Source organism: Lontra canadensis, unplaced genomic scaffold (genome assembly GCF_010015895.1).
Source record: "Lontra canadensis isolate GAN:19392208 unplaced genomic scaffold, GSC_riverotter_1.0 scaffold87, whole genome shotgun sequence".
Lineage (NCBI taxonomy): Eukaryota > Metazoa > Chordata > Mammalia > Carnivora > Mustelidae > Lontra > Lontra canadensis.
The window spans coordinates 2,283,082-2,353,841 of NW_022631081.1; the positions used below are offsets into that span (position 1 = coordinate 2,283,082).

Here is a 70,760-nt window from a genome sequence, read left to right on the forward strand (position 1 = left end):
CTGCAACTGGCCAGACCTGCAGGACCGTAGCTCCAAGCAAGAGAGGAGGGGCAGAGAAGCCGGAGTTCCTGCCTCCCCCTGGATGACGGGCAGCCTGGAGCCCATACCTGCCCTGCCCGGAGAGGGGGCACCAAATTCAGGGGCCTCTTCCTCCCAGCTTCTCCTCCCCACCTGCTTGGTGAACAACAGTCAACTGGAAGAGAGAAGATTTGGCCAGGTCCCGCCCTGGGTGGGCCACAGAGCATTTATCCAGTGATTATTCTATGCGAGACAGAGAGCGGAGCAGGAAAAACAAAAGGAACCTGCCCCATTGAAACTGGCAGGCTGGGTGACCTCAGCCAAGTGGCTTTACCTCTCTGCCTCTGTTCTGGTGCCTTCTGGGGCCCCACCATCCCTAGAAAAACAAGGTGGCCATGGGAGGGGTGAGTGGACTCCTGTTGGCTACAATCTCTATAAAAAGTACAAGTAGAAGAAGATGACCCCTTGCCAGCCCACAAGCTGGGAGCTCAGATCTCCCCAAATGGGCATCTAGCCTGTCACTCACCTCCTGAGTGACCTTGGCCCACAGATGACACATCCCTGAGTCTCGCTTCCCTCATCTATAAAGGAGGAAGGATTCTGAAGCCCTCACCCCCCCCATGGCTGTCTGAGCACTGAGTGAGCAGGGTGAGCACCTGGCCAGCATTTGGGGTACAGGAGGTGATCAGTAACCTTTGGCTGGATGGGCTCTGATAACAGGCAAGGGTGTCCCCCTCAAAGCCCAGAGGAGTTCACCGTTTTCAACTTCCCCCTCCTATCTTTCAGAGAAGTCTTGCCCTGGGAGGTATCCAAGACTGATACTTGTTTAAACCCATTTTTCAGAAAATTAAGCCCAGAGCAGGGACTCTTGGCTGGTCAGTGGGGACTTGGCACTGGCCCCCTCATATCACTTGTTCAAACCCCACCGTGTGCCCGACCCTGCTGGCCTGGGACTTCCTGGGAGCCACAGAGCACAGGCAGACTCTTGGACGGGGATTCCGGTGGGCCAGGGTTCGAATCCTGAAGAAGGATTCAGAAGGAAGAAGCCTGAGCTTATGGTTGGTGCATGGGAAGTCCCTGGGCACATGCACCGTGAGAGGGAAGTGGTACCAGCTTTATTCCCAATCTCCTTCCTGCCCCCCCAGAAAGCCAGAAATGGGACTGGGGACCCCAAACCACCAAGAGACAGAAGTCAAGTTTCTAGCTCAAGTAGGGGAGCATCAGGGCTATTCCTTGGTCCCCCGGGTCTTCCTGCATCCCCAGATCCTGATGCTGTCACCTCCAGCCTGGCAGCCTCAGCACATACAGAGCTCCTTGGGTCGCCTCCTTCAGCAAGATAAAGTGAGATGAATAACTAACACCCAGGGAGCTTCGGTGGGAGGCAGAGATGCAGAAACCCCAGAGACAGGCCAGGCCCAGGGAACAAGGTAGCAGGTGGATCAAATCAAAACAGAGAAACTTAAGAAAACACTGTGGGATCCCAGGAGAGAGTCATGAGACAGAAAGGATGCTGGGAACTTACTTTGATTTTTATCTTTAAATGGGCCAGAGTCAGAGGTTCAGAGGATGGGGACTGGATTCCCATTGGAAGTCCCTTGCTGTTATGCTTCTCTACAAGCCCTGGGCCCAGTGCCAGGTTAGCACAGCCACCTCACTAATTCCTCCAACATGCTGAGGATGCTCCTACCACAGGGCCTTTGCACATGCTGTTTTTGCTCTCCATATACCTGCTTGGCTCACTCCTCCACTTTCTCAGTCTCTACTCCAGGCCCTCGCTGAGGAAGCATCTCTGTGCAGTCTCTTTTCCCCTTCTATTTCCATTAGCTTTCATACCAGTGTTCACTCCTGACCTGTTGTCTGAAGCCCTGTGCTGGCTTCTACTGTAGATATAGAATACACCTCACCCTGCGAGGAGCTGCCCTCCCTCCCTACCTACCTCCCTCCTGTCCTGGAGCCAGGACAAGGGACAATGGGAGATGGCAGGGAGGCAGGGCATTTGGTTTCAGTTCCATTGCTGACTGCTGCGTGACCTTGAGCCAGACACTGGACGTTCTGAGTGTCTGTTTCTTCACATGTAAAATGGAGAGATTGAGCAACATTTCTGGGAAGTCTGAGGCACGGTGACACATGAGGTGTGCAAAGACAGCCTTGAGCAATTCCTGATCTCCCAGCAATGAAGGCACTCCTTTTCCAACCCTGTAAAGCTTTGTACTGCTACAAGGAGAAAATGTCTGCTCAGAGCTGCTAGGTTTTTAACACTTCTCTCAACCATGCCAACCTCATTTTCCAACAAACAGAAGGTCTTGGGCTGGGAGTTTTCATCAGGCAAAAGCAACACGGCCATGTTTTCAAAAGGTTTATCTTAGGATCAAGGTAGGACACATCAGAACCTTTCCACTGGACTCCCTCTATTCTATTCCATTCTTGGAGGGAATACACCAAAATTTTCATGTGACCCCAGCTTAAAATGCATCCTAGGGGCAAAAGAGAATGCAAAACTAGAACCTTATGTGCACAGGCAAATGATTTCCACCAAGGATGGCTAAGCCATCTCCCATTTAACAAAAGAATGGAGCGCCTGTGTGGCTCAGTGGGCTGGGGCCTCTGCCTTCAGCTAGGGTCGTGATCCTGGACTCCTGGGATCAAGCCCCATGTTGGGCTCTCTGCTCAGCGGGGAGCCTGCTTCCTCCTCTCTCTCTCTCTCTCTCTCTCTCTGTCTGCCTGCCTCTCTGCCTAATTGTGATCTCTGTCAAATAAATAAATAAATAAATCTTTAAAAAAAAAAAAGAATGGAAAATGTCTTGAACCAATGGTACTGGACACCTAGACATTCTGGAAACAAGGAACTCTTACCTTCACCTCAAACCTAAACCAAAATGTACCATCAAAAGCTAAACATAAAACCATCAAGCTACTAGGGGCAAGCATGACCCTAGGGAGGACACAGCTCTTGCCATCAAAGAAACCTGATAAAATGGACCATATGAAGTTTGTGAAATTTTAAAATCTTTGCATTTCAAAAGATCATGACAAAAGCCAAGTCCGGGAGAAAGTATTTGACACACACAGAGAAGGAGCTTGTATTAGGCAATGATAAAAAAGACAAACAACAACAACAACAAATTGGGCAAAAGATTTTAACAGACACTTCACGGGAGAAAACATATAGATAGCAAATAAATACATGAAGATATACTCAACATCATTAGGGAAATTAACGTGACCACCACAGTGAGATGTCAATACACCCTCTCTAGAATGGCTAGAGTTAAAAAGACAGATAATATTGGGGCTCCTGGGTGGCTCAGTCAGTTAAGTGTCTGCCCTCAGCTCAGTTCATGATCCTGGGGTCCTGGGATCGAGCCCCACATCGGGCTCCGTGCTCAGCGGGGAGTCTGTTTCTCCCTCTCCCTCTGCCAGCTGCTCCCTTTGCTTGTGCTCTCTCTCTCTCTTTCTGTCAAATAAATAAAAATCTTAAAAAAAAAAAGATAATATCGAGTGTTAGCAAAGATATTAGGTGGAACTGGAAATCCCATACATGGCCATTGAGAATGCAAAATAGTACAATTTTGAGAAATGGTCTGGCAGCTTCTTTTTTCTCCCCTTTTTTTTACTTTAGAGATGGAGCAAGAGAGGGAGGGGAAAGGGCAGAAGGAGAGGGAGAAAGAATCTCAAACAGGCTCCGTCCCCAGCATGTAGCTCAAGGCAGAGCTCCATCTCAACAGCCCTGGGTCATGACCTGAGCTGAAATCAAGTCAGAGGCTTCGCTGACTGAGCCACACAGGCGCCCCCAGGCAGTTTCTTAAAGACACATGCACCTGCTAAACGACCCAGACATTCCAAAAAAATGAAAGCCTATGTCCACATAAAAGTTTGTACACAGGGGTTCGTGTACTTTTATTCCTAGTAACCAAAACTGGAAATAAATGTCTATGAAAAGGTAAAGGAGTAAACAGATGGCAGAATGTCTGCAGGAGGAAATGCTTTTCAGCAATATGGAGGGAGGGACTCCTGACTCATGCTTCATTTATAGGACATCAAGATGCAAGAAAGGGCAAAGCCAATCGATGGTACTAGAAGTCCAATGGGTTGTTGTTTGAGGGGTGGGCTGTTGGCCGGAAAGGGCAAGAGGGAACATTTTGGGAAGTTTGTCCTGTCGTAGGATCTTGGTTTGAGTACACAGGTGTAGACATAGCTAAAAATGCACCGCCCTGAACACTTAAGATCCATGGGTTTCCTTGTGTGTAGATCATGCCTCAATCTTGTAAATGTGATAAAGGGGAGTGGGGAACAATGGGTTAAAGAAACAAAAGTTCCTTTCCAAGACGTATAAGGGTACAGCTGCTCAGGAAACAGTCTGGTGTTCCCTGAAAAAGTTAAAATGAGGGGATACCACGGGACCGGGTGATTCTGCTCCTAGGTTATACACCAGAGGTTTGAAAACATATGTTCACAGAGAAACTGGCACCTTCAATGTTCACAGCAATATTATGTATAATAGCCCGAAAGTGTGAATAGCCTTCATGCACGTCCACTGGCAACTAGATAAAAATGGGGTATGTTCATCGAACAGAATAGTATTTAGTCATTAAAAAGGAGTGAACCTGAAAACTTCAGTCTAAGTGAAGGAAGCCAGCCACAAAAGACCACAGATTGTATGATTCTATTTATATGAAATGTCCAGAATAGGCGAAGCCAAAGAGACAGCAAGTAAATTAGTGGTTGCCAGGGGCTGGAAGGAGCGGGTAATTGGAATTTAATGATCATGAGTACAGGGTTTCTTTTTTGGGTGATAAGAATGTTCTAGAAATGGATGGCAAGGATGGTCGCACAACATTGTAAATACACAGAAAGCCATTGGATTCTATGCTTTAAAATCATTTAAATGGTGAGTTTTATGTGAGTAAATTTTATCTCAACAAAAAATCTTTTCTCCAAGGTTCCTGGGGTACCTCATTAGACCACGTGATAATTGCAGAATTTGGTACTCATCCACCATCATGTCCACCTCGGGCCAGCGCAGTTTGGGGGCCAAAGTTTGGCACTTCCCACACCCTCTATGCCTGCTACAACTCCATTGCGGTGCTCTGGGTGGGGTCCTTCCTGCCCGTCCTCTTGTCAGGGAGGGAAGCCCATGGTCCTCTGTGCTCTTAGAATCGTTCTCTAATTTTTTTAAAGGGAAAGGGGGATGGGATGTCCTTCTTTGCACTGCACCCTAGCTCTGGAAGAGCAGAGGGTCCACCCAACTCCTCTTCCATCCCCTCGTCAGAGCTGGGTGGAGGAGGTATGTGCTGGAACGTTCGGGTAAGATGACGCTCCTCTGTCAACTCAGAAAGTTCACCCTGCAACGTGTGCCCTACCCTGGAGCCCTAAGAGGGACCCTCCCTGGGGCCAACATGCACCCCACATGGGGCAGCTCCCAAGTCACAGGTTCCCACCTATCCCTAAGGATGTGCCAGTCCATGGCTGTCTGGTTCTTGGGCCCTCCTCAACACTCCCTCATTCATTTCACACTGACCTGAAGTCTCTTGAATGCCCGCACCCAGTGCTCATCCTTCCGTCATTTCTCTTCCCTTCCCTGTGTACTGAATGGGATCATATACCACTGTCACTTTGAGCAGGAGACCTTTAAAGGTTAGAGAGATTTTTAAGCTTCTCCAAATTAAAGTGGATATACAGGCCTTGTCCTTAAAACTTTATATTCTGACAAATACCCCTTTGCGTATATGAAGAAACCTTTAAACGTTGAAGGCAAGAAATACAAGATTTCTGCCAAATCAGGGTCAATTTATATGCTGGAACGAATAAGATGAACTCCTACTCATCCTTCAAAACCCCAAATGGACAAAACCGGCTAAAGGAAACCTGCCCTAAACCCCCTATATGGGATTCACGAATCTCAGAGTGACACTTGTCTTCTGTACTGCCATAGGTTATGAGGCATTGTCTCCCCTCACTTTTAACTGTCAATTTACTTGTCTATCTCTTCACCCCCAAAACCCCTTCTATAAACCAATGTCTTGCATGACCTTGAATCTGAGGCTGCAGGTACCAGAACGAAGCTAACGCCAAAGGGTGGCAGAGCTTTTATAGGGCCTGGAACAGGGCTGGTGCTCGTAGTAACCTGCAAGCTAGATGTTATTTGCTCCATTAAAAAAAAAGAAGAAAAAAATTTTACTTATTTATTTGAGAGAGGGTGGGGGAGGGGCAGAGAAAGAATCACAAGCCGACTCCCTCCTGAGCGGGGGAGTGGGGGGGGGGGGGGCGCCATGCTGGACCAGATCCCACAACCCTGAGCCCAAAGCAAGAGCTGGAAGCTTAAACAACTGAGCCACTCAGGTGCCCCTATTTGCTCCATTTTTGAGAAAAGAAAATGGAGACCACGTTTAAACCACTTGCCCAGAACTCATGGTTGTAAGCAGAGGAAGCAGCATCTAATCCGGGACAGCCAGACCCCAAAAGGCTGTCAGCTGTGCCATGCTCCAATTAATGCAGGTGGAGCCCTCTTACCTGCTGGGTCCACCCACGTTGTCTCCTATAACTTCATAAGTTCTACCCATTTCACAGATGAGGGAAAGAAGGAAGACGCTACACACATAACTTGTAGGAGATTACAAAGCTTACTGGGATGCGAACTCAGCCTGCGACCCAAAAGAAGCCTCACCATATGGCCACCTGGGTGGTCTCTCCTTGCCCCCTCCCTCCCACACCAATCAGACACCAGCGGTTTTCAGTCCCAGAAGGGTCATGCCTCCCAGGGCACATGGGTTGTCACGGGGCTGGGAGAGTGGGGAGAGATGTCCCTGGCATCTGGTGGGTAGAGGCTGGGGTTCCTGCTCAACATCCTACAGGACAGGAGACAGACCCCGCCACAAAGCACTATTCAGCCCGAATGTCACAGTGTCCAGGTTGAGAAACTCTAAGATGACTCTGCGTAGAACAGCATCGACACACACAGGCGCAAGCGCACACATGCGCACTGCAGCGTCCAGACCTGCGTTCCCAGCCCCCATGGGATTCTGAATAGACCTATGGAAAAAGAGGGGGTAGGGGGGAAAAAAATGAAGCAAGCCCCACCCACAAATGTACCACAGTCACCATTAACGTCATATTTATTGTTATTTAGCTGCTCAGGAAAACATATACAGGTATATACAATATGCATGAATACAGAAGACTGCACTTTACATATTTTTTTAAAAAAGAAAGAAAAAAATAACACTCAATTTCATGAGCTATTGTCACAGTCTTCCAACCAAGCATTTCAGAAATGAATTTCTTTTAAGAGTCAAAAAAGATTACAGGATTGCCTAACACACAGCAGAGTTAAGATTTTATATTTTACATGTGCAATAACGTTTTCGTTTTCTTTCCCAAAAAAAGTTTGCTATGCAGTACCGATTACCAGTGTTTGGAGTCTCGTGGGTTGGGTGTGTTTTTAATTTGCTTTTATTCTTTCCATTAAACCAAATGTAATGAAATAACATCCTTTTGCTTAAGGCTATTTTTAAAGCTGTTCCATTCTGGGGTCGTGGGGAGCGAGAAAGTTTAAAACTTCAGGGGTTTCCGACGCTGCTAGGACTACGGAGCTGATGGCCAGGTGCTAATGAACTCAACCCAGGGAAAGTCAAAGACGAAAGTCGAGACTCTTGGCTCCCCGGCCTTAAGCAATGAAGGAGAAATCATTCCTGTTTAAAAAATCAAGTGATAAAGCTCTCAAACAGCTGTACATTGCGGAATCAGAAGGGGCGTGGAGTTTTGCTCAGGCTATGGCTGATTTCTCCCGTGGCCCCTGGCAGGAGCAGCGTTCTCTTTCTCTTTCCTCTGGTGGCAGAGCTCGGGGACTGAGCCAGTTCACACCTTACCACTGCTGATCAATCCACACCACCTGCTCTTCTGCCTGCCTGCAGCCGGCCCCCAGGGCCCGGACCTGGGCCATGACGATCCAGATGCCGACCTGTGCCAAAAGGGCCCCAGCAGGAAAGGAGAGGGAGGGGAAAGAGCGAGATTTTTCTGGACACTCTTCTCCCTTTGCCGAAAAGTTCTTGGAAATAAACAATGTGGGTGTTGTATGGTGAACCCAAAGCCTTCAGGTCACTTACTTAAAAAATGACAACAACAAAAAGCCAGGTCTAGAAACTCTGGGGATGCCAGAGGGGAGGGGGCGCCAGGCTCAAAATAGAGCATTTAGTGAGACTTGCTCTTTAGCAAAAATAGAAGGAAAATGGTGGTGTTACTGCTTTGGGTGAAGGGCTAGCAGTCACTTCTTGTCTGACCCACCCTGGAGTCTGTGTGCCCCTCACAACCCCCCACCCCTGAATCATACGAGCCTTTTATAGGCCTCCACAGCACCCAAAGGTGCCCGCCCCGCCAGCACTGGGCCAGCAACGTCTGCCGCTCTGGGTCCTCGAAGTGGTGGTGGGGGGGTGTCCAGGAGCCCTGCTCACTACTGCCTGCTCACCTAGCCAACCCCCACCTTTGCTCAAAGAGATGATTCCTTGGTGAGACGCCTGGAACAGGGCTCTAGTTTTGCAATAGGGTGAGATTAAATCAAAAGGTGGGGAGAAGGGGGTATTCTGGGGTTAAAGAAAAAGGCCTAGGCATCGAAGTCATTGTTTCCTTCCAATAGCCCCCAGGAGCCTGTCAACCTCTGCAAAGAAATACACTCAGGTTCGGAGAAGGGGGGCTTGGCAGGCTGAGCCTGGGGGCTCCTTCCCTGAGCCCCCAGAAAAGTGCTGGCAAAAGCCTCGACCCTCCCAGGGATGGGGGGCTACCCAGGTTGAAATACCCAGGGAGAAATAGATGGGCAGCGAGGACAGAATGGGAGTGGTCGGGAAGATACATGCAGTCCCACATCCTTCCTCCCCGCAAGGCCTGGCTGGCATCAGTTGTGTGGGCAAAGGTCAAGGGCTGAGAATGGATCCTCCCCCAACTTGGGCACCCAAGACCGGGCCAGCCCCGCTACAACAGGGCAGAAGCCGGGAGCCCCCAGAGACTCTGCAAGCTGGAAGGACACCATCCCTCGTGCACACCAGGACTGCTTAGCATAGCGCGAACATTCAGAGCCTGGGCGTTTGCACAGAGGCCCAGAAAAGGAGAAAAAACACCACTGTTGAACATTCCGACTCCTTCCCACTGAGCGGGCTGGACACGTCATCACCTCCGTTGCAGAGAGGACAGCTTCCAGCAGAAGACAGAATGGAGCTGAGGGCTGAGCGTGTGTGTTTGTAGGAACGAAAATATATCTCTCTCTATTTTCTTAGGGAACAGACAAAACAAAATCCCAGGCGGAATACCTAAGGGGGGCATTAACTGTTTGGCTCCTGCCTGACTGATGACAGTTGGGTGTCAATATATAATATCGTGATGACAATTTGACTTTCGCCCGGCAATATTCCAGAACTACTATTCTCCAGGATTTCCATTTTAATAAGCAGTGAACAAAGCAAAAAGGGAAAAAAAAAAAAAAAAGACTGGGGATTGGTGGAGAGAGGAATGAGAATAAAAGAGAATAAAAAAGAAAGTAACTCTTGTCTTATTACGAAATAACAATGCTTGGACATACAGCAGCATGAAAATAAAACAAGGAAAGAGGTCATCTAAAAAAACGTATGCCAAGATTACAGAAAAACGGGAATTATCTAGCAGGAAAAAGGCTGAAGCAAAAGTTTGCTAACTGCAGAAGGGTTAACACTGGTAACATACTGTGGCAGACGAGTTTTCTTTTTTAAAAAAATTTTTTGAGGTCCCCCCCCCCTTTTAAATTAACCCTTTCCGGTCCATATGCCACTAAGCAGGTACCAACCTAGAAAAAAAAATCATCCACTCAGCAATAGTGGCCCTTTCAAATTAATAGGAGGGTGGGGTCAAGGGAAGAGGTTGGGGCAGGGTCAGGGGGAGGGGGCAGTGGGAGGGGGTGAAGGGCCTGGTGGGGGTTGGGCATTTCTTGTCAATTCAAGTCAGGGCGGCCACGAATGTCCCAAATCTGTTGGAAATGTCAGAGTGCAGGGACCGCCATGTGGGCACGGAGGCTCGGGCCTTGGTGTCACCCACGTCGTCTGTGCAGTGGACAGACAGGCACTGCAAGTGGCTCCCCGGCTGGGTTGCTGAGGCCTTATTTGCAGGGAGGTCGTGGGCTGTGGAGAAAAGAGGAAGACATGTTAGCAGCAGGCTCAGCTCTTCGGGAGGCCCTAAGGGGGTGGGGGAGTGGGAGAGGCAAGGGAAGAGAGGCACCATCCACGCCCTCTTTTCATGCCTGAAGACCATCTCATCTGAGGAGAGCTAGAGAAGTTTCATTCAAATCCCCCTGCTGTTGCCTCTGACGTGGCTGCGAGACCTTAGCCAAGGGTAAGACTCTGGCTCCATGTCAGGTTTCCCCCCCTCAGGAAATGAGAGAATTGGACAGGGTTGGCCCATCTCTGATGGACTAGAGTTCCCAGAAGATTGACTGGACATAAAATAAGGTGGACAGGCTTCCTGGAGGAGGAGCATCTAACCTGGGCATTGAGGCATATGTAGGAGTTCACCAGATGCAGTTAAGGGGTAGAGGGGAGGGTTGTCTATGTCTAGAACACAGCCCTTTCTCTTATCATCCTCTGAACATTTGCTATAGACCCACTATGTGCTGGGAACTTCCTGAAACAGTACGACACTGCTCAGAGCAGTAATGATCAAGAGTCCAGACTTCCCAACCCGGCGAGTGCCCTTTGCCCAACCCAATCTGCTTTATGAAGGGACTTCCGGTGATGGGATGAGGGAGTCGGTGAAAATGCCTTCCACTTCCTTCTCACATAGTCACACAGCATCAGAAACACCACAGATCATAGCGATGCCTGAGTTAGACCAACTTGCGGGGAAAGAAGTTTGATAACCACTCACTCCTTAGTATGAATTACACTCAAAGAGAGTAAGAACTGGGGGTTCAGAGGCAGGGAAGGAATGGAACAGTCATTTTGGGGGGCTGCTAGTTTACTGCTACCAAGTGGCCAATGGTTCTGTTCTCAGATCTACTATATGTTTACGAGTATCCTCATCATTCCCACTTTTTAGACCCTGACTCTCAGAGAGGAGAGGCGATCTGCCCAAGGTCACACAGCCAGGAAGGGGCAGAGCTGGGCTTGATTGTGAGCCTGTGGTCAGTCTCTTGACTCTGAAGAAGTGAGCAAAGCTGGAATTGGGGGTGGGGGCCCCACTCCAGCTGAGGGAGCACGCCCAGATACTGAACTCCATGACCGGCCCGCCCTCCCAGCAGGGCCCTGTGCCAGGCAGGAGCTACCCCACCCATCCCGCCCTCTGGGATTAAGGGGGAGGCCTCCCCTGGGAGTTGAGCCATAGCCTGCAGAGAAAATCCTCCCAGAGGATGGGCCAGGCTGTGACTAACCGGGCTTCCACCCTGGAACCCCAGAGACACCCAGCTAAGGACCTTCATGCCAGGAGCAGCTGGGCCCAGGGGGGAAGATTCTCTCTCTTGTTCTTTTCCTCATTCATCCAATTAAGAAGGCCTTACTGAGTCCCTACTATGTGCCAGGTGTTGCTCCAGCCCTGCGGATCTGGCCGGAAGTAAGGCAGACACTATCTTTGTCTTCCTCCTCCAGGAGCTGGCAGTGAAGGCAGGAGAGAGCATCACAGACACCATGGGGCTTGAATCCCAATCCCAGCCCCACCACCGTGTGGCAAGGAGTCTGCTCCTCTCCCTCTCTCCAAGTCTTAGTTCCTCATTGCAGAAGTGGGGCGTCATGTCCTCTCCCTCAGGCCTTGTGATGGCATGGCATACAGAAAGATCCCCCCCCCCCACAGAGCTGCTGGCATAGTCTCTGGGAGTTCAGGAGGTGAGGGGTCCTTGCAGCCATCTAGAGGCCCCCAAGCCTCGTCCCTTCCTTGGGACTGACCAGGTGGGCACATTCCTGCCCAGGAGACTGGCATCTATGCTCCCATTTCACAGAAGGAGAAGCTGAGGCCCTGGGCTCCAGGTTTCAAAGCTGGTTAGCAGCGGTAGTGCTGAATGCTGTTAATGCCACACCCAGGGTCTCCCGGGGAGAAGGTACCCCAGGAAGTTAGGAGCCTCAGTTTCCCCCTCCCCACACCTCCGTTCTTGAGCCTAGACTTTGCCTTGCTCCTAGTGATGCCCCACTCCCTAATCCCCTCAGAAGGAATCCTGTTCCAAGCATTGTGAGATCTGGACTGGGGAAAGGGAGCATCTGCCATGGAGAGAGAGAAGATTCTGAAAAGGATTCCTTACTTTACTTCACTTCACACTCATAATCTCAAGGAACCGACACAGCAAGGCTTGTGCTCATTGTACAGGTAGGAAACCGAGGCCCCTTGCCAAAGCCCACACAGCTAAAGAAAGACGAGACCCCCAGAACCAGGCACCTGGCACCCTTGCTCTGGGACTGCAACGCTAGGAAGGTGAAGGAAAGTTGCCATTTCCTGAGTTCTGTGCTCAGACGGAGGAGGCTTGCAGACCCTTCTGGGAGCTGCATTTGCTGAGTGATCTTTCCAGACTGACCCAAATGGCCATGTGTCCTCGAGATGCCGTATTCCCCAGTTCTGGACGACTCCAAAGCATACCATGTGCCAACCCTAGAGACAGCTGCTCCTCTTACTTGGAGAAGATTTAGTGAGGGCATGCCAGGCACACAGCTGAAGGTGTCCCTGTGTTATCTCATTCCATCCCACGCCCCCCACAAGCCCAGCAGCTGGGCATCTCTTCTCCCCACATTAGAAGGGGCACCTGGGGCTCAGAGAGGGTGAGGGGCTAGCCCAACGTCACAGGGCATAGGCGCAGGATTCCCCAGCCTCTGCCTGAGACAAGCAAAAGAGTCTGGTATCCATGGGGAATATTTTTAAGAGAGAATATTATTCTTCAGTTCTTGACAACACAAGCATGACCAAACTCATCCTCCCGCCAGATTCATTCCAGCTGGGGGGACCCAACACGCCCTAGGACCGCAGCTCCCCTCCACCCCTCCAGGGCTGCTGAGTGGCTGCAAATAAATCAGTCCCACGGAAGCCGCCTCAAGTCAGGGCCTGCCCCTGCTCCAGAGAAGTCCCCAGTCCCCGCTCCTCAGTGATGGCAGGCATGCCGGCCCCCCACACCAGGACCCAGAGAAAAAAACCACCCTCGCCGAGCTCCCAGGACTAGGAGTTACTTGGTGCGCACAGACACCAATGCAGACCTTCACATTTTCTACTTGTTAGTGACCAGCCTCCCCCATCAGACTGTGGCATCACAGTACCCTGCACACAGGTGCTCCGTTGGGGGCCTGTGGGCTGTGGAGTGATTCTCATCCTTATTTGGCAGATGGGAAGACTGAGGCCCTGGGTGGGGGAGGTGGGGGAACTGTGCAGGCGTCACCCAGGGCCAGGTCAGCAACTTGGACCAGCCCTCTCCTTTGAGTCTGGGATTCCCCGAGCACTGGGCTGAGGTGGGATCTTTTACCCCCCCCATACATGGGCAGCTGGCCCCACCTGCAACTTGGGGATGGTGATCCCTGGCAGGCCCATCTCCGAGCAGCTTGGGGGGATCATACAAGAGAACGACAGGAGACACTGTGCATGTGGGGGTATCATTCCTTGAGGCAGGGGTGTCACCAACTCAAATTTGTCACCCCAAATGACCCTCACCCCACGCAGGCAGCCCAGGGGCCGAGGTGAGGGGCTTCCAGTTCTGGGACCCGATGTCACGCCCACCCAGCAAGGCAGGGCCTGGAGGGGGGGAAGCCCGCTCTTCCTCCCCATCCTTCTTCATGTGCACAAACATGTCCTAGCTGATCTATCCAGCCCTTCCCCAGCACCCCCTCCCATCACCACACAGCACACGAGCCACGCGGTCGTTATTGCCACCAACTTGCTACCATGGCATGGAGGTGCTGGCTGCCCCCTGCTCCACCCCACAGTGACCCTGGGGCCTGCGTCGGATGGATCCCCAACAGGGACGGTAAGTGCCACAAAGGGAAGGAGAGAACCTAGAGTCAGTGTCAAAAAAGTGAATAACAAGAGGAATGCCATTTCTCCTACCGGGTTCAAACATGACAGTGCCTACCACTTGCGGAGCACAGGGCTTTTGCGAACATCACTTTAGCTCCCAGAACCTCAGCCCTGGAAAATGGGGAAAATAATAGGACTGGCCCTCATGGAGGCGGCGACGAGGATTAAATGAAATGATCCATGTAAAAGGCTTAGCCTACTGCCCAGCACAGAGCCGACTCCCGCGCGGCAGCACCGCTGACCCGCCTGCAGGCGCAAACAGAGAAGGGAGAAGGGGACAGACTCATGTCTGTTTACCTGGGGACTCCTCATGGCTCCTTTCCCTCCTGGAGAGGCTGCCCACAGAGGGAGCTGGGTGTTCTTTCTTTTTTAAAGGTGGCAAAACAGGCACCACCTTGCTCTGCACTCAGGATCCCCAGGACTGGGTCCCAATTTGGGAGAGGCACGTGGTCAGGGGTCCTGAGCTGGGGACAGCCGCCACCCCCCAACTCCCTGACCCCCATCCCCTCCCCGAGGCAGGGCTTGGTGGGACCTGCAGCACCGCATGGCTCTGTCCTTGAACCTTGAGAGAGGGGATTTCTGTCCACCTCCTGCCCACCGCCCACCCACCATAGGGAAGGCCAGAGAGAGGGGATCATGGGGGTCAGGGGGGCCTCCAAGTAGGGCCCAGATCAAGGATTCCCTGACTGCTCATCCAGAGCACGCCCTGGGCAAGGTGTTAACCTGTACTGCAAAACGGGAACCAAGTTCACAGACATCTGGGAGGATTAATGGAGATAACACGGGTAAAGACTTTAAGCACATGATGAGCCCCCCCAAAATGTTAGCTGCTCTTAGGGTTATTACACTCACTGGGCTTTAACTACCCAGGACCTCGGAGGTGGTCGGAGCTAATCCTACCAAATGCCAGTAGGGGATACTGGCCACGGGGTGGTCTCTTTCTCTCCATGGGCACCGGGGGGCGGGGGTAGGGTGGGGGCCTGCCTTAACCCCTGCCCCCCCAAGGTGGGGTGGGGCAGGGGGACCAGGGTGCGATCCCAGGCAAAGCAGGCACATTAGAATTCCGTGCGTATTTTTAACTTCCAGCTTATGTAAGGAGCAGTGTGGGCCCCAGAACACAATAGCGAATGACTCCCGCCCGACTCACCCTCACCGGATTCCGACAAAGGGAAATGTATTTTGGTTTTTCCTTTATTTGGACCTGGCAGGGGGAGACGCTGGTGTCTGACAGCTGCCACTCAGCTGGGGGGCTGGGCCATTGAGCCCGGAAGCAGAAGCAGGCCTGGGAGCCACAGGGTTGGGCCAGATCCTACCAGCACCCCTTTCCTGCAGCCTGGGAGGCCTGGAGGCCCCCAGATACTTCCATGACTCTCCCTTTACTTTCATGAACAGCTCCTGTTCCCCATCTCCAAAAAAGGTGGGATATGGCACCCAGGGCACTGAATGTCTCTCTTCACTCTTGCCCAGGCCCCAGAGCCTAAGCACCAGGGAAGGAGGACACTGCCTCCAAAATCCACCCAGTTCTCTCCCCACTGCCTCCACCCCAGGCCAGGCCCCCACTGCCTCCTTCCTGCTTCCCCACTGGCCCCCAAGCCCATTTTCCCCCGTGAGTCAGATACCTTTCCCAAAGCACCAACCACAGCAGCCCCCTCTCCTGCTTAAATCTTCCATGGTTCCCCAGTGTTCCGAAGGTAAAGTTCCCAGCTTCGCATAACCTGGCCTGCTCTCCTCGTGGGCCTCCAGCCTCACCTCTCCGTGAGCCAGCTGTGCAGTCTCTCCACAAAGCCCTGATCCTTCCTGCCTCCACAGTCCTGCTCCTGCCATTTCTTCTGCCTCGAGCACCCCCCACCCCTCGCCCCTGCTGACTCCCACCTTCTACCTGGCTGTCAGCCTTGTGGCAAAGTTTCTCCAACACCCCTACTCTGAGGTGGGTAACCCCTCTCCCTGCTCTCACGACACCCCTGCCACCAGCCAGCAATGATGCCTCAGTTACCCCCGAGCTGGCTATGGGGTGCACGGACACATCTCACCCTGGCAGAAGGGGAGTCCTGTGCTCAAGGCCCTCGACAACAAGCTGCCAAAGATGAAAAACATCGTGTGGGAGGGGGGCACTTTGCAGCCAGATGACCAAAGTCTGTATCTCAGGCCCTGACGCTCCCCCCAGCAGGTTGACCTTGGGCAAACCGCAGCCCCTCTCCAAGCCTCAGCTTCCTTCCCCGTGAAATGGGACAAGGATAGCACCCAGCTCCTTGCCGGGTTACCCCCAGGTTCTTTGGTGCCTGGCACACAGCAGATGTTCACGCAATGGCCACCAGCTGTCATAGCAGACAAAAGTCACAGGAAAAGATAGCCTTGCCCAGTGGTAAGCAAAGTCACAAGGATTTTTAAGGCAACACATTTTTAAGAACCTGCCACTGGGAATGTGGGGGACACAACCCTAGTAGGAACTGACCCCCGCCACCCAACTGGAAGCCTTCTGCAGGGCCCCATGACCCCAAAGCAGAAGCCCTCCTCAGCTGCCTGTCCATATTGGATCCCTGGCCCATGTCTCCTCCTCCAGGGAGACACACAGGGTATAGGGGACTCACTTAACTTCGGTCTGAGGGTGGGAACAGCAAATCTAAGCCAGATGGGGGGCCGTACACAGAGGGTCTACAAAGCCACCAATGAAGCAGGAACATGGCACACCCAAACCCCCACTGTTCTCCTCCCCTACCCTCAGCAGCTTTGGGGGAGCCCTAGCTCTGTGTGCTCAGAGCCTGGATTCAAATTCCACCCTGGTCTAAATCTCACCCACTCCATAACCTTGGGCAAACTCAACTTGCTGGGCCTGTTCCCCCCTCTGGAGAGGGGGGCTAAAAATCTCTCCTGTGACCAACCCCTCTCAGAGGAGCCTGGCCTGAGGGTAGACACACTCACGAGGATCCCAGCTGTCTGTCTGGTCCCTGGCACACAGTGGGCTGCTGAAAAGGATTTGTTAAATATTTTATTTATTTTTTATTTTCTTAAAAAAATTCTATTTTTAAGTCATCTCTGTACCCAACTTGGAGCTCAAACTTACAACCCTGAGACCCAGAATTGCATGCTCCACCGACTGAGTCAGCCAGGCGCCCTAGATTTGTTAAATATTTGAAAAAACGATTCACATTCTCATCCCAGCTCTTCACCTGCTTGCTGTGTGACCTTGGGCAAGTCACTCCCCCTCTCTGGGCCTCTTTGGTCCTCTCTGAAATGAACGGTGGTGGGTAGATACACAACCTCTCTGACTCTTTTCATTCCTTCAGGGAAATCAGATTATACATTCTATGTAGGGTGGAAACTGGGGCAGGAGCCCACCCCAAGTGAGGGACATTAAGATACCTTCACCTAAGGAATCCCCAAGAGCACAACCCTGGGGATCAGGGATAGAGGGCTTGCTGCTGGCAGCCTGAGTGATAACTCCAATCAGTCATCTTACAGAGGCCAAGGGACCAGCCTCTCCTCAGCCCGGCCCTCTGCCCACACCCCACCTTTTCGCTCCTCTCCCTTCGAGGACAACTTCTAGCAGGGGTATTACTATGACAAATGAGGAAAAGAAAAAGGAAACGTGAGCCCATCCCCACTGTTGTCAGCTCCAAGGATGATAAGAGTGAGCATTGACCCTTAGGTTCCCTATGGGCCTATCTCATCAGATGACCCCAAAACCTGGGGAGAGACGGTCCAACACCAGGTCATTTCACCCGGGGTGGGGGGCCGTTAAAGCTCAGAGAGGGGATGTCACTGACCCAGAGTCATGCAGCCAGCCAGTAGAAGAGCCGGGGTCACTCCCAGGTCTGCCTGATGCCAAAGTGTGTGGGTCCATCAAAGTCACATGAAAAAGTGAAATTTACCAGCGAAAGTGGTAGGCGCTCCCTCGCCCTGACCCCTATTCTTTCTTTCTCTTTGTCTTTCTCTCACACAACACCCCCGCCAATTCTTTCTCAATCTTTCTGTTCTCTCCCCCTGACCCCAATTCCCTGTCTTTCCCTGAAATCAACTCTCACTTTTTGGGGAAGGGCCGTGATGCTCACAGATGGGATGAGAATGTCACCCAGAGTGACAGAGAAGCCAAGGACAAAATCTGAGGCCCGCCATTCAGTCTTTCTCCACGGACACTGCCTGAGATTTTCCACATCAGCCCGACCTGATGGGGGCGATCCAAAGGCAGCACGGGGGCTCCTAGGAGGAAGAAAGGGCCCCCCACCAAGGATCAGGAGGGACCCTGTGTGGCCCCACCCGCCTGGGCCCCATGAGGGTAAAGAAGGGGCATTGTGCGCACACGGGCCGCCGGGCAACGGAGTCTGGTGCGAGCCTCCGCAGGCCCCTGGAAGCCTTCGGAAATTAATTGGAGTTGACTTGGCTGAGGGCAGCTGTCATTTAGATTGAGAACTGGCTCAGGGCTCCACTGAGGCGAAGCAGCAAGGGCATCGTGGGGACTGGGCGGCCGAGCGCTGGGGATGGGGGCAGGGGCTGGACGCTGGGGACCTTGCCCAGCTCTGGAGGAGGAGACAGGGTGGCGGAAGAGCGCCAGAGCCCACAGGACGGACGTCGCGGGCCCCTCACCCCAGCCCGAGCCTCCGATCGGGCTCCTTCTCCTGGCGCCTCGGGACCCACGGCCAGTGACCTGTGACAGATGCAGCCCCGTGCACCCCCCGGGCCACTCCTGGCCTGTTTGCTACCAAGACATGACAGTTAGGGGTAGGGAGGGGGCCGCAGGCCGACCCCTCAGCCTACCCCTTCCTTCTGACGGGGCCCACTGTGGTGCAACAAGAGTCCCAGAGCAGGAAGACCCCTTCCCAAGGGGTCCAGATGAGAACGGGGGCGCCATCATTCTGCCAGAAACGCGGGAAGGGCCCCTGTGGTAAAGCGGGCAGAGTCAGCCCCCTGCCAGGCACCAAGGATAAGCCAGGAAACAGTAGTCGCTCTCAGCATTGCGAGCAGGATTGTTCCACCCAGGTCTCCACTCTAGCCCTGTTTTCTCCCCTTCTCGCTCACAACTCATGCCCCCATGGCATTAGGCCTGGCGCTGGGTGGCCCTGGACAGTCTCTGCCCCTCTCTGAGTCCCCGCCTCCTCCCTTCTATCCTGGGGGCAACCTAGAACCAGAGCAGACTCCTCCCTGAGCTCCCAGCACAATGCCTGGGGGCATTCAGCCATTAAACACTTATTTTATAAAAGAAGACAGACAGACAGACACATACGCTTCTGTTGAAGTAGAACACCATTGTTTTCAGCCCACAGAAGGAAGGAGGCAATCTAGTGACAACTCAGGATTTCACAAAATAAGTTTCCAAAGTGCTGATGCTTTGGGTGGTGGTTCTTGGGGACATGTGTCCTGCTCACCCATCTGAGTGTCTTCGGGACCTCTGGGACCTTCCCACACGGGGCCCGTGGGGCTGCAGGGGACGTGCTCACCCATGCAGGTTCCCATAGCGCTTCTGCATCCCCAAGGAAGGACTCTGTGTGGGAGTCCATCGTGGAATAATCATGTGCTTTGCAGCTAGGGTTTGGGATCCAATCCCAACCTTGTCACTGCCAGGCTGTGGGACCCTGCATCAGCTACTCTGACCCCCTGAGCCTCCATTTCCAAACCTGAAAAATGTCTTCAGTCATTCCTGCCTTGCAGAGAGGGGCCATGGGCTAGTTCCCAAGGGCCTGGTACCCAGCTGCCCCTCCATATCCTGTATCCACAATTGCTTCTTCAAACCTGAGCCTTCCTGGGGCCAGCCTGTAAGAGGGGGTCCTCGGGGGGCTCCCGGGGGGCTCAGTCGGTGAAATAGCTGACTTGGTTTGGGCTCAGGTCTTGATCACAGGGTGGTGAGACCAAGCCCCACATCCAGGTCTGCAATGGGCATGAAGCTTGCTTAAGATTCTCTCTCCCTCTCCCTTGGCCCCTCCCACACCTACCCTCTTTCCTTCTCTTAAAAAAAAAAAAAGGAAGAAGAAGAGGGGGCCTTAAGATAGCAATAACAGCAGGGTGATGAGCCAAAGCATCCCAGCTGAACAGGTAGGTGTTCCCAGCTGTGTGCTGGGCGAGGGACTCAGAGAGGGGATCCCATCACAGAGCTCCCAGCCTGCCCCCACCCCCCCCACCCCTCAGTGTTCTCAGCCTGGCTAAGAGATATTCAGTAAACACCTAGTGTCAAACAGAGCCTGTCACCGCCACAGAGACAATCTGCCCTGTGTCACTGACCCAGGGGGATAGGTGGGGATGGGGCAGCGGTGGCAGGGGGTGGGGGAGGGGAAATTGCAGAGGAGAGGACGTGAAGTGGTGGGGGGGACTTGAGGATGAATATAAAGCTTTGCAGCAAGAGAAGCAGGAGGTGAGCTCCAAGCCTCTCCTGTGACTGGGGAGAACTGGGGGCCAGCCCAGGAGCCCTGATTTGGGGCCTGGAGGAGAGGGAGGAAAAGGAGCCTGCAAAGTTGAAATGAAGTCGGTCACAGAGGCCCCCGGAGGCCCCAGGAAGTGTTTGGCTTTGTTCCTGAGAACAGAAGGGAGCCAAGGAAGGCTGCTGAGCAAGGGAGGGGCATCAGGAATCTGTCAACATGCATAAGAGGCTTGTACCTCATCCGTTCCAGCCTTGGCACGGTACACCTGAATCAGAAACACATCCCACTGGGGACAAGGTCCTTTGTGTTCCACCATTCTAAACAAGTGGGGGATCCGATCCCACCCCCGAAGGAATGGTGCTCTGAGACAGCTCTGGTCTAACGGGGCAGGCCATCCCTCCCCAGCAGCTTCTGAGTCACACGCCTATAACCCAGGTCCCCAAGAAACCCAGCACGGCCTCACCATGTGTCAGCCGAGGGCCCTTGCAATGGATTCCACCTCTCTATGCCTCCACCTCCTCTCCACACAACGGATGTGACCACCAGGCCCTGTGCACTGACATCAACAGATCCTCACTGAGAATACAGGTGGGAAAACCAAGGCACAAAACTATGCATCTCAGGTTATCAAACAGAGAGCGGAAGGGTTGAGGGAAAGTTTCTTATCTCTCCACATTTTGAGTTTCCCCATGTGTGAAATGAGACGGTAACACCTGCAGGGCAGGGCTGCCAAGAGAATGAATACAATAATATTCACAATGACAGAAAATGGTTGGGGTTAATACCTGTCATGCATTCATTCCTTTAAACTTCCTCACCATAACCCCAAAGGGCAGCTTCTATTCTCTCAGCCCCTTTTCATAGGTAAAGGACTTGCTAAGGTCAGCAGCCTATAGCCCACAGGTCAAATGTGGCCCACCATCTGGTTTTACCAATAAAGTTTTATTGGTACATAGCCACACTTTAGATTTACATTTAGTCTATGGCTGTTTTATGCTACAACGACAGTGTTGAGTAGTTGTGACAGGGACTATATAAACCAAAAGCCTAAAATATTTACCATCAGACCCTTTATGAGGAAAGTTTGCTGACCCCTGACCCTGAGGCTCAGAGAGTTGACATCACTTGTCTAAGTTCACACAAGTAGGAAGGAGCCACCAGGCACCCAGTAGGTGCTCCACACATGTTCCCTAGGAACATGTCGATGTGTAAACAACACTGCTGATGGGTGAAGACTCGCACAGTGACCCTTAGAGAGTCAGAAGTGTCCCTTCCATTCACTGTGTCCCTGGTCTTCCTTCTCAGCCTACAGGGAAAACCTCCCTGCCTCCTATTTAAAAATCAATAAAGCAGGGCACCTGGGTGGCTCTGTCGGTTAAGCATCTGCCTTTGGCTCTGGTTATGATCCCAGAGTCTTGGGATCAAGCCCCACCCTGACTGCCTGCTCAGCAGGGAGTCTGTTTCTCTCTCTCCCTCTGTTCCTCCCCACAGCTCATGCTCCCTCTTTATCTCATATAAATAAATAAAATCTTTTTTAAAAAATCAATAAAACATTAAAATGTTGGTTTGGGGGGGTTGGGAGGACAGGGGTTGTGATTTTAAAAAATCGTTCCAAAATGTGTCTACAAGGCAACAAAAAGAGAAAGGGGGTCTCTCCAAGGCAGAACAAGTCAGCCTCATCAGACCAGGGGAGATGGGTGCCCCAACCCCAACCAGAGCTCACTCCTGCATGACCTCTGAGTCTCCGCTTGGAAGGACAGAGCAATGGGCAAAGGGGACAGTGACAGGCAGGACAAGCAGGCCTACGTAGACCCTGAGATGCAGAGCACCAGCCCTGGGGCAGGCCCTGGGGCCTCCTCACTGGCTGATCTCATTTATGCCATCAGCTGCCTAGCAGGGCCAAGGTCATACAGCAAGAAAGTGGAGAGTCAGAACTCAAACCCAGCTCTGCAGGAGTCCAGAACCTTGTATGACCTTAACCACCTGCAGCATCTGCCTGACCTGGGGGAGAGAGATGGGCGGAACAGGGGAAGCTGGTCTAGGCCTAGAAGAAGCTGGGTGGTCACTCCCATCTAAACGACAGGGAAGAGAGCCCCCGGATTGCCTGGTGGCTGGCCCATCCATCCTCAGCTCCCATCTTCCATGGGTTCTGGAAGGTCTGGCTTAGGCTTCTGGGGAGAGGTGTCTTTGCCACAAACAACCCCCAACTTGCTTTCCTTCCAGGTGGGTCTCTCCCTCTCCTACTGTGGGAAACTAGGACCCAGTGGTGGAAGCTGGCTATGCAAATCCAGGGCTATCACTCACTCTCTCTGGGCTGTCGTGCCCTCTGTAAGTGGCAGGAATCCCTACTGCCAGACCCCTGTCACTCTGTGACCTAAAGAGGCCACCCAGGTAGATATTGTCCAACCCAAATTATGCTGTGGACTTATGGGAACTGTAGGCTAAGCTATACCTGGGAGTGGGGATTTGGCTCAGCCCACTGTGTCCCCACTGGGGCCTCCAATGCCAGATAGGATGTGGGCTCTGTAGGAAAAGCAGGGGCCACCATGCTCCCTCCATGGCAGAGGTCACACCTTCTTGTCCCTGTGGTTTTTTTGAGGAAGGCAGAACTGGACCGTAGGAAGACTGGGCTAGCTGGTATTGTAAATTGGGAAAACTGAGGCCAGAGAGGAGTAAGTCAGGGGCAGAACTATAAATAAAGCAGAGAGTTCTTGCCTATTTTGCCTAAGCCAGCACTCAGTCCTCTCCTCCTTCAGAAGGTTTGACAATGGAGTTTGCAGTATGCTGTCACCAAGTGGTGGCAACACTACTCCTGCCTGCTCTCCCCTCTTTTTGCCACTACTGTCACTTTGCCCTTCACCTAAGTAACTCATCTGTCTCCTCCTTCCTCAAGTAGGTCTTTTCAAGCCTCTCAGTGGACTCAAGTGCACACTGTATTCTAATGCCTGGTGCTAACCCCAACCTCTCCTAATTGTCCTACTCTCTACCACAGCCCCTAGAATAGGAGTTCCATGAAATCGTAGCCCCGACTCTCCTATTCACTACTGTGGCCCTGGCACCTGGCTCTTGGGTAGACCCTCAACCAGTATATGCTGACTCCATCAATTCCTATGTGCAGGAACAGACCCTAAAGAATCACTGAAATAAGGAAGATCAAACCATATCACGTGGGCCTCCAGACAGACCTGAATAGGAACTCTTCAAGGCTTCCTGGTGCCAATGAAACAAGACTTCAGCAGGAGGCTTACCCACTAACCCCTGCCCAAAATGTACTTAGAGGGACCACACCCCCTCTCAGACTATTATCCAGCAATGGAGGAATGATATCCACTTATTTCCACAACCCCAACCCAGCCAACACCCTTGCTTTCCAAGTTTGGGCGCTAGAATTCTCCCAGATTATTTTAGACCCTGTAGGTATGTGAGGAAGACCCAAAATGCAGGTGCCTTTTTCAAGGAAAGAAAACTTGGGGGCGGTGGGGGTTAGCTGACAAATGCGAGAAATTTCCACCCAAGAATGACTACTCAGGAAGGCTCCTTTCCCAACCAATACCCCAACCCAGCCCACCCCTTCTGCCTGCTGGCCTCGAGCCCCCAAACCCACTCAGACAACCCCCAAGGTGAGTTTTAAGTTGACAGCAAGCACAGAACTCAGTTAAAGAGCCCTCACGCCATCTCTGTTTTTCCTTCTTCTTCAGGGAAAGAGACCACATCCCAGACACTGTCCTAAAAGTTACGTCTATACCATTGCATCAGGACCTCCCAGCAACCCACACAGGGAGGGGCTGTCACTCCTTTTTAAAGGGTGCAGAAACAGGCTCGGAGCAATTTGGAGATTCTCCCCACACCACACAGCTAGGGAGCAGTCGAGGCAGGGTGAGGTCAAGTCCGTTTCCAAAGGCTTTTCTACTTTCACTGCACACCAGAAAGAGAGAGAAGAGAGAGAGAGGAGGAGAGAAGGAAAAGGAGGGGAAAAAAAAAAAAAGATTCCTGTCTCTTTTAAAAGGGCTGGCATCCTGCCTTCCCTCCCGGTCTGCCCACTCTGCGTCTGGAAGCACCTGCCACTTTCTTGGGGTGCCAGGGGTTGAGGCGAAGCTAACGTACATACCATCTGGTGGGGGCAGCTGATTCAGACCAGGCCTTCCCCCTGCAGGGTCTGAGCCCTGGGCAATCAGGACCCCAAGGAGGGGAGTGGGACAGCAGGGAAAAGCCTTTACTCTCTTGCAGGGGTGGTTTCCGGCTGGTTTCCGGCTGGTTTCCGGCTGCCTGGGGGCAGAGCTCTACTGCGTGTCTGTTACTAAGCAACAGGCTCGCACCCAACAGCCTACCCAGAGTTCGTGACCCGCTTGGGGTATAACAAGTCTGTGATCTCGGGGACTCCTATAACATAGCTCAGGAGCTCTGTGAGTCTAGAACTGGGCTGTCCAACATGGCAGCCACTAGTCCCATGTGGCTTTTTTTAAATTTAAAAATCAATGCTTCATTCACAGATAACCGCACTGCAAGGGTTCGACAACCATCCAGGGCTGGTGGTCACTATGTACTGGACAGTGCAGACTGAGATATCTCTGTCATCGCAGAAAGTTCTATCGGACAATCTAGAATTATAATCTACAAATCCCGTCTGTGTCAGCAGCTGCCGTGTCCACAGCTTTGCTTACAAAAGGCAAACTCCATCATTTTGCACATGGGGGAGTTCCATAGATGGAGGTAAATTAGGGGCCAGGAAGGAGCCACAGGGGTCATCTTTTCTGAGATTATCCATCACCAAGGACTCCCACCAAAGCGTATTTCCCCGTGAGCCCATAGCAGAGTACCGCTCACTGACCGCCCATAGCACTGGCTCCCACAGAGCCCGGACTCAGCCTCAGAGTCTTTCTCAACCCAATGTTCAAGGTAGCCAGAATGACATCTCTCCAGATTAGCAGCTGACACGGAAGCCCTGTTCTCACAGAGATGAAGAAACTGAGGCCCAGGGAAATAAAGCGACTTTCCCAAGGTCAGGCGGCAGGTCCAGGCCAGGCCAGGAGGAAAGCTCTTCACCATTAAGGAATCTGGAGAGAGGGAGTTTGCAATCCTCAGAAAGGGCCTGGAAATGCAGTGCCCTCAGACATACGAACAGGGAGGCCTCTGCCTTGATCACCTGCTGCGTGGCCAACCCCGTGGGTCCCTTTACCCCGGCCCCTCCTTCACTCTCATGACAACCTGCAATGTGGGAGTATCTCCATTTTCCAGATGATGGGTATGAGGAAACCCAGAAACGCAAGGGGACCTGCCTGAGGTCACATCTTCACTAAGGGGTGAGCACAATGTGATACTGACGACTGCCCTGCCAGGCAGGCCCTGAGCCAGGCAGAGAACCAGGTTCACGCTCAGGTCCCACCTCTGCCTTCTCCCCACTGTGTGACCTTGGATAAGGCAGTTTCCCTCTTTGGGCCTAGTCTCCCTGCAAGGTGGAGGGTACTATGTCCCTCCTTCAGTCTAAGAATTTAAAAAAAAAAAAAATGCACAGAAGCTGTGTGAACAGTAAAAAGTGAGACTCTGAAATCTACCATGAAAGGTATTTCGAGCCCAGGAAATAGTAACAGTAACCCGTTCCATTTACTGGGCAGGCCCGCTGGGCACACATCTTAGCAGTTTCCGCATGACAAGAGCAAGGTTAGGTAGAAATAATACAGACCAAATGGCCTGAGCAGCCCACAATATTTAGGTTCGGATCCTTTACAGAAAAGGTTTGCTGACTCCTCTGCCACTCAGTCACTGAATGGGCAAAACTGCCCCCATTTCACAGATGAGAAAAACTGAGGCTCAGGAAAGGTAGATATTTTGTCCCAGATGCCACGGCTGGGCAGAAGCTACGAAGGTCTGGATTCCATTTCCCGGAAGTGGACTGCAGGGACCTTCCAGAAAGGTCAGAGGCACCAAAGAGGTGCGTCAGGACAACCTGCGGGGAGGACCCAGCCCAGTGCTACTTGCCCAGGCTCCTCCTGGCGATGGGGCACCCAGGGGCAGCTCCCACCTACCTGCCAACAGGCCCAGCTCCTGGCCCAGGGGACACCCACTCAGCCTGTTTTTATCCCACTGCTTCGGGAGCGAAATTGCCCAAGACTAATTGCAAGTAATATTTAATTTTATCAGGGATAATTACATGAAATTAATTCAGCTTCTACCTGGAAGCACTTTGTTACCGTTCACTTTCCCAGGTTGCTGGGGTGAAAAAAGAAGGCAGGCAGGCAAGACAGGCAGGCAGGAGAAGGGAGAGGGTGCTGAGATTTGCCCCGAACAAGCAAAGGGCAAGGTAATAATCAGGTGATAATGACGTAAGGGAGCCCCAACTGTGTGCTCCTGAGAAATGTCCCCCAGGTATGACGTCATGTAACCTCAGGACAGCCCTGCAGGTGGGCATGTCAGCCACACACCCCACCACTGCCACTTTACAGAAGAGGCCACCAGGTCCCAAAGGATCACGGGCAGACATCCATGTGCCATCCAAGAGAAACCTGGGCCCTGGATGGATTCCCGCTTGACCACTTCCCAGCGGCATGGTCTTGAACGAGCCAGCTCACCTCTCGGGCCTCAGTGTCCTCATCTGTCAAACAGGAATAAGGAGACGAAATAAACTGCCACCGTGGTTTTGGGGAGTCAGTAAGATAACACAGACAACATGCTAAGCCCCATGTTCGGCATTGAGCAAGTGTTCAACAAGTACAACCGTGACGATGGGTCACTGACATCAAGTAGTACAGATTTGCTGGCTGGGGCCTCGTGCCTCCACTGGACCCAGTTTGAACCAGGGGCAGGGAGGATCAGAAGAATTTGGGGAAGGCCTGGCTTTCTCAGCCTCCCCAAGGAGGCCCCACACACAGAACCTCTGAGCCAAAAGTACAGACGAGGCCCCAAATAGGCCGAGAAACCCAGGCAGCCCCTCCCCGTGCTCCAGCTCCCCACCCTCCAGGAGCCCCATTTGGGGGCACAGGCTCCCCCGGGGCACCAAGAAGAAAAGGGGGCCCCTCTCCCACAGCTGCTGTGGTTGCCAGCCTCCCAGAGGTCTGGAGGGTGGCGGGGGGGGGGCGGGGGACGGTCTGGAGCCGCTCTGAAAGGCCGCGGGCGCCGGGGGTTCATTCAGCTGTTTTCGGGTGGCTCCAATGAGTTCATTTTACCCCAGCAGAATATTAAACAGCTCCTGGGGAAGCAGATGCTGGGCTTCGGTTTCAGAAGGCGGGAGGAAGGGAGGCCACAGGCCAGCAAGGGGAGAATTCAAGTTCCGCTTCAGGCAGCTCCAAAGACCTTCCTAGGCTCAGCTCAGCCTGAACCGTTGTCACGGTGACCAGTGACCAGTGACCAAATGCATAGCATCCGTGGGAGCCTGGCACCCTGTATACCTCTACCTTGGTTCACTTAGTCCTCACATCCACCCTAAGAGGCAGCAACTCTGCCGCACCCATTTTATAGATGAGAAAGCTGAGGCACAGAGCAGCAACAGGATTCATTCAAGGTCACACAGCAAAAGGGCTCCTTTTCTCTCTCCCTCCCCCTACAGTGCCCTCTGGGAGGCAGATGCCAAGCAAAGGTCCTGGGGCAGACCTGGAGCTTCCAGGTGCAGTGGCTCCACCGTGCTCAGATATCCCTCCACTCAGCAGAGAAACGATCCCACTTTCTCTCATTCTAATAATAATCTCTGATGTCTGAACAGCTACCTTGGAGGCTACAGAACACGTCTGGGCATGTCGCTTCCTCTAAGCTTCACCCCAATTTACACATTCCAGACAGGGAAACTGACGCCCGGCCAGCAGAGTAGATCCCAGAGCCACACCCCAGTTAAGGGCAAAGCCATGAAGCAAATCTTCCTCTACTCCCCCTGCAGATTCAAAGTCTAGACTCATGCCACCGCTGACAGAGGAAGCTGGCATTCCCTCCCACCTCCAGAGCACAGAGAGGTGAGGTGACTTGCCCGGGGCCACACAGCCTAGGTTCTGAGGTCAGCCCCTGGCAAAGTCCCCCTGGCTCCTGGCTCTCAATGTCCTCCCTCCCTCCTGGCTATCCACAGACATGCCACCACAACATGGGGCTGCTGCTCTTTGGGACTTTGTGGCTGCCTATATCCCCCCTCCCCCACTGCCCCTGCCATGATTAGGAATAGATAACACCACATTAATTGTACTGAAGCTTGCCAGGTGTGAGCCACTGATCACAAGGCTTTTCATGCTGGAACAAAGGTAGTTCCCACAGAACCCTCTGAGATGGACGCTGCCATCATCCCCTATTCCCTGATGAGGAAACCGAGGCAGAACACTTGTGACAAGTACCCTATGGGCCCCACGTGCTGGGGGCAGCTCTGCCAGGGGCTGACCTAAGCCATGACAGACTAAACACTGTATCACCTTGACAACACCCAGCCACATGCGCAGTGAGCCCCAGGTTCGCAGACTATGCATCCCTTCCATTACCCCTGGAGACCCCCTACAGGTGATGGGGACCTTTAGTCACAAGGTGTGAGCTCTGTACCGTCTCTCCCGTTTCTGTGTTCTAGTGCTGTTGCCATGCCAAGGGGCAGCTTGGCCCGGGGGGCAGAAAGGTGGGGGTGCAGACTGGGCTTTATCCCTGCCAGCCACACCCACCTCTGTGCATCACTCATGTTATCTGTAAAATGGGTACACAAAAGCAGCTGCTTCACAGGCCTGTGAGGATGCCACAGGCATGGCTTAGAGAAGGTGCCAGCTCCTGCTGGGCTCTCCAGGAGCCCAAACACCATGCTTGAGTCAGACCTGTCCTCCTACTGGGCCCCGGGAAGCTCTGGAATCAAGGGTTCAGGACAGAGACCCCAGCCCCATCCCTGCCTGTTACCAACTGGGAGACTCAGCACATCACCATGCCACCCCCCCAGCCTCAGTTTCCCCATCTGTAAAGGGGGGCATGCCCTGGGATGCTGACAGGGTTAAAGCAGTGAATGTGGCCACACCTACCCACCAGCCCCATCCAAAGGGACAGCAAATGGAGCCCAGTCCCCAGCACAGAGCACAGGTGCTTAGTACCATAAATTCAACCTGACATTCTCCTAAGGGCTGCTCCTGGCACAGTCCCTGGCCTGGCCCTCGCCCCCTGGGCCAGCCCCACCCCCATGTCTAAAACCCTAAAAAACGGAGTCCAGGTGATGAAGTCCCCTGACTCTCATGAACAGAGTAGGAAGCAGCACCCAAGCCCCCAGGCCAGGGCTGGGCTCCAAAGGGTTAAGTTCAGCTCTGATTTCTCCCAAATGGCAAAGACTGCCCGCCCTGCTCCCTGCTGCCTGAAGACTGACCCCTGACATTTCCACTCCCAGCCTCCCAGCCTCACTTGCATTTAAAAAAGGGAAGGAAGAAAATTTAACCATCCACAGAGACAAACAGGTTGGGGAGAAGTGGGGGGGGTGACAAGAAAAGAGGGGGGCTGCTGATTTCCTTCTGTAGAGTCCACTTCACCCCCATCCCCCCCAAAAAAATTTTTTTAAAGAAAGACCTAGAAGGGAGGCAGAAGGGGGAACAGGAGAATAAAAAGGTGGCAGACAAATTCTCCGGAATCACCGGGCACCACTAAATTTTCTGATTAATTAACCCTGAAAGGGGCCTCTCTCCCAGCCCTTCCTGGGGGAGGTTCTGGCTGGCGGAGCCCCGTTTGTCGAGGAGGCAGCCTCTTTGGGGGGGATTCACTCAGAGGTGGGGGGGACAATCCCCTCTCGAGGCCTCGCTGTAGTTAAAGCCAAAGATGATAAGGAATTTATCAAACGAGATTTACACAGGGAAACCCTAATTAAGAGGTTAGTCTCCAGTTTAATTGCCTTCAAACCTAGGCAGGCAGGCCCAGACAGATGGATTTTCAGTCTGACCTCATTAAAAAATAATCATAACCAAATAGAATACAGAGCAGAATCTGAGGTCCACAACGTGGCTAACAAGTGGGGGGAGCAGGGAGGAGGGAGCGGGTGAAGGGCCGGGGCCCAGCCTGACCCACAGTCCCCTCACTCACATCCCCAGGGGCTGGCCTCAGACCCCTGAGCCAGCTGGCCCTTCCCTCACCCTCTCTCTCTCTCCTCTCTTGAAATCTGGGCGATTCTGGACTCCTTGCTCCTTGAGGCCTTTTCTTTCCTCCGGCCTTTGCTCCCCTTGAAGCTGGCATTCTGGAATATAAATTGGAAGCATGCGTGCCCCCCCCTCCCCGCCCCAACCCCAGGCGGACGCCACATACCAGACAAAACGACTACAGGCCTGGTCATCTGGGGTTAAGAATGGTTTTTGTTTTTGGCAGGGAATGTGGAGGAGCCCAAAGGAACTGGCCCGGACATTGTTCCAGGAATGAAAGGGAGAGAGGGGCGGGGGGAGGGCGGGTAGGGGAGACAGAGCGAACACCTGGGGAACCACAGCTGGGGATGTTTTTCTGTCCCCCAGGGACTGGCAGGCAAAGAGTCTTTGTACCAGTCTTTAAAACGCAAGGGGGACATCGATCGACCCCACTCCGGACAGAGAGGTTTTAACTTCCTGCCCACCAGCTTCTCTGCCCTGCTTCTGTTTGCTGAAACCATAAATGAACGTTCGAGGCAGACATCTCCAGCAAACATGCTTACTCACAGCCCCACGGATTTGGGGAGAAACACAAGCAAGAAGCAAAGTCCCTCGGGATAAGCATTCTTGCTGTCCCCAGTCGGTGGCCCAGGCCGGTGACAAAGTAGCAGGTAGGAGACACTGGGGCCTCCTGCCAGCCAAGCACCATGTTTAAGCACCACGCACGGTGTCGCCTAACAGCCCACGGAGAGCCCGTCCCTATCTACATCCAGAGTAGAAACGGGAAGAATATCCTTTACGTTCTTCCTTAGCGCTCTGGCCATGATTTTGAGAGAAGATTCCTAACATTAGCAAGGGACTGATTTGTAAATCCTACATGGACAGGAAGTCTAAGAAGTGGGTATGTAGGACCAGGGTAGAGAAAACTCCTTAGGGGCTCCCAAAAAATGTCCTATTTTTACCTCAGATTTGTGTTCTCGCAGACTTGTGTTCTAGAACACCTAAACTGTCTGGGGAGTTCCTGCCAACCACTGTGGGCACTGTCTCTCCCCTCCATGGCATGGAAGACCACCATCCAAAACTCTGCAGGCACATTTCTCACTGTGAGCTGAGACCACGTAAGGCAGCCCCCACTCCCGCCTTCCCCTCAAAGGCTCCAGGTTCTTCCTGCGGGGCGGGGGGGGGGGGGGGGGGGGGGGGGGGGGGGGGAAGGGGAAGGGGGCACCCCAGGGGGCACCTGTATTGATGTCAGAGTTTAGTAACCTCTGTGATGAGCTAGATGCTGGGTTAGTCCATTATTTCCTGTAATCCTCACTAAGACCCTGTTTAACCCAAAAAAACAGATAAGGAAACGGAGGCCCAGGATGGTGAGGGGATCAGCCCAGGGCGAGGCCATGGCCACGCTGTTACAGCTCTGGCCCAGACTTCCTGCACCATGCTCCTCCCTGAGGTCTAGGGCATAAATACCAGCTCCAGTGGCCACTCCAGACACCCTGTGATGACCCACTCGGGTCAGGCGGGCCCTGGCATCTGAAACAAGCCTCAGGTGGGACAGAGGCTGTGTCCTGGGCTACTGGGACTCAGGCAAGAAGGACCCATGGGAAGGAGGGGCTGGGGAGGATTGGTGTTGGGGATGGAGACCCGAGGCAGGCCAGCAGGGATGGTGGGATGAGGAATTCTGATGCTAATATCCAGGGCCCCCTTCCTTTCCCTCCTCACCCCAGCCCCTCTGGAGGAAAAGTCCCATCAGCCCTCCTAGGTCTCAGGACTGTTGGGCCCAGAGAAAGGTGACAGCTACACGAGCAGATGCTCCCTCCCTATGGGGGGGGGGGTCCTAGAAAAGACCAGAAAGACCAGAAAGGACCCATTTGACAGAGAGGCAGACTGAGGCTCAGTCACAGCATGTCACCTCCCCACCCCCAGGCCTGGGGACCCTACCCCCTGCACCTTCACGGATGGTGAAGATCTCAGTAGCCAATGATGCGGCTGACATTTGCCAGAAAGGGGCGAGACCATGAGTCGATTTTTATTTCGAGCATCTATTGGTGAGAAATCAGCTTCCAGTCTCGTCCTTAGCGATCCTGAGCATGGGCTCCCATCCTGGGCATGGGAGCATGAATGTGCGCTCTGCCCTCTCTCCCAGCCAGCGGCCCTGGGGCAGGTCAGTTTGCCTCTCTGAGCCTCAGCTTACTCATCTATAATATGGGGCCGGATAGGCCTGGCCCTCTATGCCTGCAGCTTGTTACGATTGCTTTGTAGCTCAGAGAGTCAGGGAGGAAAGCAAAAGAAAAGCTCCCAGAAGGTAGACGCCAAGCCCAGGTCACCCAGAGGCTCAGCCCTCTGCACAGGGCCTGTTGCCTTCCTGTCTCGGTGACCTCTGTCAGGCATGGAGAACAATGCCTGGGAAAAGAAGGAAACAGAGTCTCCCTGGGCTGGGACATAAATCGTGGCCTGCCCAGACCAGGGAGCGGACGGACATCCCCCACATCCCCCACCTGCGGCAGGCTGAGCAGTCCCCTTGGGCTCTGAGTGCCTTGCTCCTGGGAAAGAGCGTACACCCGCCGCCCTCACTTGTGCCCCAGATGTTGCCAAACTAGGGGAAGAGAGTTTCTGCCTCCTCAGAAGGGGCCCGGCACCAAGAAAGAAAAGGGAAACAGACATCTTCTCAGAGACTCTGGGCTCAGATGCAATCGCTATTAATTGCTCATCTACTATGGGCCATCGGATCCAATCCCTCCTGGGCTCACCACCCTCTCCTGGCCAACCGTCACACTTGGAATAAAATCCACACTCCTGACTTGACCAGCGGTCTAGCCCCTGCCTGCCCAGACAGTCTCACCCTCCTCACCAACACCTCCCTGCTCAGTCCCGCCCGGGGCTCCTGCCCTCACCGCTGCGTCCCCTCCTGAGAGCCCATTCCTGTAGACCTTGACTCTGCTGGCTCCAGGGGGTGTAGACTGTTCACTATACGGGAATTCCGCGAGCCGGCTGAGGGCCGAAATCGTTGGGGAGCCTTTACTCCAGGGGAACCTGCCGAGACTACAAAACAGAAACTGTATGTTTCCTCCTCCCCCAGAGAGCCGGTTGCTGTTGGCGAGCAGCACAGCACTGGCTGGCCCCTTCTCGTCATTCAAGCCTCTTGCTCACCTGTCACCACCCCCAGAGGCATCCCCAGTGGCCCAGTCGAGAAACTCCCGTGCCAGTCCCCTTCTCCTAAGGCTCTGTTCCCCACCCTGCCCACTCTGCATCATTCTTCTCAGTTTGCTGCTTGTCTGTCTGTCTGTCTGCTCTCCCAGAATATAAACTCTGTGCCAGCCGGGGCTTTTGTCCCTCTGCTTCCTCACCTCATCCCAGCACCCAGAACAGCCTTAACGGCCTCATTCACGTTTGCTGAATGCAGACGCTGCTGTCACATCTGGATTATTTTGAACCCTAGCCCCGATCCCACACTATGGTTCAGGGATTCTCAACACCAGCGCTTTCGACCTTCTGGGCTTGGGAATTCTTTGCGGGGGAGGACTGGGGTAGGAATGGTCCTGTGTGCTGTGGGACGTTTCACAGCGGCTCTGGCCTCTACCCACTAAATGCCAGGAGCGACTTCCCTCTCTGCAGCTGTGACAGCCAGGAATGTCTCCAGACATTGCCAAGTGCCCGGCGGGTGAGGGTTGGCTGGGGAGGGGGGGGTGGGGAAGGGAAGTGTAGGGTCCTCACCCCCAGGTGAGGACCATGGCCAGGCTCCTGAGGGAGATGTGTTTTTCTCCCCAGCACATAGCAGAGGACACTGATGCTGGGGAGGCACAATGATTTGGCCAACGTGGGAAAAGAAAATGACTCCCCTCTAGTTGATTCCAAAGTCCTACCCCACTGCTCACTGCCCCCAGGGCACAAGACTCATCGACCCCCACAGCAACCATTTTAGAGGGGACTGAAGGATCACACCCACAAAACAGAGGCTTAGAGAGGTGAACCACCTGCCCAAGGTCACACAGCACCCAAGTAACAGAGCTGGGATTCGAACTCAGGCCTAGGCAGCCAGCCCCTCCCACTCTCACTGTGGCAGGGATGTTCGCTTCCCCTCGAATGTGCTCACTGGCGCTCTCGCTGTTTAGCCGAAGCCTGCCAGGTTCCCGAGGCCTCACCTGAGGTGCCAGACACAGGGGGTTAATATTTTATTGCCAGCTCTCAAATTGTTTATGGCCGGCGCGGGCTCCTGGCAAAGTGCTCAGAGGCTGGGGACCAGCTCATCTCATGAATTCCTTCAATGAGAAGGCTGACCATTACTCACGCCTATCAGGGAACTGTGCCTTCAGCGCACAGAGAGAGCTGTCAGGGGAAGAAAAATATCACGGTGCTGCCATCCTGCAGCCAGCAAGTGTGGCTGGCCGTGGCTGGCTGTGGCTGACCGTGGCTGGCCACACCAGGCTAGGGCCGGCCCACCACTGTCCACTGGGGGATTCTGACCACCCCACATAAGGAGAGGGACCGACAATGAGACCAGAGGTAGCTGCTGCAGGGGCAGTGGATAGCAGCCCAACCCTGCCCTACCCAGGACACAGTAACATCTATTGAGCAAGCTCCTGGTGCCCGGCCCCAGTCTCAGCACCTGATGCATGGCCTCACGTGGTCCCCCTCCAGCCTGCACCACTGGATGGCAGAGGACAAGTCCCACGGCCTCCCTTGCTGGGACAAACAACAGCAGCCCCACCACCCTGCACATCAAAGGGTCATGCCTGTGAAACATCTGGCATACAGCAGGTGCTCAATAAAAGCTGCGTTGGCATGGTGCTTCTTGGTGACAGGCAGCCTTCCGAGTAGTTGCTCCTGCGTGTCTGAATTCACCGAACCCTCCCGGCCCCATGAAGTAAGAACGATGATCATCCCCTTTCACGGATGAGGAAAAAGAGGCACAGAGAGGTTAAGTAGCCTACCCAAGGTCACACAGCCAGGAAACGGGAGTTGCTGGAGTTTGACCCCAGCAAGTTTGGCTTCAGAGCCCATGCTCTTAACCACATCATTATCATCCCTCCGTGTAGTCCTGTTTAGCTACAACTGTCCCATTCAATCCTCACAATACTTCTACGAGGGGAAGCACTATTTTTTTCCGCTTTCTTGATGGTATAAGGAAACCAAGCTAAGACTTTAAGGTCACGGAGCTCAGAAGAGTCGAAGGGCCAGTCCTGAACACAAGACCACCTGTCGGGCAGGATTAGGTGCTGCGTCTTCCCCAAGGTCAAGAACGGTCTCTTAAACAACATCCACCTCCTGAGAGGCTGGAGAGTAAGTGCCTCTGTCCTCAGGAATGGATGTCAGGGTGATTTCTAAAGGAGATTTGGAGACTTCTGGTTTACGATGGCCCTGGCCCCAGTACACACAAGGCTTAACCAGGCAAAATCAGATCCTGGTTCACAGATGAGGAAGTCAAGAGGTAGTAAGGGGAGGTCAAGGCCCAGGGTCCGCTACCGTCCACTCCTTGTTCTGCAACCGTGCTGTGTAACCATGGCCAGGTAGCTTGCCCTCTCTGGGCCCTGGATATTTCAGCTGAGCACAGCTATGGAGAAAGGGCACAAAACTAGATGTTCTCTCCCCATTTACAACATTACCTAAAATTTCACCTTGATGCTAGTTTGAGAGTGAGAGATAGGAGCACATGCCCCAGGACTTTGACCTAGAGCAACACCACAGCTCTGATTGCTGTCCTGTCTGCAGATCGAAGTTGCCAACACAAGTCTACACAGTGTCTCCATAGGTGCACACCCAGGCAGGGCCGGAAAATTGGGGTCAGCAGACACTGGCCCATGGCAGCCAGAGCAAGAAGCTCTCAAAGCCTTTCCACGATGAGGCCGCTGCAAGCTTCTGCTGGAAGGCACAAAGCCGGCCTTCGAAGAAGTTCTGAATTTCCGCTGCCCCCCACAATGGCCCCAGAGGCCCCGGCAGCGAGCTAGGCCACAGAATCACTCCTTACTGGGTGCACAGGAGCTAAAAGCAACCATCTCTCACAGCTGCCCCATGAGTGGGAGCAGGGAGCAGGCATCTGGGTCTCAGGGAGAGAGCATGGTAGGAACCTGCCTGCGGAGGTGAGGGCAGGTGAGGGGGTGAGAGGTGCCGAGCACAAACAGCTCCAATTTCAAGACCAGTTTCTGTACTTGTGGAAACCACCAAACAGCCCCCAAGCCCACCCCAGGAAGAAGAAAGGAAAAAAAGAAAAAAGAAAAAGAAAAAGACAATGTGAACAAACCCAGCCCCTCTCCCTACAGCAGACTCACCATTTCCATCCAACCTCTGCACGATTGAACTTCAAAAAATCCTGGGCACAGGGTGGGGAGGAAAGGGGCCTGTTCAAAACCGGGACAACCCCCCCCCACCTTTTTTTTTTTGTAGGCTTACAAAGAGATCAATTTTACTCTAAAGTTTAAAATGAAACATACCCCTGTTTGGGAAAAGAATTTCATTAGGAGGAAAATATAATATAAAAATACCCATTTAGAAAGAATGTGCTATTAATTCTTAGCACTCTATGCAGAAGGGAAAATTGCATTTTTATCTAAATGGTTTTTCTGCATAAGCCATTTACAATATTCTTTGCCTCCCTATAATAGGCCCTGCTACCATTAGTACTGGGACGACCAGGCTGAGGGCTGAAATCACCCTCAAACACATTTAATACATAACCCCTGAAAATCTATTCCAACGGGGACCTCCACAAACAGGCCCGGCATTCCTTTTTTAAGGAAAGAATAAATGTTGCTGAGGGAGATGGAAGGGGGAGGCTGGGAGTGGGGTGCTGGTGGGGAAGAAGGGGAACAAGATGGTTTAAGTTAAAAGCAAATGCTCTGGGTCTCTTGCGCCAGCTGTGAAATTGCAACGATTTTTGGTTGCACGACTGCAATCATTTGCCTGCCTGCGTGTGTACAGACAGATGTGTGTGCTGGTATCACACACACGCACACGCACACACTCTCACGGGTTCCCATCAGACAAGCAAACAAGGAAAGGATGAAATTCAGGATATGAAAACAAACTATTTTTAAACGCTAAAGCAAACACACCAAGATAGTAATACTGCTATTTTCCCATTAAACTAAGTTTCTCTCAATTTGAAAAGCGAGAGTAATCCAAACAATACTTCCAAACAAACAGCATGGAGTCTGGGGGTTGTGGCCTCCTCCGTTCTTAACAACAGGGGGTGGGGGGGTAGTTGGAAAAAAACACTCCCGCAGTGAAGCAAAAACACAGCAGGGACGGGGCCAGCCCGCTTTGACACGTTCTGCCACATCCCACCAAATGTGTTCTCCTTCACAACGCCATGCCTGGATTCTCAGGCGTCTCCAACTTCAAAATGCAACACTTTTTCTTTTTTCCAAAGAGTTTAAAAAAAAAAAAGTCTTCTAGTTCTTTCTCTCTTGGATTCCCAAAATAGCTACTTACTTAATACCAAATGTCGGGGAGCTAAATTAATTCATTAAAGAGATGCAGGGACTGTGATGGGCACAGAGCTGGTGGGGGGGGCGGGGAGGGGGACGCAGGCGGGGAGGTGGCTGCGATTTCGCTGCCAGGAGACAGAATGCCTCGGGCCTCTCTCTCCCGGAACTGCTGGGTCCATAAATTCTTCCTTTCAAACCAGGAGTCCAGAGATGTCATAATTATAGCTGATACAGGTAACAGGTGTGCACCCCCTCTGTCCCCCCCCCCCCCCCCCCCCCCCCCCCCCCCCCTCCCGATGAGCTTTTGGAAGATTTAGTGATCTTGCCTGGGGTGTCGTAATTACAGGAAACGACTCTAGTTTTAAGGGTTAGATAAAGACCCTCTCCAAATTTAAGGCCAGACACCAATGTCCATTAGACTTTAACGGGCCCACATAAAAAAAGAAATTGTATCCTCATCTCTCCAAATGCCCGTTTCCTCAGTGACTCAGGTTCATTTCAGGTTGGCTTGATGCCGAAAACACTCCGTCCTGCCCTCGCTCCACAAAGGCAAGGACTCCATGAAAACTGATGTATGTAGAATTAAGCAAATGGGGGTTGGGGGGGGGGGTACTCGGGAAATCATTTGCTCAAAAACCATGATGGCCAAGACCCATATTTAAAAAAAAAAAAGGCAATCATAACAGAAGTGGAATTTTAACCCATCATCTGGAAATGGAGAGACAGGAAGGCTGTGGGAAGCCCAGGGAGGAAGAGGAGGGTACCCACAGACGCCAGGCCAAAGAGCCCGCACCATCAAGATGACACACGGTCCCCCTTTGAGACTCAGTGTTAGGAGAGGCCAAAGCTGCGGGCTATTTGGCTCTGTTTTCCCTTGTCCCAGCTTTCAAGACTTACACATACTTTTTCTTCCTTCTTTGGAAGTCCAGCCATGCGTTTTTCTAAAAGTTCCACACGCGCACATCCCAGGACCACTGTTTGTCAAAGCTGCAGCACGGAGGGTGCTCCAAAAAGGTTTACAATTCTTAAGTCTTCTCCACATCAGCGCTCAGCTCCCAGTCAGTTAAGAAGTAATGCTCGAAAACTTTCCAGGGACCAAGGCACCAGGAGGAAACCCACGTTCTTTGGCTGTCTCGAAGGGTCTGGGGAGGCTGGGTTTGCTGGACAATTGGGCTTTTTCTCCCTCCTTCCCGACAAGTGATGGCTGAAGGGGCCACTCGCCTCTCTCTATTCCTGTCCTGGGGAGGTGGTGGGAACGGCAGTTGGGGTCTTTATTCAGCCTTGGGGGAGCCGGGGCTCTTACCGTACATGTTCAGCCTCACGGACACGCACACGCACGCACGCATATGCGCACGTGCACGCGCACAGCCCCACAATTGTAATCCCAGAAAAATGCTTCTCACACTGAGCACAAAATAAATGCTTATTAACTACACTGACCCCAAATAGTGAAATGTACAAGTAAATTAATCATGCCTCTCCCGGAGGCCTAACAGGATTACAAATTCGCCAAAAATTGACCACACGGAGATCAATAAGTTTCTACTTAAAACTGAAAGGACCCAAAACTTTGTATGAGCCTTCTTTTGGGGCAGGCGGTGGAGGGGGGGGCAGATGGAGAAGAAACCCATTTATTTTTTCATTTCTTATGAAGACTTCTCAGGCCTCTGTGTGTGTGTGTGTGTGTGCAAGCATGCACAAGCAGAATCCAGCAAAAGGCATCCAAAGCTTTATGCCCAGACAATTTAGAAATAGTCACGGCATAAGGATCGTGAAATTGCTCTTGTTTAAAAAAGCCAAATTTTGGGCCACCGCCTCTCTTCCCTCAAATACTAAACCACCACCAAAAGTTACATTGCAGGGGTTGAAAATGGTCAATTTGTTTTGAGCCAATTAGGCCTCCCTACAAAAGCTGCCGATGGCTGGGCCGGGGGTCTCCCGAAGAGGAAGAGAAAGGAGACCTGAATGTCTGCAGCTCCTTTCCACACTTGGCTTATCTTGAGTCAGGGAAATCTTCCTGTTGCTGAATTCATCACTGACTTTCGTTCCATTTTTGCCTACCATTCAGAAAAAGGGGAAAAAAAATATACATCGTGTAGGAGGGCGCTCGCTGCTTGCGTTTCAAAGTAGTGGGACCTGCCTGAGAGGTCTGTGAAAGGCAAGGTTATCCCCAAAGTGGCTGGGTGCTGGGAAGGAAGCCTCAGTGTCACCTTATGGGGTCACCAGGGGAAAGGTCGCTCCTTTTTCCCACTCCCATCATCCTTCTTTAATGAAAAGGTCTGGGCTCATCTTTGAAACTTGGTGCATCTGCAAGGCCACACGGGGCCAACTCCTCTGTAAGAGAAGGTGGCCACAGGCATATTACAAGGCCTTGACGCACCCAGGGCCCATCTGGGTCTTCATCCTCCACACGCACCCCCTCCCACCCCATATCCCGTGCCACTATCTAAACAAAATAGGGCTCTGATTGCTAACAGACCCACCATTCGGTCATCAGTCCACACTAGGTCCTCCACGTCTATGTTACCCCCCAAAATCTGCGGTCACGGGGAAGCTCAAACCATAACTTGGCGTGCTTTTGAGATGGCCGACGACAGCCCCCAAGCAATTCGCTCAACCCCAGCCTCGCCCAGGAAGTGTTCTATAAATGACTTCCACACTTAGAAATCATTTGCCACTCCTGAAACCCCAAGTATTGGTAAATAACATTCTGATTCATATGGACACGCTTCTTCCCTGCTCCACCCACCCTCTACTAGCAGCCCCCCTCCGGCCCCGAGAAAATACACCGCACCCTGATCTCAGTCTTTCCAAAGAGGGGTGTTTTTCTCACAGGAAAAGAGAGCAGAGTATACACATGAGGCCTGGGGGCCCTGATGTTCGCGAGGACTTTTCAAACAGTCCACGCGGCCGGGATGGAACCCCTCACTTCTCAGTGAGTTCCCAACCAACCCCTCGCCTTCTCTGGAAGGCTGAGCTTGGGAGATTTCAAAGAAGGCTATGTTTTCTTCGGACTCCCCACCCCCGCTCTGATCATAAGATGGTCCCTCCAAAGTATTTTATTCCTGGTGGTCGTTGCCAATCATTCGACAATACTTGCGCTCAAAGATCCAAGGGCGTTTCAAAACACTGCTTCACGGTAACTGAAAAGGGTCATCTCTTTTTGACATCCCACCCTGCCTGGGATGACTGGATGGATAGGGAGCAGGGTGTTTGTGTGTGCCTATGTGTGTGCACGCACCCGCGTGTGTGTGTGCGTGCACCCGCGTGTGTGTGTGTGTGTGTGCACGCACCCGCGTGTGTGTGTGTGTGTGTGCATGCAAGTGTGTATGTTGGGGTTCACTCATTAGCTGTCACCTCACGTTCCAGGAGGTCCCAAATACAACCAGGAACGCTACACTGGGGCCCTCAAGTTTGGGACAGACGGGTTTCCCCAGACACGCCACGCTAAGCCAGCTGCTCAGAACGGCCCGAGACCGGGGTTTGTTCCAATGCCACTTCGGACCCGAGCTTTCAGATCAAATTAAATCTTGGTGCCCAAACTCTTTTTAAATCACTATCAGCAACGAGAAGGAAAACCTAATTTTAAATCCTCAGAATCAAACGCCTCTACGAGCCACTTTGTTCCCCCAAGACAGGCTGCTGGAAGAGGGAAATGGGGAACACGGGGGTGGCCGAGTGCCTCAACACCAGAGTCAGTCCGCGCTTCCTCCAAAGGCATGACAATCACTGTCTATTGCTGAGTAACCGTGGAGATAGTTTTAGAGACATGCCGGATGAAAGCAAGACCTGGTTCCCTCTGGGGCGGTGGGGGGCTGGGGGGGGGTCTTCGAAGCCCTCGACTTTCCAAAGATGTCCACAGCCAGGAGCCCTGACTATGGCTTTGCCCAAGGGTCTCCCTGTTTCCTTAAACCACTGTCCAGTACATTTCCTTCACGCAAACCAAACCCTGGCGCAGATAAGTAAGCCTGCAACCCAGAAAACTGGGGACCGCTGGAGGGATCGGAATCCCAGGGCCAAACAGTTCACAAGGAGCCCAAGATCTTCCACGGAGAGGTGCAAAGTGGGAAGGAAGACAGAGGCTTTGGGTCACACGGTGGATCCTAGCAACAATTAGGGAAGGGGGGGGCAGGCTGAGTTTGCTGGACCCCTGACCTTTAAAGATCAGTACACTAAATGACTTCTTTCTTACAAGGTGAGTGTGTTAGGATGTTTGCTGTGGGTTTTCCCATTTTTTGGACAAATCTATTCCATGTCAGGTGTTCCTTCTGGGACATGCAGAGAGAGCCAGTAGGTTATTGCAAATGCACTCAGACCTCCAAACTGTTCAATTCAATTGCCTTTATGTTTAAAAGGGCATTTGGGTCCATAAGATGATGTGTAAACCATGGAAGGAGACGCACACGATCGCTATAAAGTTCTCTCTCTGATCCAGCTTTGCAAGGAAAAGGTTTTCTCAGCCAGGAGGGAGAACGGGAATTTGGGATGATGCCATAGATCTATGGACCACCCCCACCAACACACACACTCAGTAGGTACCGGGGGAGGGGGGCAGTCCAATGTTGCCTCATCAGGCCAAAGCTCAAAGCTATCAAGAACCTGAAACAGCCCCTTGGATTTCAAGGCATGGGGAAACCCCTGACAAGTTTCTCCACTGCCTCCTCTCCCGCCCGGGTCCTTTCCGGGTAAACACCATGTTGGAGCAGACCCTTCCTTTGCTTCCCAAACCTTGGAGGACGCTGATTAAAATGCAGACCAGCAAACAAAGCGGGCCTCGCGTCCTATCAGAATTACACCCCGAGAGTATGCTATCTCTCAAACAGCCATCCGCACTCACATCACCATAACTGCACTCTGCCTTTCCATCCTGGGCACAGAGTAAGTCTGGAGTTGTTGCCCCCGATAGACACGCTGTGACTCAGGCCACCTTCTCTCTCATGCTCTCCAGTAACGGCTACCCTGCTGAGGCGTGGTGCCTCTTGTCGTGTCATTTCAAGACATCAGAAAATGCTCAGGGCCCCCTCCTCGCTGGGCTACCCATAGGGCAAAAGGTGCCAGGGTCCCAGAACCATCTCTTCCTTCGGGTCCCATTCAGAGTTTCTCAGGGCCCCACGTGGCACTGAGTTGGGAACCGTCAGTGGAGCTCTAGTGTGTCAGGACACACAGGGTCCCCGAAGGCAAGGCTGTGACTAATTCGAAAGCCCGGCATCGTCTCCTCCATGTTGGTACCAAAAGATTACAATGAAGGAGAGGAATTTCCATAAATGAGAAGCAGCGTCCGCTTCATCACAACTGGGAGGGGGAGGGGGGGCGAGGAGCAGGGGGAGGGCGGGGTGGGCACCGATTCAAAGATGCCTCTCCTGGCTGAAGAGTGGTGTCAGCTGAACTCAGCCAGCGAAACACCTCCACGCACACGCTCACGCACAAAACCCAGCAAGGGGAGATGCGCGTCTGCTACCAAAATACTCCAGATCAAAGTCACCCACAGCCCAGGAGGCCCAGGAGGCCGAGATTTCGCAATTAGGATCTTCAAAATCCTCCGTCTATTTTTAGGACTTGCGCTCATTCAGTCCTTTGCAGAATCAGAACCTGTCAGCTAACGCCATTGAAACTGAAGGTTTAGCTCCTTTCCCCACTTGCCTTGGGAAAGCAGATTAAGGGTAAAGTGGAGGAGTGGCTGGATGATTTGATGGAAATACACTTGGCCATGCATATGTATATGTTCTTGTGCAGGGGTGGAGGGGGGCCTCCTTCACACACTGAATTGCAAGGGGCCCTGCTTTCCTCCCGTGAGCTATGGGCAGACCCCGAGCCGACACCCACCTCGGCCACACTCCTTCAAGCCGGCCCCCAGACCACTTCCTTTGGCTTCCATGGGTTCGAGAAGGTAAGGAAGCTTGAAAAATTTCCACCAAATGTCTCTCTTCTCAATCACGCACTCATGTATATACCAACATCTCCGCCACCAGCAATCAAAACCCACACTCAAATCTGTCCACCCAAGTTGGGCCTAAAAATAGGCATCGTCCTAAAACAAACACATCGCTCGGCAAGTCAAAAATCCCAACTTGAGTCAAAAGGATGAAGCTGGTTATTCCAGACCCTCCAGACTGAATATTTGGGTGGAATAAATGGGGGGACAGAGAGGGAAGGGCATAAAGTACACCCACTCAGTTATAGGGGGGCTCCCAGACAGACCCAGATCCCCTCTGGCATCAGAAGGTTTGGGGTTTTATACCATAATTTGCTGGGAAGCCTGGTTGCCCTTGCACATTGCCCAGACATTTGATCCCATGACATAAAAGCTATAGCTTTTTATCCTCTAAAATTAACCAGAGGTAAATACAGTATTCCTTACCAGGAATATTTATCTCCTAAGTGCCTTTGGCAAACCGGATCACTCCCTGGGCAAAGAACGTGACCCTACGCGACTGTCACTCAAGTGGAGAGAGAGATGATTTTGCTCTCTGCACCAGCGCGAAATGAATCCAGGAGATCCTGTGAGATCCCAAGGATACGTTCAAGTTTGTCCCGCCAGAGCGGGAAGAACTTCCCTCCTCCAGTTTCACCTGGTCCTCCCGTGCTATTTATTAAAGATGTATATTTTATATCAGCAGAGAGTATCGGGTAACTTCTTGGCAAGGGCAAGATCTATTTTTCAGGACCTATTAAGATTTTCAGGCCCTATTAAGATTCTTTGTGGAAATTTAAATACCTCTGTCAGGCAAACAAAATTGTATCAGGAATCATAGAATTTCATTGCTAGAAAGAGCTATTAGATTAACCAGCCCTCACTCCTTCCTAGAAACCTCAGTAAAACAGAAGTACATTTCAACAGCCCCTTACTTCCGGTCTGAAGGGCCTCACAAGAAATGTAAATGAATTGATATTAAAGAAAGTGATCCTTGAGGAAAGCCCTTCGTTCTGCAAAAATTGTATCTATTTATATATTTACATATATATACGTGCAACTATGAACAAACACGGGTCAGCACAGATATATCAGAAGGCAGCAGCTACTTAAAACAGCCAGAAAAATCCAGTGGTGTAAGCCATTAACAAGTTCAACACCGATAAGCTTCAAACCCTCAAAAATCCCTGTCCTTTATTAATATTTAGTGGAAATGTATAATTGCAGATGTACGCTAGGTTGGGGTTTTATGACGGGAGGCGGGCAAAGGAGACGGGTTTATTACAACCATGAAATATTAAACAAGCAACTAAGAACAGTAGTAGTGCGTCCAGAACTAGCCAGGGAGCAAGCAGGCCAGAGCGACAGCTCTACAAAGGGGGCTGCTATCTGTTTACATTGCCCCTAATTAACACCTGCAAAGTTTTGGGTTACATCTTGGGGGTGGGGGGGAAGTCACAGGAAGGCATGCAACCCACGCTGGGTGATTTCGCAGGAAAACGGGAAGGCAAGATTCCTTGCCTTCCTGAAACAAGCCTGAGTGAGCCGAAAAAATTTTCTCCACGCCACTGAGGGGAGTGGGAGAAACTACTCAGGAAAGAGCACTGGGGCCTCCCTCCTCCCCCAAGCCTGCCCCCACATCTAAGGAAACTCAGTGTCCAAATGCTGCTTGCCCACTCTTTCTCAGTACTGCTTACTGAGTTCCGACCGGCACACTCCGAGAGGCATAAAATTCCAAAAATTTCTCCCGCATCACTGTAAAAATATCATACTTCCAAAAAGGGCAGGATTGCATGCACGGCGTAAATGGAGCCCTCTTCTATTTCAATGTGTGCGAAGGAACGTTTCTGGACCGCTCCAGATTTCAGGACAGAGAGCAAGCCACGGAGTGGAAGTTTGGCAAGGATCAACTTAGTAAGGAATACAGTTAATTCAAGTTTTGGAAAATCGTCAGGGACAGGAGGGGGCTAAACGGCCTTTTTCAGACTGAATACCCTCTTATCTACAATTCCTCATTTTCCCTCCTTCTCTGTTTTGGAATTCCTCCACAGCCACACACCTATTACCAAGATCAGTGGACGATTTTGCCAACTCCTCTCAAATCCGTGTTGTCCTTGCTGATCTAACAGATGTCTGAAGAGGGCCAAACTCAGGCTGGTTTTTCTTTCCTCCCCATCCCTCCACAGAACTTCACCCTTTCCCACCCCCGCCCCCAACTTTGTGCAAACAGAACCTCAAGAGGAGATGAGGAGTTTCATTCTATAAAAGTTGTTGGGTGGGTTAAGAAGTCAGGAGAAGCATAATTTGGAGAAGTCCGCTTACCTGGTTTTAAAAAAAAAAATCATCATCACACGTGATTCCGGCCTGGCCCTCGCCAGAACTACAACTTGCCATTTGAGTTCCCTCCCCTCCAAAGGACATCTAAACCCATAAGACAATCTGGGCACGTCCCACCGACTACACGGCTTGTGCGGGTCTGAAGACTGATCCGTTCTCACCAATCCGAGCACAGATCATTTTGTTAAATACCGACTCGTACTTTGTCATCGGAGCGAAGAATTTCAGAAACGGTGTTAATATTTAATCACATTAGTACTGGCATGTTTTACGGCGTGACAAAATAAAATATCATTATAAAAACGGGTTTTGCCTGAAAGGGGGTGGGAGGGAAGGGGCTGGCTGGGGGCTGGGACCTCCAGAAGGGATGTTCAAAGCTGCTGGACACCCCGCTTCGTGGCCGATGGGCCCACGGGGCATGTGTTTAAGGACAAGCCGAACATTGTACTTTAAAATTTTTTTTTCGCCTCTATTTTGAAGTGGCACACTTCACTGATTTTCAGCCAGGGGACTCGGGGGGCTGTTGAAGGCTCTGTGTACCTATTTATACAACATGTACAGATGGAACTGCAGGGTGTTATCATAATGAAAAGTTTAATCATCCTTATTTACTACCAGTAAGGGAGCAGGAAACTGATGCAGATACCTTATAAAGCCTTAACTAGCAGCCCCAAGGCTGCCGAAGCTGTGAGTGACCTCAATTCGGGGCTTTATCTAGGAAACTGTCCTTCCCACATCACAGAATGGAAAACAAAGGAGGTCAAGTGGGTGTCCCTTCGAGGCTGCTAAGGAGGCCAGCCCCGCAGCCCGTCCCAGTCCCCAGCCCGTCCTGTCCCAAAAGAAGTCCCCGTCCCCCCACCCCTGTCCTCCCCCCTGTGCAAGGGAGGGCTGCCTTTAGCTTACAGGGGGAATCAACCCTCAAGTGACTAGCATCTGTTTCCAAAAAAATATTTTCACTCCTCTGACTGTGATAATGAAACAAACAAAACAAAACAAAACATATCTTTAATGACATCTCTTCATTCACAGGCTGCATCTTTTTTTTTTCCTTTCGGGAAGGAAGATTTGGGGGACCCCTGGCAAGAGGGCTCTGTGACACCTTTTAAAAAAATCTTAAAACCACTCGATTCCTCTGGACCTCATCAATGAAGGACCTTCAGAAGGCACACAGGCTGAGGGCTACTGGCTTTTCTATATTAATTCTCAAAATCAGGGGCTTTTAAGAAACTTTTCTCACCCTATTTTGGCCAATATGTTCTTAATTACTGGGAAGGGGGAGGGATGGAGGGGCAGGGGAGGGGCAGCCTGGCCAAGCCAGGTAGAAGTGACAGGGGCTGGGATTTGTGCTAACCAGCTATCGATCGGGGTAGGATCGAGATGTTGTGTACAAGAAAATAAAAGAGACTGGGGTGGGGAGGGTGGCCAAGAGCTGGGCAAGTAGGATGCTGTGTCCAAGTCCATTTTAAAAAGGAAGGGGGGGGGAAACCAGGGAGAAGAAGCGGAGGGTCCCAAACTAACCAATTTATGGCCTTGCCTGGGAGAAGCCTGGAGAATGCTGATGTTGGCCGCAGGGTCTGCCGTGCATGCTAAGCAGCAGGCTTCAAATGAGAGAGCAGCGTCCCGGGCTGGGCAGTAGGCGAACAAAGAGAAAAGCGGGGAGGCCGCATTCATGAATTAGAAAAACCTAAGCGGGAACGCTACCCGCTACCCGGGACGACGCTACCCAGGATGGCAGGCAGCGGTGAAAGCCTGGAGTTCTGAGCCACCCAACTCAGGGGCCGCGCTTCCCCTCCCCCCTCCTTCTTCTTCCTCCTCCTCCAGCCCATTCTCTTAAAACCTACCGGCACCTTAAACTCAGGGGCAGGAGGCCCAGGCCAAAGAAGACAGAGAGGAAGAACTCTAAGAAAGAGCAAGAATCAGAGGATGTCTGTTTTTTAAAGACAGGTTCAATGGGCAGCCGCTGGTTTCATGGTAATATTCAGCAACCGCCCCAAACCTAGGGAAGGCATCAAGGGTTTAAAAGAAAAAGGTAGGAATTGTGGGGGCTGGGGGGTTGGTGAGGAGAGAGGTATGATATTAATTTTAAGAAGCAATTGTGTGTGGAAAAAAAAAAGGGCCCGTTAAAATGAAACGGTTATCTACTGCAGTCCCATCCTCTTACGATGTAAACACAAAATTGTTATGACTTTAACTGCAATGGCGGTCCCTTTACTAACCCCCACCCTACCCACCTTAAAGGTCTCCAGGCCTGGTGAGGAGGGAGTGCTTAGAATGCAAACAAGAGCTGGGACCAGACATCTGTCACCAAAGCCAGGCGAGATATTGACAAACGCGGGTCCTTTGTGTCTTAAGACTATATATCCATAACCCCATACACAGACGATGGCCCAGCTGAGTCGTCCGGTCTCCACCAAGTGGAGACCCCACCCCAGCCCCAGCAACCCCCCAACCCAAATGTCAAGGAGATGCAACCAGGAAAAGCCTGCCTGCCTCCTACAACCAGACAGGTCTCCAGGTTTCCAATAAAACCTTAATAGTTAAGAAGAGACAAAACAGCTATTCATTAGGAACAAATGTCAAATTAGGCATTGCCTTGGAGTGATGCTGCTAACACCAGCGCCTGGTAACTTTTTTTTTTCTAAAGATGCTGGCACATGGAAGGAAACTCAAGCTGGAGGTTGGCTGCCTAGGATAAGGTGGGAAGGTTATTAACACAACTTCCCAGGTGTCCTGCCAGGAAAGTGCAGGGGATGGGAGGGGAGGCAGGCACACAACTCCCACAAAGTAGAACCAGCCCGAGTGTTAAGGGTGAGGAGTGGTCTTGGTGTGAAAGGAAAGGGGCTGGCCTTGTCCTCTGAGTACCCAGCAACTTAGCTGAAACTTGGTAAAGGGACCCTGAAATAACCCCCACAGGGCTGCCATCAAAGTTCCGACCTCGGTGTGGAAATAGAATCCACTTGATAACGGTGCCTGGCGGGGAAAAGTGGGGGATGGAAGTGGGGGGATCTGCCCACAGAGTCCTTGCTGTAACCAAAGGGACAGTGTCCAGCTCTGAGCTGGGCATTAAGAGGGCCTGGGGCTCCTCCTAACCCCAAGGGATCATCCCCTCCAATGGCCCACTCAAGGCTAGGCTAAGGCCTGCAGTGGGGGGGAGGCCTCCGGGGGGAGATGAGATGGGAACAAGGGCATATACCTTCTTTGCTGTTGGGGTTCTGGGGTTTGGCCTTCTCCCAAGGCGCCAGCGTCTTGTCGTCGTCCGCGCCGTCCACCAAGGCCTTGTCGGCAGGCATGTACCAGGTGGCGCTGTGCTCTGCCATTAGCGAGTCCAGGTCGATGGTGCTCATGGCGCTCTTGACTGCCTCAGAGCAGCAGCTGCCCAGCTCACTGTCACCATTCTGCGCACCGGAGGACCCAACGGTGCACTCACCCTTCTTGCCACCCTTGAGCCCCAGGGGCTGGTCCTCAGAGATGCTGAACTGCTGCCTCTGCAGCTGGATCTGCGCCTGGAGGATCTCCAGGGGGTGGATCTCATCCGGGGGTGGTGCACCGCTGCTGCTCGTCGGGGTCCGGACCTGCTCCAGGCCCGGAGTGCCAGGGTGGCCCGTGCCCCCGCCGCCATAGCTGTCAGGGGTGGAGGTAGAGGTAGACATGATGCCCAGGCCAAGGGGGGGCGGGGGCGCCTTAGGTCCGTGCTCCCCAGCGCCCACCCCACGCGGAGGGAGTTTGGGCGAGCCTGTCACCAGGGGGCTCCTACTCGCTTTGGCCAGGGCTGGGGGGTTGTCGGAGCTGGATGACACCTCGTCCTCGTTGGCGTAGCTGGTGCTCACCTCCTCCGAGGCAAACTCGCCCACGTGCGGCGAACTACCGTCGGACTTGGGCCCGCCATCCAGGGAAGCCATGAGGTCCTGCTGGTCCCCTAGGAGCAACTCGGCCCCTTTCCCCCACGACGGTGACGTGAGTGCTTTCTCGTGAGGCGTAGGAGCCCCGCGAGCCTCGCTCGTGGAGCTTCCCCCGACGGCTGCGCCCTGTGCCTGCTGCTGCCCTGGGCTCACCCCAGGCGCACCCCCACTGTCTGGCGCTGCCGAGTACTTGTCGAAGAAGGTCCCAGGGCTCACGTGACCACTGTCCCTTTTTCTTCGACCCCGTCCCCGGCCGCCGCCCCCGGGGACCGGCTTGCCGTCGTTCCCGGACGTGGACTCCAGGGTGTAGTTTGGGGAGAGGCTGGTGCCGTCCCCCTGGGCAGGCGGGTTGGGCGGCCCTGGGGCTTTGGAGCCGCTGTTACTAGTGCCCGACGGGCCTCCAGGCCCTGGGGCCCCAGGGGCAGTCCCTCCGGGGAAGTAATCCGAGCCCGGGTTGCCGGCCACAGCCGCGCCTTCGGTCTCGTTCTGGCTCAGTTTCCTCTTGCCCTCGGGCGGGTTCTTCTTGTTGAAGGTCACGTTGAGGTTGGGGGCCCCGAGGCTGGCGATCATGTTCTGGCAGGCGGTGGAGAGTGCAGCCAGGCAGCTCTGGCCGAACAGGTTGTCCTTGGAGCTGGGCTTGTTGAAGGAGCCCAGCGACAGCGCGCCCAGCTTACTGGCCGAGGTGCGCTGGCTGGACTGGAAATCAGGCTGCGGCGGGTAGGCGCCCCCTCCGCTGCCACCGCCCGTGCTGCCGCCGCCCCCGCCTGCGCTCGGCGGCGAGTTCACGCCTGGGCCGCTGTGCGGCGTGGCCTGCCGGTTCGCCGCGCTGAACGGGAAGCCAGGCTGGCCCCCGAGCGCGGGTGCGGTGAAATCCGGCGGCGCGGGTCGGCGCTCGGAGGGAGCGCTGGGCAGCCCAACCCCAGCCCCTGGCGACTGCAGTTGGCCCAGACCCGCCAGGCTGCCGCCGAACTGCAGGCCGGGGGAGGGCAGCGCGGGCACGTGTCCCTCTCCGGGCATCCTAAGCGACTCCTGCAGAGGGCCACGGAACAGCACTCCGGAACCACCGGGGGGAGGGGGAGGCGCCAGGCCCGGGTCGTGCGGGCCGCAGTCAGCCGGCAGGCCTGAGCCGCCCATCCTGCGGGGCAGCAGGTCCCCCGGCGGCTGGTGCGACCCTGGGAACCACGCGCTCTCCTGAGCCAAGTGAGGCGCCTGCTGCTCGAAAGTGCCCAGGCGCCCCGCGCCCGCACCCGCGCTTTCGCGCTCAAAGTTCGGCTGGCCCAAACCGCCCACCGGGCCGCTGTGTACCAGGCCGCCCTGGCCCACGTCCCCAGGGTGGCCTAGCTGGGCCAGGTTGGGCTGGCGCAGCCGCTGCTGCTGATTCCGCGACGCCATCTGCTTAATCATGAGGGCCGCGTTTTGGCGCTGCTGCTGCTGCTGCTGCTGCTGCTGTTGCTGCTGTTGCTGCTGCTGCTGCTGCTGCTGCTGCTGCTGCTGCTGCAGGGACTGGTGGTCTGGGGCAGGATGCTGCAGGGGTGGCCCTGAGGGGAAGCTGTCGGGCACAGGCGGCGTGAACTCGCCGGGTAGGCCCGAATAGGCGGAGGGCGAGAGGTGGTTGTCCAGCGCGCCGTTGTGCATGTTGCCGTTCCACGAAGCGCAGCGGTCCACTCCCGCGCTGCCCGGGAAGTCAAAGCGCGGCCTCTTGGCCACATTCATGTAGGGGGGCGCGTCAAAATGCTGCAGCCGCTGGTTGGGCGCCTGCTGGGGAGGGGGGTGCTGCATGTTGAACACGGGCTCCGAATACGGGTGCATGTTTCGGTTCTCCAGCCGATGGATGGGGTACTCGAACTGTGCGTGCTGACTGGGCAGCATGGGGCCCCCGTCCTGCAGGCCGCCACTGGGCGTGCCCGCCTCACCCTGCTGGGGCCGCGGGAGCGCAGGCGGGCACGAATTTTGTCGGACCAGAAGCCCGGGTGGCGGCGGTGGCGGCGGCTGCGGCTGGGGTTGCTGCGGCGGCTGCGGGGGCTGCTGCGGAGGGGGCGGCGGGGCCTGCTGGGGAGGCTGCATCAACGGGTGCCTGGAACCTACTCCCGGCTCCAGCCCCACGGGCATCTTGCGGGCCCCGCCGAACCTCTCGAAGAACACGCCGTGCTGATGTTGCTGTTGCTGCTGCTGCTGTTGCTGCTGCTGCTGTTGCTGCTGTTGTTGCTGCTGCTGCTGCTGCTGGGCATGCATTTTGGATAAGCCCACCATGCCTGCAGCTCTGGGCATGGCCGAGGCACCCGGGAAAGAGCTCCCGGGAACCTGGCGCCCCGCCGCATAATGAGGCAGCTGCCCCTCGGAATCGGAGGGCGAAAACAAGTCGAAATGTCCCGAGGGCGCCTCGCCAGGGTAATTGTATTCCAGCGAGTCGACGGCACCTTGGTTCGCCACCCTTCGAGGCTCCAGACTGTGGGAATCGGAGCCGCTGGAGGTGGGCAGGCCGTGAAAGGAGGCCGCTCGGTTAGGGCTCTGGTCCAGCGGCAAGCATGGGGCAGGCACCGCATGACCCGAGGCGCCCGAACTGTGGAAGTCCGGGAGGTTCCCGGGTCGCTGCGGGCCAAAGCTCTCGGGCCCCTGGCTCTCAGCCATGTGGTCATAACCCTCCGCGAAGGGCGGCTGGCTGCCCAGGCCGCCGGCGGCGCCGCCGTAGCCAAGTAGACGACCCCCATGCAGGCATGAGGCCCCTGGGTCCGGGCCACCGAAGTTGCCCCCAAAGTGGGGGTGATGTTGGTGGGGGTGGTGGCCTCCCGGGTGGCCGTGGTGCGGCTGCTGGCCTCCAAAGAATCCGTGCACCGGCTGCGCCTGCAGCCCCCCCGCGTGCAACTCCGAATGGCCACGCGCGTGGAAGCCGTAAGGCTCCATGTTCATGCTCAAGATCGGGGGCTCGCCCAGCGCGCTCATGGCAGGATCCACGGGGCCAGGGGGTCCCCCCGCGTGGAAAGCCGGGGCCTTAAAGTGGGCATTCATGCTTAGTCCGGCCTCGTTAAAGTTCCTCTCGCCCTGGCCAGCGTTCCTGCTGTTGATCTGGGGCTCGAATTGGTCCAGCCCAAACATACTTGGCAGGGGGCGGGGGGATCAATAGGGCATGACAGCCTGCTCTCCGCGGCGCGCCTCCGGCCAGCTAAACGTTCCGGCCCTGGGTTGGGCGCTCTGGGACGCTCAGCACCGCGGGGGCGCAGTGCGCACCGCCACCTCGCCAGGCGTGTGGAGGCTGGGGGCTATCAGCTCCTCTCCCGAAGCTCTGGCTCTGCCGGACCCGGGCCTCTCACATCTTGCGGTGCCGCGGGGCCTCGGGGAGCCGTGTTGGGGGGCCCATGCCCCGGCGGTTGGCACAGCCGCGGGTGGGTTTGCGCGGAGGGGATGGAGCTGCGGGCGAGTGGAGACAAAAAGTTAAGTGGGGGGAAGGAGGCGGGAAGAAGGAAGGGAGAGCAGAGCGATCACCTTCTTAAGTCCAATCGGGTCGGGTGGGAAGCCCCAGGACGTCTCCCGAAGCCTCCCGGAGTCCGTGGCGGAGCTGCTAAGGGGCTGAGCAAGGAGACCTTTCAAAGCCGTGGCTGGCGCCCAGGCATGGACAGAACGGTCCCTCCCCCCTCCCCCCGGAGTCCCCGCGCTCCGCAGCCCGAGCCTCCGCCGAGCACGATCCGCTCGCACAGTCTCCGTCGGCCCCGAGCAAGCGGCTACTGCTTCTTCAGCGGGTCGGAAGGCTGGAGGCTCCGCTCGGCATCACGGGTGCGGGCCCTGAGCCGAGGGCGCAGCTGGGCTGGGGAGGCAGCAGGCGCCCGGGGTTGGAGCCCTGGTTTGAGGGAAGGCGCGGTTCCCCTTCCGCGGCGGGTGCGCTGCACCCCGGCGTGCCGCTTCGCGGCCACGTCCGCCGCCTGCCGCTTCTGTCCTCGTCTGTTCGGTCTCTGAGTTCGCGGGGTCTCCGCGCCCGCTTCCGGGCGCGGGCGGGCAGCGAGTCGAGAGGTTGGGTTGCTCCGAAGCTCGGGTTCCCTGCCTCCAAGCCGAGGTGCTTCACGAGTCCCCCTCGGACCCGAGGAGGGGGGCGTACGCGGGTTGGGGGGCCAGGCTAGGCGAGCGGGTTGAGGCGTTCCGGCTACGCTCTAGGAGCCCGGAATGGGGGGGGGGGGCGGGGGGGGGGCCCGGGGGGGGGTCCGCGCCCCCTCTGCTGGCGGGGGGGGGGGGGCTCTGCGTGGGGCGTTCCGAGGGTCTCGGCTCCCCTCTCGGTGTCTGCCTCTCGCCCAGCGCCGGGAGAAGCAGCAACAAGTTTTGCATTTCAGCAATCAATTTCAGCCATTACATTTGCACCAATCAGCGCAGCCCGAGCTCCGGGCCCGGGGCGGGGCTCGCTCTTAAGGTGGTCCTGGTTGCTGGCTGCCGAGGCCCCCGCCATGAACCCGCACTCCGCCAGCTCCCGGGTCCCCCGCGCGGGTTTTGCCTCGGGGTCGACGCCAGTGCTCTGGGGGGCGCGCCCTGGCCTCCCGGCGCATCGGGCTGGAGGGGGCGCAGGCGGAGAATGGTGGGATCTTGGCTTTGTTCACCCCCTTCCCACTCACACAGTTCCCAACTCCCCACCCCTAACTGAAGAGAGACCTGCGGGTTGGGCAGGGGGCGGGGAGGTGGGCGGTAAGCGGTGCGGGGCGCTTAGACAATAGGGTCGCCGAGAAAAGCTCCCGGACTCGCCACGGAAAGTCGCAAAGAGTCAACTGCGCTTCAGCCCCGGGGCGAACCCACGGTTCTCCACCGCTGTCTGCCTACTAGTGGCACCCAAGTTAGCCGGCCCTCGGGTTTTTCTGGAAGTGGAAGCAAACGGGGAACCCCGAAGTTAGGGTTCCGCTCGAAAGGCCCGGGCGCCTGCTCACTCCTCCTCACTACGGCGCGCACAATTGTTCTCTATCCGCGCACTCTGGGGTTCCCCGTTCTCACTCGCAGGCTTCCGCCCGGAGGAGCCATAACCACTTGGCTAATTGTGGGGGAGTGAGGGGTGCACATCGAACGAACGCAGAGCCAGAGCCGCGAGGCTGCTAGGAGCTTCGAGAAGACCCGTGCGCAGAGGGCGCACTCGCCCGGGGGAGCAGCCTCCTCCGGACACCAGGGCCAAGGCCCAGGCCCTCTGCGGGCGCGAGGTTGGCCTCCTTAAGAGATCAATTAAACTGAAGAGGCCAAGGAAAGGAATTGGGTTGTGATACTAAAATCAATAGGAGTAATTTAATATCTGCCCTTCTCTTTATGAAATATTTATCCCAATAATCTTAGTTAAAATGTTTAGATCTTCCTGATCCCCCTGACGCTGAAATCTATCTTGCAATTAGAAGTTGGGAGTTTAGAGGGGATGGAGAGTAGAGAAGATGTTTATTCTGTGTGCCTGCGTGTATTTTCCTCCCTAAAGTGCGTGTAAGGGAGGAAGGGGGAGAAGGCCTGTAATTTCCCTTGCCATAAAATAGCACGAGGTGATTTTGCTAGCAAACCAGCGTTCGTCGGAGAAGGGGAGGGGGAAAAAAAGAACTTTCTTTGAAGTGCCCCGATATCGCTATTAAATCTAAATAAAATTAAGCATGGTGTATAAAAATGCCTTTCCCCCCACAAAAGAAAGTGTTTATCACCAAAGTCTGTCTAGCGTTTGCTAAATTGCGCATGAAATCTGAAATGAACTAAACGTTATAATAAAACCAACCCCGGAGCCCTTTTTATTTAAAAACCTCAGATTAAGCACTCCACCGTCGCAGGCAGGAGTTGAAAAGTTACCACGTTTCGAGCACAGGGATTCATTGCTCCCCTGTGTCGCTGCTGGGAAAGCAGACTCTGGGTGTTCCTGAGCCAAAATGCCAGGAAAATGGGTTCCACTTAGGGGGAGGGGAGGCGGGAAGCAGGGTCTCTTGAGGGAGAAAATAACCCCCCCTCCCCAAAAGAATACAAATGAAAACAAGCATTAAAAACCTGCAACTTTGAAACTCAGAGAACGGAAGCCAGCTCAGATCCAAGGTCCTTCCTGGGACCTTCCTGTTGTGGATGTCTACAGATATTTTTTTCTTTTTGAAATTAAAAATGAAAATTACCCCCACCAAAAATGGAGTCCATAAATAAGCATCGGGAAGAAGTATTTGTACAGGGTGGTGGAGTTTTAAAAGGATTTTTCTGCAGGATCAGGTTGTTGGTCTGTGATTAAATATTGATTTTGTGTAATTAGTTTTCATGTGAACTATCCTCTTGCTGATAGCTTAGAGGTTCCAGAACTAGAAAGAAATGAAATCGGACATGGAAATTATTACTTAGCAAAGTGACAAGGAAGTGAGAGCCGGAAAAGACCGGGGCTTGGCTGATTTAGGCACAAAGAAATAAAGGTACTGGGTAGGCCTCTAGTGGGTGGGGGTAGGCCCCCTAACCCCCACCCAGGCCAGAGACAGGGAGACCCTGCGCCTCCTGGTCAGGAAAGGGACCAGCAGGGGGAATGGTCACCAGAGGAGGATCCTGCATGGGCAAAGGCCTGTGCAAAGCCCGTGACAGCTAGCTGGTGGCATGCCTTGTCCAGAGCCATCAGTTCTGGGAGAGAGGGATGTCTCAGGAGCCCTATGTGAGAAACATTATGTCTCCTGTATGTCTGGAGGGAATGGGGGAAGTTGGGACCTGTCTGGAGGCCTGGGTGGGCCCGGGCAGTGGGAAGAATGGCCCACAGACCTGCAGTCTGGGGAGACCCTGGCTGGGGTGTGCTCTCGGCTAAGCCATGACTTCACACGGGGGTGGGGGTCCCCTGAACACCTGGGCAGGTTTCCTGTGGAATAATTCTGTGTGCTCCGGGGAAGGGGGGGTGTGGGAGTATTTTTCTGGGGCTGTTTCCAAGAGTTCAGTCTACAAGGTGTGTGAGTGTCTGAAAAGAGGGTGTGTTGGGGCCTGGCTGGGTTTCTGCTCAGGATGTGTCTGGGTCACCTTTCCTTCACACTAGAATGTTGTGTGGGTGTGTGGCGGGGGGCCGGCACTTTGTGTCTTGGCCTGAGTGGGGGTGGCTGGGCAGCCGTGTGCGTTTGTGGACGTGCCTCCACGTGCTTCTGGGCATCTCACTGAGTGTCCCTGGGGGAAGGGCTGTGGACCCCCACCCCCATTTCTCTCTGTGTGCGTGCCTGTGTTGGCCACTAGGCGTGCGGCTGCCTCACACCTTGTATGCCCGAGTCTCTGCTCGAGTGTGTCTGTTTTCTCTGCAAGTGTGAGAGTGGGTGCCCACCTGGATCCATCTGTGCCCGTGGACACGCTGGCGAGTGTGCCTCCATGGGATGGGTGCCACTGCGTGTGCCGGGATGTGCACTCCGCCAACGAGGGCCCGCGGTTTCTTTGGAACAGACACATTGCCCCCTAGCGCTCAGACAATTCAAAGTCCCCGCCCGCTGGCACCGAGCCTGGAGCCGAAGGGTCCACCCCCAGGCCCTTCCTTCGTCTTCCTGTTTCCCTTCCTTCGGCCTGGTCCTCGAGGGGTGCTGTGTGTGCTGGCATTCAGAGGGGCCTCCCGGATGGAGAAAGGAGATACTGGACTAGGGCCCCAGAGCTACGGGAGGTATGCTCCCAGCTGGTGACAAGTGAAGGGACCGCCTGGAATGGCCCCAGAGGGCTACCAGAACTCGCCCTCCTGGGGCCGAGAGACTGGCATATTCGAACCACCCTAGGAGTTCCAGTTTAAAAGGGAGACCCCCCCAACCAGTGAACACCTTGCTCAACAAAAACACAGAACAATCAACACTCAACACCCTTCACCTCGTAGACACACAGCCCTCACACCTGGCCCCTCAGGTCCCCAACACCAAGACAGGCACACTCACCCCCACGCACCTCCATAATGCACACATCTGAACACCCGCTCCCGGGTATGGGAGGCTCAGTGCTAATTGCTTCATATCTGGGGTCCCATTTCATTCTCATGGGAACCCCACAAGGTTGGGGCTCTGAACCCGTTTTACAGGATGAGGACATGGAGCTTCACACTGGCCACGTGACTTTCCCAGAGTCCAGTGGGGGCAGAGCAGGGATTCCAAACCAACCCACCTGTCCCTGAGCCCTGGCTCTTCACCACTGCCTGCTGTCCCTAAATGTGATCGTTCAGGTAAACCCCTTAGCACAGGGCAGGAAGCACGGTAAATGCCGAAAAATGGGAGCTGCCTTCATCACTATTGCCGTTATCAATATGATTGTGGCTATGGTGAGTATTATTAGTCTCTGTGTGTTCCCCTGCCCCACACAGACAGGAGAGAGCAATGGGCACACGTATACATACGCACACGTATAGCTTCAGCCTTTGCTCCCTTAACCCTCATGCCCTTTAGAGCCCAGAAACTCATAGGAACCACAGCATCCCTGAGTTGCTATGCAGCCCACGGGACCTGCTTCCCCTAATGCCAAGGGTAGAGCATCCACGCAATGACTACCTCTCCTGAGTCAGTGGTGGGGAGTGTGTGAGTTTTGGCATGACCTAGCCAGATTCCAATCTTGTCTTCACCGCTTCTGAGCTGTGCAGCCTGGGACAGAATAGTCGCCTCCTCTTGGCTTCAGTTTTCCCCCCATTGCAAAGGGGAATCACAGCCAGAGCATGTGGAGCAAAAGGATTGGAGAAGATGCTTAAAGAGAGGCCGAGGGCATGGCAGGTGGCCTCTCTTATCTCTATTATTATCATTATTGTTTCTTCTGTGTTTGGATCCAGGGAGGAGGAGAGAAAAAAAAATAAAGATCCCAGAAAAACTGGATTGGTTTGGTAAACCAGCCTTGTCTCACCAACCAGTCTTTGAGAGAAAGGATGCTTCTGTTATGTGGCCACCATAACCTCCCCGACTTCACACTGTGCTGGTGTAAACAGGTGCAGGCCCAGCAGCTGGCCAGGGAGGACCCAGGACTGAAAGCTCTGGGAAGGCCCAGCTATGGCTAAGGCAGAGGAGAGGACCTGGCTAGACGTTGCAAGGCATGAGACCCTCAAGTAGCCACAGGTTGCCGGTTGTGAAGCAACCACATCTCCTCCCTCTCTCTATGTAAGATGCCTGATATTTTCGGAGGCCGGTCCTCCTTCTATCCTTTGAGTGTCTACCATGCGCCACTGGGCTCAGGCTGAGAACTTAGGAAAAGGCGGAAGCTCCAGTCCTATCTCTCAAGCCAGATCCAAGAAACCACCTCGTATTATAGACTACATTGCACACTGTAAGAGGTAAAATAACTGCTCTGGGAGAAAGGGGTTCTCAGGTGGGTTTTGAAGATAGAATAAGAGTTTAACAACCAGAACAGGGTCAAGGGACTTGCCAAGCAGAGAAATCAGATTAGAGTGCATGGGGGAGGCTTGGGCAGCCCTTTGCTTAGAGCTGGATGAGGGAGAGGCAGATCTAAAGCCCAAAAGGTCAGGAGGACCTGAATTGGGAGGAAGATAAGGCCGGTGGGAGAGTTTGGACGTGGTTCTGGGGAGTTAGGAAAGGGTTTCAAGCAAAGCCAAGTGACCTCGTTAGAGGTGGGCTTTAAAAGATCCTTGGAGACCTGAGGCTCTCAGCTTCCTTTGCCTTTCAAGGTGCACCCAAAAGCCATCTTCACTGGTTTCCCTGGAAACAGAGCCTGGGGAGGGAGATAACCCTAGGGTCTGTAACCAGGCAGGGAGCACAGAGCAAGACGATAACCGCTGGTTTTCCCAGACAAGGGTCCCTTCACCTCAGTGACTACAGTGCTGCTCCGTGTTGAATTGAACTTGGCCCACCTGGCCCTCGGCTAGAGGAGACCAAGGGACGGGTCCAAGATGTCCCAGGTTCAAAGCCCAGTTCCGCCACCCCCTGACCACATGACCGTGGACCAGACCTTGAACTGGAGCTCCAGTTTCCAGCTATATAATAGTATCAGCCTCCAAGGGTGACAGGGAGACTGCAAGCATGGGAAAGCACCCAGCCCATACAATATCATATATATCATATGTAACATATTATTTATTATATTCTATATTATATTGAATAGCTATCCAGTGATGTAAGTTCTATTATTTTTCCTCTTTTATACAGGAGGAAACTGAGGCACAGAGAGGTGAAAGGATTTGCCCCAAGTTTCCAGAGAGCAAGGGGCAGAGCTGGACTTACACCAGGACTGACTTGACCTTATGATCAGCCCCCCACCAGTCCACAATCTGTCCAGCTTGGCCTGGGTCTGAGCCTCCCCAGGGGAGGAAAGGGAACTGATCTTGCCAGAAAAACTTCTCCTTCCCCTGTCCCTGGAGACTCCCAGCCTGGATCAGGGGTCCCCCTGCTCTCTGCTCCTTTCTGCACACCCCCTATTCCGAGAGGTGTCTGGGGTCTGACCACAACATTTCAATATAAGAGAGCCAGTGAATTTCCCCTTGAATACGACCGGGCCACTTCGCAGCTCACCTGGCTGGGGAGGGCTCCCTACACAGGAAAGGAGCTCTTGCCACCATAAAGCCATCCAGCTTCCCAGGGACTCAAACACACAGGGACCGAGCCTGTAACCTGCTTCCAGCATCAAGCTGTCCTCGAAGCCTGGCCTTCCCTGGGGCACACCCCTCTTTCAAGAGCCTAGCTCATAGCCAGTACCCACATGCTCAGCTGTGACCCAGGGGACCAGAAGTGAGACCATGGCTTGAAAGTATGGATAGTAACATTAATAAGAGATGCCTCTTCTCTGAGCACAGAAACTCCCCTCGACTTCATTTAATCTTGAAAAAGATTCTAGGAACTTGCTGGAGCCAGTTCATCCTTGGGAACTTGCTGGAGCCCACACAGCTTGTCCGTGGCCAGGCCTGGTCTCAGACTCTGGGCTGTAGGATCCTCAGGCTGTTCCACCAACCCCTCCGTCTACGAGGTTTTCTCTTCTCCAGACAGCATCCAGCTCTGAGCTTCTATTTTCCATTCTCTAAGCTGAACCCAGGCCCTAGTCCCAAAATAACTCAAACCAGCTCCATGGACTGGAACTGAAGGCCTGGCGACCCCATCGCCTGGTCCGGCCTCCCTCTGAAAAAGTTCTCATTCAGCAAAATAACAGGCACCACGCATGAAGCATCACACAGCACGCAATGAGTCAGAAAATGCGAAAGTTCGGAGGGGTTCATAATTATTCAACAAACCTAGTTAGCCTGGTACGCCCCCCACTTCATTCTCTCCCTGCAGCCGTCAGTGAGGTGAGCTCATTACCACCGAGAATCTAGCTGGCAAACCAGCTCCATAAACAAAACCAAACAAGCATATATGATGGGAAAACTTTGGACCAGCCGGTCATTAGCCAAAGCCTTTCAAACGACTTTGTCTGTTGTTCCCTCGTCCCCACCCTCCCCTGCTGGGGGGAGGCTGCGGCGTGGTGGTGTCTCCAGTGGGGTTGGGAGAGGGGGCCGAGGCAAGGGGAAGGTCACCCAGACCTGGCCCAGCAGCGCCTGGGGCCAAGGACCTGTCTCCCAGAGAGGATTCCTGCGAGGACCTAGAGTCTGAAGCCTGACTCTGTGGGTCAGTGGCAGCGACAGCCACAGGGGGCTGCTGGCTAGGACTTCCTTAGCGTTCCGCTGCGGAGGGAAGGTGCAGGGCTGGCGGGGCTCAGAGCCTCCCCCAGATATGAGATCTATGACCTTGGACAGGCCATTCCTCTCTCTGTGCCTCAGTCTCCTCATCTGAAAAAGCAGGTCCTGGCATACCTATGCCAAAGGATGTTTGTGAGGGGGCCACCTGGGTAGCTCAGTTGGTTAAGCATCTGCCTTTGACTCAAGTCCTGATTTCAGAGTCCTGGGATCAAACCCCTCAGCCCTGCGTGTGGCTCCCTGCTCAGAGGGAAGTCTGCTTCTCCCTCTGCCCCTCCCCCACTCATACACATGTGCACCTCTCTCTCTCTTCCTCTAATAAATAAATAAAATCTTTTAAAAAGGGAGTGTTCCATGAGAATACCATGAAATGATATTGATTGAGTGTCTCAATGTTGAACCCCCCAAGAGATAAGTGGAAGCCAATGTAGGAAATGAGGAGGGCTAGCAACCCACAAAAGGAGGAACGTGCTCTCCTGGTCTGAGTGCTCCCTGCGGCAGCCTCTGTGCTGAGTCTGCTCCTTAGATTATTTTTAACTCCTAAGGCAACAGTACCCAGGGATATGCATGTACCCATTTTACAGAAGGGAACTTAGAGGAAGGTGCACTACTTTGGGAAGGAGTGTGGGGAAATTTCCTTCAAGATAAGAGCCTTCGCCTGTAGCCAAAAGACCCCAGGGTAGGGCGGGCAGAATAAAGAGAACTCCCCAGGAAAGGCTCAGACTCTGGCACCCCACCCCTGCCACTGAAGCTTGTGGAGTGAACCCCAGGGCTGGTTGGCTTTGAGGGCCCTTCCCACTCCAGTGAGGCAACAGAGCCCAGGCCGAGTCAGTAATGTGCTGATTGGAGTCAGATCTTTGAAAAAGTTCACAAATTATCACTATTTGGCCCGTGACAGTATGAACAGCTCTTCCTCGGCAAGCTTTTCCGTGAGTAAGCAGAGGTCCAGGACAGTCCAGAGGTAAGCGGGATCGGCTTCAAGTGTGGCCACTCGCAGCCACTTTACCTCTCCGAGCCTCAGTGTCCTCATCTGTCAAATGGGGAGAATAATCATCCCTTGGGTCGTCTGTTTGGGGGGTACTCAGCACAGAGTACTTAGCACATAGTTAACACTCCATAAACAGCCACCAGCTGCTACTCCTGCAGGGCGGGCCTGGCTCCCACGGGGCGGGCCTGGGGAGGATTGATGAGGTGCCCGGACTCTTTTGCTCCCTCTCAGCCCCTGGCTGCGCTGTTCAAGGCCCCCAGCTTGTATCCAGAGGTCTGGCAAGGCCAAACGCTTGGCCAGCTACAAGGAGGCGCAGCAGGCCAGCGTCCCCAGCCCAGGTTCTCTGGACCAGGCCCCAGCTGTGTGGGGCCCACCCTCCCCTGGCTCCCCCCACCCACCCTCCTCCCCCAGTTGAGGCCCTGCCACCTCTGACATTTGCCACCAGGCCACCTGGTGAGCTCTGGGCAGGCTCCCCTCGCCAGCTGCCCCCACCTCTGGCTGGGATGAGCTCATTTGGGTTTGGTAACTTCCAAAGCAGCCAGGAATGTTTGCTCAAATGTTCCAGGCCTAGGGAGCAGAGAGAGCAAAACGGTGCCCTCCACCCCGCTTGTGCACGCAGAAAGCAATCTGCTATAACTCAGACAGGCTGGCTTCACCAGGCCTAGGAGATGGATGTCGCGTTTTGGAATCTATATCACCCAAAAGGAAAATGCCTCTTAAATCACAGGGAATGGAGAGAAGGGGCCGGGGAGCAGGGACCTGATGTCACTCCAAAGGTGGGGCCACAAGAGAGGGGCCTCCTCCAATCACTGGACCTCCTCCTACCACCAATGTCATGCCTACTCCTTTGGTGGAGGAAGGGAGGTCCGGAGGGGCTCACCCAGCTTGGACCCGCACCAAGGGGTGCATACATGTGCACACGCACACGCACACGCACATCCCTAGGTCCTGTCAAAATCTCTCCTGGCTCCTTCCCTTCCCTGGTTCTGCTACCCTCCCCATCCCCACCCCACTCCGGAACTAAGTCGGATCAAATCAGATCACTTACACCCTTCCCCCTTCCCCACTCCCACCCTACCTACATCCTGAAAATGTATGCAGATCCCAGTGTTTGGGAATAAAGATTAAATTCCTTGCCACAGTCTGACAGGCCCTAGAGACCTGGCGATGTCCACCCCTGTCTCTGCCCAGCCACGCCTCCCAGGCCCTTCCTCCATCCTTCACAGAACTTCACAGGTGCGGTGCCCTCAGCTGGCAGGCGGTGGGGGGGGGGCTCTTTCCTGCCCATGCCCCCTCTCCCTCAGGTGAGGCACAGCCATCGCTCAGCTCAGCTTCCACATCCTTAGGGAAGTCCTCCCCAGCCAGTCCTACCTGAAAAGCTGATTTCAGGAAGTTCTTCTCATGCTGGGACTGAGTAGAGTAATGCTCATCACCGAGGATATCCAGCCAGCATTATTAGCTCAGGGGATCCTTTAATGAATCTCTGTCCACCCCACTCAATAGTGAGTGCCAGGCGGACAGAGATTCTCCCTGCCTCTGGGTTCCTCTGGCTTGCTGGCGTCATGGAGGTACACAATCCACGTTTACCGAATGAATGAATGAATGAATGAGTGAATGAATGAATGAATGAATGAATGAAGATATTGTACATCCAGAGAAAGGGGCAATATTGGGGGTGCAGAACAACATTTCTAAAACCTGTTAGATTAAGCCTGGTGCTGGTCCTGACTGGGGAGAGAAACACAGGAACAGTCATTGAATGCCTAGATGGGGCAAGCTCTAGATCTGCAGGAGCAAAGAGGAGACCCTGGAGGGGAGAGGCAATCAGGGTGGGCCTCCTGGAGGGGGTGACACGTGACCGGAGTACAGCAGGAGAAGCAAGGGCATTCCAACAAGGCCAACAAGGAAGAGCCCCAGAGAGCTCCCAGTTTTCTGTTTGGACGGCTGGTTGGGGAGGCTGGTCATCTCTACTTTGCATAAAGGAAGGTCACGCGTGCATGCATGTCCTGGATGCACTGGCTGGTGAGGAGGCAGGAAGTGGCAGAGGAGAGGCAAGTGGAGGGATGGGGGCAGCAGCTTGGGGTCCCTGGAAGGACTCATTGTTGCTGGAAGGGAGGCAGGAAGTCAGCCCTGCCTAGCTTCAGGCAACCCAGAAACTGCATTCACGACACCCATCATCTGAGTTTAAAAAAAAAAAAACAAAACGGGAATGTCTCCTTCCAGGCCCACGGCTTCTTTCCCTGAGAATGCCGGGTACAGCCCTAACTACACATTGAGACCGCCCTCCAGAGCCAGACATGGTGTGGCTTCCCAGGCACCATGCAAAATGGGTTGTAGTGGGCCCTGCACTTAAGGGAAACTGAGGCCATAGAGGGGAGGAGACAAGATTAGGACTCCTACAAAAGACGGTTCACTTCAACAGACTCTAAGTGAGCCCCTACTATGTGCTGCATACCAGGACTGTGATGATGAGTTAAAACAGATACGGTCCCAGCCTTCAAGGAGTCCCATAGTCCAGAGGGAGATGGGGTATGAGTACAACAGTGACAAGAACGGCACAGGATTCCAAAGAGATCAGGGCCCTGAAGGCTCTGAAGGGGAAGAAAACAGAGCCTGACAGTAAGAAACTCTGAATGAGCTGGGGCCCAGGGAGAACAGGTGGGAGCTAACTAGGGAAGAGAAAGAGAGAGGGAGAGAAACTGTGCCCCAGGCAGACAGAATGGCACAGACAAAGGCCCTGAGGCAGGAAGCACCAGCAGAAGATCAAGAAACAAGACAGACCAGAGAAACGAGAGGCAGGGACAGGAGCCAGGCTGGTAAGACTCACAGACCAAAGGAAGCCCTTCAAGAATAAGGGCAGGGAAATTCATTGATTCACTAGATTAATGAGTACGCATTTAACATCTCCTGTGAGCCTGTCTTTGCATGGCTCTGTTCTAGGTCCTGCAGAAACAATACTGAGTAAGACTGACAAGGTCCCACTCCTCAGAGAGCTGACCCTCTTGAGATCTGACTTGTCATATTTCATAAACTATCCCCTCCCTCCCTCCCTTCTTCCTTTTTTCCCTATCCTTTCCCTTCCTTCCCTCCTCCTAACTTAAGCTGTTCTTCCCCAAGAGTCTCAACGCTCATCCTTGCATCATGTTACCAGCTGGAGAAAACTCACATTTAAGCAGCTGAAGCGAGATGGGTAGTGACCCCACATATTAACATCCTAGGGTTCCCGTAACAAAGCCCCACAAACTGGCAGCTCCAAACCACAGACATATACTCTCTCGTCATCCTGGAGGATAGAAGTCCAAAATCAAGGTCTTGGAAGCCTGCACCCCCCTCCTAAATGTTCTAGGGTGGTGGTGGGGGGCGAGGGCAGGGGTCCTTCCTTGCCTTTCCCAGCTTCTGTGGCCTCCAGAAAGGCTTGGGCTTCCCAGACTTGTGGACACTTCCCTCCAGTCTCTGCCTGCATCCCCATGTGGCTTCCTCCTGTGTGTCTCTAAATTCAAATCTCCCTTTCCTTATAAGGACCCGGGTTATACTGAATGGAGGGCCCGCCCTAACCCAGTGCGGACACATTGTAACTTGGTAACATCCACAAATAAGAAAGACCCTCTCTCTAAATAAGGTCACATCTCCAAGCTCTGGGTGGGCCTGAATTTTGCGGGGATAGGCTATTCGACTCAGTGCACTCTGGTTCCTTTAACTCAACTAGAACGTTTCGCAGGGACTTTTCCAAGATACTCTGGATCAAATCCATGGATGAGAATTGTCCAGATTCTGCAGGTGGGACTCGATTAGATGTTCAAATATATTTTATCAGGTAATATCACAAAGTCCTGGGGTGCCTGGGTGGCTCAGTGGGTAAAGGCCTCTGCCTTCAGCTCAGGTCATGATCCCAGGGTCCTGGGATTGAGCAAGAGCCCCTTATCGGCCTCTCTGCTCAGTGGGGGGCCTGCTTCCCCCCCCACCCCGCCCCGCCTGCCTCTCTGCCTGCTTGTCATCTCTGTCAAACAAATAAATAAAATTTTTTAAAAAATCACCAAATCCTCCAATGACAGATAATCTGAAGTTCATCTCACAGGTTCAGCCAATAATGAACAACAACAACAACAACATTTTAAAGGAGGGGGCACCTGGGCTGCTCAGTGGGTTGAGCCTCTGCCTTCAGGTTGGGTCATGATCTCAGGGTTCTGGGATGGAGTCCTGCATTGGGCTCTCTGCTCGGCGGGGAGCCTGCTTCCCTTTCTCTCTCTCTCTGCCTGCCTCTCTGCCTACTTGTGATCTCTCTCTGTCAAATAAATTAAAAAAAAATTTTTTTTTAAAGGAGAGAAGTGCAGACCAATTAGGCGTGAGCAACATCTAGGTTTGTCTTTCACTCAAAGCAGAGGAAAAGTCTGATCGTGAGTCACCTCATGACGGGATATGTTCCACTGAACAGTTAATAATAGTTATTTCATTAACTAGGGTTATTTTATAATTGTATTATGATGATAAATATCTTATTTAATAATTGCATTCTTATATTCAACAGTTTATAATTTTATAAAAAGATATCATCTATTTCTGTTACTTTGATCAACTGTATATCAATGATAACTATAATGATAACTCATGCCAGAAAAAAATACTGTAATCCTTTGAGCTTTATACCCAAAGAAAATGAGACAAATATTTTAAAATTTTAAAAAAAATCTCTGATAATTTGGGCTGAAGAAGATAAGACTGAGTCTGGGTGGTGAGAATAATATTTCTTTTTAAAGATTTATTTTAGAGAGAGAGAGAGCATGAGTGGGAGGGGCAGAGGGAGAGGAAGAGAGAGTCCTCAAAGCTGATTTGGCGCCAAGAGCAGAGCCCGACACAGGGCTCAATCTCACGACCCTGAGATCACAACTTGAGCTGAAACCAAGAGCAGGTGGCTTTGATTGCACCACCCAGGCTCCCCTGAGAATAATATTTCTATAGCATAGAACCCACCGGGCTAAAAGAACCTACTGGGATCCTACTCGTGTTTCTGGATCTTTCTCATGCTCCTGCAAGACACGGCACAGTGAGGATATACATTTCGTGTGCCCATTCACCTGCGGACGGACACTTGGGTTATTTCTGCCTTTGCATTATTGTGGATGGTGCTGTTGCAAACACGTTCCTAAAGTTGCTTCTTTTTGAAGCAGCCCACTGTGTGCCAGGCATGGTACCTGGCCTTGGGAAAGCAACAGGGAAAGCAACAGGAAAAGAGCTAGTAACATGGCTGCTCCCTTGAGCTCTGGGGCTGCGGAACACGGCATGGGGGGCGGTGTGTGAGTGATAAAGTCGATTTCCTGCTGGACAGTTCCTCTTTTGGTTCCCTGGCTCCTGTAGCTCAATAAATGTTAGTGGCACGCATGAATGAATGAATGAACAAATGAACCATTGTCATTGTCTAATTCATTAACAGATCCCCAGTGCCTGGAAAGGGAGTTATGTGTCGTAAGTATTCAACATATATTTGCTGAATGATTGGACCCAAAACCCAAGGCCTGGTTCCACAGAGGAGTGCAGGGCTTGTGCTCAGATCCTAGCCCACATCCCAGCTATGTCACTCGCATGTCAGGTGACCTTAGTCCCTCACCAATGCCTCATCTGGAAAGCAGGGATGGAGCTCTTGACGCCCTGGGGCTGCTGTGAAAGATCCCCAAGGCTGGATGACTTCGGGGGAGGGGTTGCTGGCCCCAAAGGGCTGCTGGCAAGGGGAAGGCTGGGTCACATGGCTGGCGGCCCTTCCCGCCCCAACAAAAGGCCCAGTTTAACCCAGCCACAGCCACAGTGGCCGCGGCTGAAGCACAAAACAGCAGACTCATGGCCAGCCTCTGCCGATCAGATTTCGAGTAAAATCCCCTCCAGGCTGCCCAGGCCAGCAGACAAAAGCTTCTTTGTTGCAAATACATATATATATATATATATATATATATATATATATATATATATATATATATATTTTTTTTTTTTTTAATCCCTAAAGATATTAGCAGTGAAGGGAGATCACACTGCAAAATGGTTCAGAAATGTTGTGAGGAGCCTGTTTCAAATGTGAGGGTGATCATTGCAACAGAATCTGCCCTGTGCTTTTTTAGGAACAAGATTAGCTCAGGGCAGACTGGGGCCTTGGACCTGGGCTGGGAAGTCTCTAAGGGGAAATAATCCCACAGCCATCATGACAGCTGTGATTCACGGAGCCCCTAACAGGTGCCAGCCCTCCTACGCACGTGACTGCCAGTCCTCAGCGCTCCGGGAGATTGAGACTAGGACTCCCGTTCTACGGATGGGAAAACTGAGGCGTAGGGATGCATGGGTCCACGTGAGGTGGCCAGACCTGACCTGGGTGTCTTGGATCTTCTAAACTGTTTCCTTTGTACCCTCTTCATCCTGTTGATGGTCACACACATGGAATGCATTCCCACCTCTGAGCTCTACCCCCACTGGTCACCAGAGAGGACATCCAACAGCCATTCAACCCCAGACACACCCTGTTCCTTCAAGTTCACACGTGAGCACCTCCCCCAGAACCTCTCCAACCGACTGGTCTCACCTCCTCTGAAGGAACCCATTGGCTCCCCTCGAGTTTCGGATAAATCACAGTGACAATTCTTCAGGGCTGTGTAGTGCCCAAAGCACACAGACATTTCCACACCTCTCAGCGTGAGGACCGCGTGGTGGAGGAGAACTTGGACTTGAATCAGAAACACCAGCTCCACCTGGACGTTCACAGGCTCTGTGACCAAGGGGATGTTCAAAGCAGATTCCTGTTCCTCAAGCAGTGAAACTGTAGGATTACTGAATGACCCAGAAGTTCCACCCTTAGGTATATACCCAGAAAAATTAAAAACAGATGTTTGTTCCAACAAAAACTTTGCCATGAATGTACATAGCAACACTGTTCATAACAGCGGAGAAAGGTGGAAAAAAACCCAATGTCCGTCAACGGACGAATGCGTAAACAAAACGTGGTGAGTTCCTATGACAGAATATTATTCAGCAATGGAAAAAAAAAAACAGTGAACTACTGATCTACGCTATGACGTGGCGGATCCTTGGAAACGGTATTCTGAGGGAACAAGGCAGACGCAAAAGGCCACATATTGTGATGAGTCCGTTTCTAGGAATTGGCAGATCCACGGACTCAGAAACAAGGTTAGTGGTTGCCTGGTGCCTGGAGGAGAGGTGGATGGCAAGTTAGAGCTCATGGGTTCAGGGTCTTTTTTGGGGATGACAAAAACATTTTGGAACTATACGGAGGTAGTGGCTGTACATCACTGGGAAGGTACCACAAACACTGTGGAATGAGACCCCAGAAAGTGGTTAAGATGGTGAATTTTATGTTATGTGAATTTCACCACAATAAAAAAAAAATTCATGTAATCGCTTGTGCCTCGGTTTATCTGATCTTGGCGCAGCTGTTGTCCTTGAGAACACAACAAAATGATGCATTTAAGGAGCTTGACACCCCGTTAAAAACAGCAGCTACTCATTTTATATTTTGTTTTATTTTATTTTATTTTATTTTATCTTATTTTATTTTATTTTATTTTATTTTATTATTTCTCAAAACCACTCTGCTGCCCCTTTGCCAAGATTCAGAGGTGAAGTGACCTGGCTAAAGTCACGCAGTTAGGCAGGGGCTGTGGCAGCCTCCTACCCAAGCTGGGTGTGGGCCTCGGCTTACTGAGGTAACCATGCCCTGCTTACCTCCTCGAAGAGAAGGGACATCTCCAGAAAAGAAGATGTTCAAATGAAAAGTTGCCACCAACTCCCCACTCTGCTGAGTGCATTAGCAAGAGCCTGGAACCTGCCAGCCACCGAATGAGCCCACACAGGGCTCGATCCCATGACCCTGAGATCATGACCTGAGTCAAAACCGCAAGTTGGAAGTTTAACCCACTGAGCCACCCAGGCACCCCACCGCAAATGATCTTTCTCGAATCAAACTGTATCTTGAGACCTTGGGCCCACTCTGGTCCTAGCTTCTGACTTTTCTCATGGGACCAGGCGCTGTGCGTCGTGAGCAGCTAAAAACAGTCTCCATGTTTATGCACTGAAGGCTCACTCTGTGCCCACATCTGCCAGGGTCCAGCAGGAGCTCAGAGTTAAGGAATGGGATGAGGGGTTCATAAAGGGCCCTTCCCATGAGCAAGGGCCAGGGATCAAGTCTGTGAGACAGGTGACAGATCTGCACCGAGCCTGCCACTCATATGCACACAGTCCCCAAGGAGGACTCAGGGGACAGCTCCT

At 53.3% G+C, this 70,760-nt stretch overlaps 1 protein-coding gene across 1 annotated transcript; it reads right to left on the reverse strand.

Moving 5' to 3' along the window:
• Positions 1-8,175: 8,175 nt before the first annotated feature.
• MN1 (MN1 proto-oncogene, transcriptional regulator) lies at positions 8,176-54,117 on the reverse strand. The gene is made up of 2 exons (XM_032883282.1): positions 49,251-54,117; positions 8,176-10,154 (listed from the first exon to the last, which is right to left on the reverse strand). The coding sequence occupies exons 1-2, from the start codon at positions 53,047-53,049 to the stop codon at positions 9,973-9,975; spliced, it is 3,981 nt and encodes a 1,326-aa protein (XP_032739173.1). The 5' UTR covers positions 53,050-54,117; the 3' UTR covers positions 8,176-9,972.
• Between the last annotated feature and the right edge of the window lie 16,643 nt (positions 54,118-70,760).

Excerpts from the sequence above, each read along its gene's own strand:
- MN1 (XM_032883282.1), bottom strand. The coding sequence starts at position 53,049 with ATGTTTGGGCTGGACCAATTCGAGCCCCAGATCAACAGCAGGAACGCT. Across the intron at positions 10,155-49,250 it reads GAACCCCAACAGCAAAGAAG|CCCACGACCTCCCTGCAAAT; the intron begins GTATATGCCCTT and ends TTTTCTCCACAG.